General features: G+C 39.7%; 4 protein-coding genes and 1 pseudogene across 5 annotated transcripts in view; all 5 read right to left on the bottom strand.

Annotated features, from left to right (window-relative positions):
- Positions 1–3,653, bottom strand: part of LOC124125690 (ankyrin-3-like) — a 12,441-nt gene extending 8,788 nt beyond the window's left edge. For both annotated transcript variants that reach the window (XM_048391960.1, XM_048391961.1), the window contains exons 1-2: positions 3,399–3,653; positions 530–1,539 (exon numbers count right to left, since the gene is read on the bottom strand). In XM_048391960.1, coding sequence (XP_048247917.1) covers positions 530–1,539; positions 3,399–3,582 — 1,194 coding nt within the window. In that variant the 5' untranslated portion in view covers positions 3,583–3,653. The remainder of the gene's footprint in view (positions 1–529; positions 1,540–3,398) is intronic.
- Positions 3,654–43,574: 39,921 nt separating this feature from the next.
- LOC125377904 (ankyrin repeat domain-containing protein 6-like) lies at positions 43,575–44,648 on the bottom strand. Its single transcript, XM_048391986.1, is given in 3 exon segments — positions 43,575–44,066; positions 44,097–44,352; positions 44,640–44,648. Coding segments are annotated over 3 exon segments (711 nt in total). The 3' UTR covers positions 43,575–43,620.
- A 130-nt stretch (positions 44,649–44,778) lies between these two features.
- LOC125377903 (ankyrin-3-like) lies at positions 44,779–47,634 on the bottom strand (the record flags this gene model as incomplete). The annotated part of the gene is made up of 3 exons (XM_048391985.1): positions 46,954–47,634; positions 46,426–46,836; positions 44,779–45,144 (listed from the first exon to the last, which is right to left on the bottom strand). Coding segments are annotated over exons 1-3 (1,419 nt in total), but the record flags the coding sequence as incomplete, so codon positions are not given.
- Positions 47,635–47,712: 78 nt separating this feature from the next.
- LOC125377902 lies at positions 47,713–55,552 on the bottom strand (annotated as a pseudogene).
- Positions 55,553–55,630: 78 nt separating this feature from the next.
- On the bottom strand, positions 55,631–65,037 carry LOC125377901 (alpha-latrotoxin-Lhe1a-like). The gene is made up of 9 exons (XM_048391984.1): positions 64,747–65,037; positions 64,043–64,381; positions 63,364–63,492; positions 62,165–62,322; positions 61,424–61,538; positions 60,048–60,183; positions 57,117–57,632; positions 55,977–56,669; positions 55,631–55,635 (listed from the first exon to the last, which is right to left on the bottom strand). The coding sequence occupies exons 1-9, from the start codon at positions 65,035–65,037 to the stop codon at positions 55,631–55,633; spliced, it is 2,382 nt and encodes a 793-aa protein (XP_048247941.1).
- Positions 65,038–72,089: the final 7,052 nt, after the last annotated feature.

Below are 72,089 nucleotides of genomic sequence, written 5' to 3'. Positions count from 1 at the left end.
AAACTACGGTTATAACGAACACGCTTATAACGAACTGACGGATATAACGAACTTTTTTTGGTCCCGACTATTTGCTGTAGTTATGCTGTATAATGCTTATAACGAACTACAGTTATAACGAACTAAAATTAGCAGTCCCTTTGAGTTCGTTATAACCGTAGTTTACTGTATACAAAACCCCTTCGTCACGTGTTACAACCAGCAATTTAGAAAAACATTATGGCAACATATATCCTGTCTGAACTGCTCAAATAACGATTAAGCGAGTTAATGTTACTTGGTCTATGAGCAATTTTAACTATTGGAACAAATGTTTTTATCATCTATCAATATTGTACAATTTTCATCTTTAATAATGTTATTCCTGATATCATTATTTGACATTTGACCGACCACGACCGAGAAGGAAGATGGTCCTGGTCGATTTTTACACCTTTGATTTGTCCAAGTAATGTTAAACTTTTAGAAAGGATTAAAATTATATAATACATAAAGAGCAAAATATAAGCTACGAAATCGTAAAAATTACCTCATCGCCAAGCCATGCTGTTTGATCGAGGAGATGATTCCTCTGTATGTTGTGGGGCCCCACCTTGCACATCTGAGGATCCGTCCCATCGTCGTCATCTGTCACGGCTTTGTCACCCATCACATGCGGTGGATACATATAGAGGGTGTCAACAAACTCTGTGATGTCCGTCTTCATGTGATATGCACCTACTATGACAGCAGATACCAGTCTGTCATACGTCTCCTTGCACTGGTCTTCGCCGAGAACATCCGGGTTAAGTCGTGACCACTTCAACCTGCCACTGACTTCTGTGAGGTCATTTCTCCATTTACAGTCGATGTCAGCGATTAATGATAAACATGGACTGTCAAAGGTAGGAAATCTGGTGCTTTTCTCCCAGTATTTTGTCTGGTTCAACACACGTCTTGCGATAAAGATATGAGTACGTTTGTTCAGCAAATATTCGGTGAGTGACCTGAAGTTGGTCGGTCTTTCATCATGTTGATGACTAACACTTTCGGTGGTTATGATGTCTATCAAATTGTTTTCAATTACTCGTTCGTTTTCTGAACGTTTAGGAGTTTTCACACGATTTACCATATCAGGGTCATGTGTCCTTTTCCTTGAGCTAACTTCATCTAAGGAGGCCAGGAAAGTAGGAGAGTTAGTATTTGCACGATCATGATCACATTCCATATCCCTGGTCTCCGAATCTCCACCATCTTCATCTCCAGAACCAGCTATTCTCGCGTAACTGTTCACTATCTGGGATTCATGGTGGAGGGATGTATCCAAACGCTTCTCATATTTTGGATCGGATAATGCTACTGTGCATTTCCCAATGTAGTGTACTAATATATATTTCACGTCTCCCTCGAGCAAGTTGTATGCCTGTCGTTTAAAAGCCTCGGTGGTGGTGCCATCACTTTTATAAGCCACGAAGTCCTGCTTGAGAACCTTGGGTGCAGGTTTAGGCTGTTCACGAGAACCATTGTGCTTGAAGTAGCAGTTGTCATTTTCCCAGGAATCTGTAGAGCAATAATAACTTAACTTAATGATTAAAAGACGTCATTTCGGTCGGTTAGGTGTTAGTTTCGGTTATTTATTTGGGATATATATTTGGGTTATATATTTGGGATCTGCTGCAATAAAAATAATTCATATAATATACATACAGATTCGATCATGTTTTCCCCCTAAAATTCGCGTTAGTTGATTCAATGTTTCCTGGTTTATAGTTGGTATCTGCTGCAATGAACATAATTTAATATAAACACAGAATCAAGCCTACATCCATGTCCACCATCAACAGAATTATCAATAACGAAATATTATTAAGGACACAATGGGAAGGATATAGACAGTGTCTACTAATGACGAATCTGGATGTAACGTTGTTCACGGCAAACAGTCTCAATCCAAATTTAAACGGTTCTAAGTCGACAAAAATTGTGAGTTTACATTTAAATTCAAGGTGGCTTTCTTCAGACCAAAGATGACAAGAACACGTTCTAATTGATGAATAAATTGAAACTTGTAAATATGAGACAATGTAACAAATATCACAAAATGTTAAATAATGTTGCCACAATATTATGTACAAGGGATTTACAGTACAACTGCTACCTGATCAGTACCGCACATGCAATCAAACTTTCTTAGTGAATATTTACATAGCTTTCGGCCCAAAAAATCAACACATTGACAATCAACTTCCTCGTATGTTCTTTTAGTGCAATTCTTGACTTGTTTTGTTTTTCTGCATCAAAAGTAGCGTCGCGAAAGAGAAACTGCCAATGCTATTCAGCGTACAATGTTTTCATTATCACTGCGTAGCTACGTGCATTGATCTGCAACCTGAATCAATACAAAGAGCTTGGTAGTGCGTTGCATGGCCTCAGATCGGGGTGCTATTTACGAGTTGCAGTCGGGAACGTTTTTTTCATTACAGGTAACACGAGTACGTATATTCCCTTGCAAGATCCGGCTCATGGCCACGAAGCGCGATCGATGAGCTGTCATTCCCTATGTACGTGTTGACTGTGTCAATAGCGGGTTATATTTAAACCTTACGTGTGTGTAAATTTAACTGATATCACGATCGCGATCACAGCATTCTAGTATGTGAACGTTTAGTCAACTATATTTGTATTTTTCATTGGGATCAGTGAGTCTAGTAGGTCATCTCTACATTGTGAAGGCTAAAGCATGAGTAAAGTAACATTTGGTAAAGTGGAGTGGTGGCGTAAAATGGCGTAGGTCTTCATAGGTCATCGACGTTTACAAGCCTAGAATCACAAAAAGGACAAATCTGAGATTCGAACCCACGACTATTTTAGAAACAATGACTACTCTCCTTCCAATTGCCGCTCCGGGTTTTTTTGTTTTTTGGTTGCTTGTTTTTTGTTTAACGCCGCACCAAGTAATAGACCAGCTGTATGACGGCGGTCTGTAAATAATCGAGTCTTGACCAGACAATCCGGTGATTGATATCATGAGCATCGATACACGCAATTGGGATCGACGACATGCATCAACCAAGTTAGTGAGCCTGACCACCCGATCCCGTTAGTCGCCTCTTACTACAAGTGTTGTCGCCTTTTACGGCAAACAGGGGTTGCTGAAGACCTATAAATTCTTCTCCGGATCTTCACTGGTCTGTGGCTCCTTTGACTATTTGACACCTGCTACTTGCTCCCAATACCCATCCATACGACCCCATCACACCACAACCCACAACATGTCACATTACAATAAATAATACAAATAATAACATTTAGTGTTTCATTAATACCTATTTCATTATTAATCCTCCCTTTATTAATACTCATCAGATTATGCATTTTTATTTATGTTTAAACTTCAAGACATGCACTCTTTAACCTACCTTCCGCCGAGTCTGCCTCCACCCTGTACAAGTACCCGTCTCCTCCATGGGGTTTAGCAGGGGGTGTTACTATAGCCCGTGTGTCATCAGGGTTCTCCAGTATCTCCAACACTTCAGTGAGCTTCAGTGCCTTGTTCTTCCTCGTGAAGTACGGAGCTGCCACCGCTCTGTCCTCCCTATCCATAGCTCTGTCTACTCAATGTCTGCTGTATGACTATGTCCGCGCATCCTTTTGTACAACGCATAAGGAAAGAGAAACTAGGACTGTAGTGACGTGGCACTTGATATACGACATGACGATTGGCTGCCTGTAATACGGGTACAATCAATGAATACCGCTCTGCTGTAACGCCCTGTTCACAGTATACATTATACACATCCATGTCATCATATCCCAAAGCAGAACGGTTTGAATAAACAAGGAAACATTTGACGTCAGGCAACGGACTATAGCTTCAGATTCATGAACCCCTGTAATACAGATAGACATGTTTATGTAAAACGTTTAATTATTTTCATGGATTTAATGCCTATGATATCCGGAACAAACCCGGAACAAACCCGGAATACAATTTACAGTTCGCTTATGAATACTTCCTTATTTTCATGGTTATGTGTAAGTTATTGATAATTATTGACTATTGAAGTATGTCTTTGCATGTGAGTATTTTGTTTGTATGAGCAGTTCAAATGGAGGAAATTAGTCACAGGCACTGTGGTAAAAAGGCAAAATAAAGTGCAACTCGTTTTGATTTTTATACAATAGGATATTTTCTAACCAAAACAAAATAGATTTATATGTTTACTTTTTTTAAAGATGTTAACAAAATCCTTCGACAACAGGTGATGTTTGCAAATATTGCAAAAAAAGAAGCATAGGAAGATAGATATCACCAACAAATGTATTATATGAAGAAATAATATATCATAGCCTTAAATGTGACAATCTAGTTATATCCAATATATTATAAAATGTAGTTTATTATGCTTTATGATGGCGTGGACAATGATGAAATTGCAGTTGAAAAATATACATGTCAAATTTATAACAGCTTACAGCTGCGTAACTGAAATGATTTTTGTTGTTGTTGATTAATTATGCAGGTCTTAAATTTCAACATTTCAGGACAGGATGATATGTGTGATAGTACTTACTCATATTAAGTACCAAAGACAGGTATTGGCTCGAGAAAAGCTTAATCTACAGCCGATCATTAAGATAAGCAACTAAACAAGTAACTGAATTGATTGCACATGTGACAGGAACCGTACTAATGATTCATGCAAACATGAAATCGCGTAGTAGACAATTTAATGAAACACAATTACATTCAATATCAAACGCTTTTTTATACCATCACTACACATGCAATTCACTCCCCTCACCTCAAATCAAAGATCATACACTTGTATCCGGGATCCGAAATCCGCTATTTCCCGTCCAAAGCGATATTCACCTTCGAAGGGGAATCCCCTTCTAACCGCTATAAGTAGTACGCTAGTGCACAGTCTGTGTCATTCCAGATTTCCAGCTTTATAAATGATGAACAGTTTCCATATCAGGAGTAGATACAGTAATAGTGTATACATTTAAAATGGGAAATACTCTTCGATGTTGGCCTGAATGTCGGTATCAGGTAGGTCTAAGACATTCTTAAATAACCATTGCTTCCTTTACCTGTTAATGTTTTGAGGTTCAGCATAATATTTACATAACCAAAGCTGTATGAGTTCAATTCCACTATGGCAACATTTAAATTGGGTGTGGTGCTCGTGTGCATATTAGTAATAACTTCAGGCATACCTCCCTCACCAGGTTGACACGTATTGATAAAGGCTTAATTTAAGTGCGTGAATTGTTTTAACACCTCTTTGGACAGTAATCCAGTTATATCACGGAGTGTCGACTTAGTGTGGGAGGAAATCCCGAAGTGATCCAGGTCTCAAACGCTTACCCAGAGCACGGATATGGCGCTGACAAAACCTAGAAACATTTAGGCACCAATGGACGCAAGTCTGCACAGCAAATTGCGGCACCTCAGACGACTGGGCCCCACGTCTTGATATGAATGTAATACCGTTAACCAATACACACTCACTACTATAACATGAACCCTTTTAACCCTACTCACTTGTAGTGAACAATTTATATGTCAATTATTTTGTACATATTTATTCCATATTTACAGTTAGAATACTGTAAACATTTCCATTACAGCGACTAGACACTGAACCGGTTAACCACAATCAAGAGAGAGACAGACAAGGTTCGACTTGTTTGATGAAACACTGCGTTGGTAATATTACATTTCATGCAAGCTACACTGTAGCCGTTCCGAAAGATACTCAGAATGAGGTTACTGCTCATGTAGCATTTTTCAAATCATTTGATCATGCAAGATTCCATTTAATGTTAATCACATATTAATAAAAACATGTTTTCCTAGGTTCATCACACCACAACTTGCCATACGTGGGATTCGTGTTTTTTACACAGAAATCATGATTTCTTCCCACAAAGAATTTTAATGTCTCATAAATAAAGATTGTTTTCGTGTAAATATTTGTGTATGACTTGCTGATCTTTACACATATTGTATGTATTTGTATTTTCCCCAACAAATAAAGTTTGTTTACGAGTAAATATGTGTTCATGTCCTGTTAAAAGATACACAATATGTAGAACAGTTTAAATTAGGTAGAAATTAATAATAGTATGGTATCTAATTGTTTTGACACGGTTAAGCTGGTCCCTGAGGGGATATGTTTACGTGATGCAGACGGGATCCACAATCCAGAATTTGACAACCCATACAATCCATATTTTCTATGTATGTCATAGATAACTACTGTGCTTGTGTCTATGCAGCATAAGTCATTATACTTAATCATACCACACATCATTGCTTCAATAAATGGGAGTTATATGTCTTTAACACAGTGTTGAAAGGTCATACTTGCAGTGGGGACACGTTGAGTAATAATCGATGTGGCTGTCCAAAGTGAAATCGATCCATGTCATGAATATTCGCCAATGCAGAGCGAGTTTGAATTAAACGTAAGCATTTGATGTTAGGCAAGAATAGTTTCCTGAATACCCATCAACGTGACTCCTATACCTACTAAGTAGGAAATCGGAAAATCCGAAATCCGCTATGTCTTGCCCGAATATTGTTTGTATCACATATTTCCTCTACCCTATCGTCTGGGGATCCATGGTCTGTAAAGTACAAATTATACATTTCATTTCTGTTCACAAACCACATGAATCATGTTCATCAATGTTAAAAGGAAAATGTTTTTAACACGGTATTGTTTGTGTCCAGGGTATATTCTTAATTACTGTTGAAAAAAGGGTATCTCTATATGTGCTCATAATTAATCGTTGAATGTTGTTGAGTCATGTTCATGAGTCTTAACGATTTAAGCAAGTCTATCAATACAAGGTAATTGTTCCGAGCAGCAATGCGTCAACGACTAGCCCTGTCGAACACTAAAAAGGGATACAGGTCGTCAGCACTGTAGTGGCGATTTATAACAGAAAATGATTCAATCTCAGGTGTAAATGACGGAGAGATTTCCGAATTATTTTATTATTTCAGGAATGTTTGGATGGCGCTATATATATGTGTACAATTCGAAATATCCGAATGTATGTTTATGTTAATTCAACGAATAAACCTGAAAGATACGGAACTGGCCTATCACTTCAAATATCAAAGCGCAAACATAGGCTTCTTATATCTCATCAATATGAAAATAGTTAACAGCATTCCAATGAAATAAACAACTGCTACATTTTGACAGATACTCCAGTATCTCGTTTCGCAATATTGTTGTGCCCCGTGGGGATTCCGGTTTAATATTCCGGGCACCTATATTATACCCAGGGCCCAGTGAACACCAAACTTAAAAGGATCCCATTCTTTCAGATGAATTGTTTAGTTGTAACATTCCATAAACATTTGTGTGTCTTACTCAATGGGATTTGTTCACGGCGAGTGCTCTCCTTCCACCTCCAACGTCAATGAAGGACGTGAAGTGTCTTTTGTGAACTTTTGTAAAACTGTCTTGTCTTATAAATCAATTTTCTATTTGAGTAAAGTTAAATTTCTTTTGTTTGGTTGTATCTACTGTGATGGCTTTTTCTTTTGTCATTTATATGAAACATACAGTAGCAATAAACGATTGGGAATTAAGGGCTACACTTCATGTTACATATGTTTATTGATAAATCATAAATGTAAGGTTATAACATCATTTTCAGACACCAGATTTAATAACACATGCCCAATGCACAATCGGCGTTAAATGGATATGAAAAGAAAAGTATACTTTGTTTTGTTGTAAAACGCCACAGGCAGCTACATCCCATCTATGTTTCGGTGGTCTGTACACAATCGACTCTTGGGGGCAATTTTAACCTGCACACCATGGGGGCGTGCAGACACAATGTCTGTGGTAGATGTCCCATGTGTGCAAGTGTCTGTTATAGAAATGAAGTTGAAATCCTGATCTCACAACAGATGATATGGAAGGCCATACAGTCCAAATAGCATTACCTTGGGGGGATCTGCTCACAGATCCCCAACATCCATCAAGTAATTATCATAGGATGTCCAAGAGTGATGACATATGTCAAAATCACAACCTGCGGACTGTCAGATGCGCAGGAGTACCATGCTGTTCCAAGACAAGATCATATTTAGAGAAATATGATAAGCACTGATGTTGATTCCAATGACAACATGTCCAATTCTCATCTGCACAGACATATCCTGATCTTCCATGACACCATGAATGATACCTACGTAGTTTGGCCTGGTCCGTGGATCTGAAATGATAAATGACAGTGCAGACTGTACTGCAATAAGAATACATCCCATTGACGTCACAGTATATGTTAATATTAAAGTTGTTGCCCCCTTTTGTGCTTAGGTAAATGATACAGTTAAATGATACACACTGTGTATTAAGACTTTGGGTACCTCAACATGTTCCCGAAACCGCATCAACTACTTACTGAACATATAGGGTCGTGAACTACCGTCACCTGGCAATTGCAATTAGTACGGATAATTGGAGTGGAAATACCTGCCAGGGTGGAGTGTATTTTCGGATTGTGCATGACACAAATACAATGCATCCATACGAATACACTGTCATTGACAATACGGTTAGTTCCATGACTGAAAAGGTTTGATGATTGAACTACATGTTGTTTATACATTATCTAATCTGTAGTCGCACTTGTGATCAAGAGTGGCGCTAGTATTACAGCTGTTAATAAGAACGGACGGAAGCCACTACATATATCTTGTCAGAATGAACATGAATCTGTAGTCGCACTTCTGATCAAGAGTGGCGCTAGTATTACAGCTGTTAATAAGAACGGACGGAAGCCACTACATATATCTTGTCAGAATGAACATGAATCTGTAGTCGCACTTCTGATCAAGAGTGGCGCTAGTGTTACAGTTGTTAATAAGAACGGACGGAAGCCACTACATATATCTTATCAGAATGGACATGCACTGCAAAAAAAATCCATATATACAAGTTTGTATATCCTTTGGAAAGATGATATTTCCAAAGGATATACAAGATTGGAAAGATGATATATACAAAATATACAAGTTTGTATATATGACATATACAAAATATACAAATTTGTATATATGGTGTATCCAAATTTGTTTTGTTTGTATATATTGGTAAAGGGAGATAATTATTATGTATTTGTGTATAATTATGATATACAGTGTGTGCAAATTGAAGTGTTTTAAGTTGAGCACTGTGTTTCTTTGTATATGTTGGTAAAGGAGGATAATTGCTATGTATTGCTCTATAAATGTTTTGTATGTGCAAAATAGTATCAGCAAGTTACAAAAAACTGATTTAGTGGCGGGTAACATTACTGGAAGGTTTAATTAGTACTCCACACTGTTAGCGGGAGTACATACTGTCCTTGCAATGATATTGACGGGTGGGCGGTTGAGGCGTCTGGTATGTGAGTAGACTTTATGGTCAAATGCACAGAGGGGATTAGCTGTCGGGGGCGATTGCTTTGGCGGTAACTTCTGTATTGAAAGTGTTTGAGCTTGGATTTGTTTTACGGGGAGGCCGCGATGTGTTTTGTAACATGCTGTGGTGCACATATGCCAACAGAGTGGATTGCACAGAGGATGAAAACTATTTTATCACTACTAAAAAGTGTTGAATTTGGTTTGTTCTGAGCTGTCGGTTTCATTGTAGATATACATTGTTATAATGTGAAATCTCGGCGGAAACGCGGAAAATCGCGTTTTGTAAAACGGTAGTCCTTGGGGAAAATTGTAATATGAGCAACCGGATGCGTAAATAACGTGTGTAATATATTCCCGTATTATATTTTATAATACTTGTTCTTTAAATATTGTTATCAATGCGAGAACGAAGATTACCTTGAAAAAACACAACAGCATGCATATGTTCTAGCAAAAGGAATTTCTACTTTGGAAAACTTAGTTGGCGCTCTAAAAGCTTGACGCTGTATAATTTGGCACGCGCATGGTTGGGTGCAAACCATATGTACATCAATAATAATAGTAAAAATAATAATAATAATAATAATAATACTATATCATGATGGCAGTTTCAATGTAAAGATTAAGTATTTTTAAAGATATGGAAAATAAATCTTGATAACTGCTTTAATCTTTGATCTTTGGGAAAATAATAATGGAATTGGTTGAGTGACTAACGTATTCTACTTTAAAAGTGACAGGAACGTGATTTACATAATTAAAATATAGAATAATATACAAATTATAAGAGAGGGTTTGTGATTTATTTTGGGATGAAGTCAGTATTTAACTTGCGCTCTCCGACATTATGCGTATTTCGCACACGGTTAAGAAAAAAAATGCAATTCATTTATTTATAAAAAGTACGAATGCATCAATCCTACATCACAGGACCATGTACATAATTTGTTGAATGTTATTTCGTGAATACACAAATTGCATAACACATTCCCTGAGGACAAACCCAAATTGCCCGTCCCTTTGTGACAGGTGTTAATTAGAGAATGTATTGCCACCATATTATGTCCCGGCACTTTTATGACATGTAATGAACCTAGTCAATCCCTGGGTCTGTAACAACAACATGGGTCTAATAAAATCAAAGTAACATAAATGTTACGTCATTCGAATTAAAAAAGAGACTGAAAAAATGTAACATGAATATAATTGCCCTTTTGAGGGTATTATAATTTTGGGAAAATATACGTTTTCTTGTATTTATGGACGACTTCACACAAGCTGAAAAATTAAACATATGTTTATATAGCTATATTTACATACGTGGCATTAACATGTAATAATAATATTGATCATGTTTGTTAATTTGTACATTTCGTTGTTATTGGTATCCTGAGTATGTTGTAATAATGCATGTGTTCTGATCTTATTTGACGTAGATTACATGAACTAGTAGAGTGACTTTCTTTCATCAGCGTGGAAGGATTACCCACACATATACCCTTAATCCTTTGTCAAACAGAAAGAAGTCATATAGATATCATATCTAACTGGTACTAAAAGTTCACTATCAATCTCCTCTGATAACAAACTTACATTTAATATCCCCAAGCTAAAATACCAAGCATGCTCATGGAGTAATTATGAGAAACCCGAATGATCTCCTGTCTACGTGGTCACACCCGGTGATTGTTAAGACATTCAGACAATATGGCAGTCTGTATTCATTTCTTATATCCCAAAAGTCCCCACCAAGCTTCCTTTTATTAACATTGGGATGAGGGGAGATATACATATTGTATTAAATAATACATCAATACATCAAAACAGAACAAAAAAGATAGGTCAACAGTGCGGTTGATGGAAAGGGGTTTCCTAAGAAAAGTTATTTAACTCTTTAATACTTAATACGTGTCTCAAAGTATGTATTAAGTCTTACTACTAGTTATTATATATGTGCAAATCCACCCGAACGTCGGATGTACATGGCCGATTTCAAAATAGCTAAATTAGGCACTGTTCAAATTGTTTCCAATAAACCACTGATTAGAAACTCACTTAACCTTTAGAATAGAATCGTTTCTAAATATATTGTAGTTGGGGCATGTGTAAAAATTAATGCAGTGTACCATTGTGACAGCCACAAGAGCATGCATGATGTGTTATCTGAGATGTGTTTTTTAAGCCGATGGAAGTTTCAAGTGACAAAATCTGGTACCATGGCTTAACTGAATATAACATTGTCTAAGTTTAATAATCCTCTTTTTCCGGTGACTATTCCAATTATTAATGGTATCAGGTAGGAATGACTTGCATTCAGTTCTACAACGTATAGCCTGTGAATTGGTTAGATTTCTTTATATGTAATCACTAACAGCAAAGATGTTTTCCATCTTGTAAAAAAGGTGTAATGGCTACGTTGGTCTCACTCTACATTTTCACGTGGCTTGTACCTCTTATTGGCCCACAAATAGTCCGTAATCAGTGAGTGGGCGAGGTAAAAATTAACGTCTCATCGGCATTATTTCAGCGTCCGTAATGAATTAATGTGTAGACATTCTAGGATTAATTCTTTTTCTTTGGTACAATTATCCAAAACATGGGAGCAAAATATTGGCAATATATATATGCTTGTTCTTGACTTATGTAAAAGGGGTTATTTATCTGAGTGATTGAGTATGGTTCAAGGCGGTGGACACCAGAAAGGTATTTAAGACAATTAATCATAGGGCTTACCTAGTTAACTCGCCAATATCATAATCTGACTGAAATATTAATACCAAAGTCCTTTCATTTTAAGATTAGGTTTTGCACTTGGGCACACTTTGACGTGATATTGAACAGTTTTCTTTTTCCCTGGATTAAGTTTTACTTGCATTCATTCATTTGGTAATTTTCTCCAAATTGGCATTAATATTTTATGCAGTAGTATTTGGAACTGTCCATTTTGGGAATAGGGTTGACCCCACCGCAAGCACAATAAACAGAAATTCCAAGGTGAATAATATGTACTATAGTTTGTTGGCCCGACATGCAAGACTCCATAATTTTAGCTATAAATTCATAGTAGTATTAAATTAAATTTTTTTATAAAGAATTCATTGATGTATTTGACATGAGACGTAGCGACACTCATGTATTTTATAATAATGTACAATTTCAATGCCTTAAATCTGTTACATTAAACAAATTCTTTGATTTGATGTTGTCATATTGTGACTCAATTTGTGTCTAGTCTTCCAAATGTTCTATTGCGAATACATACAGTGTCAGCGCTCATGATCGCCATATCTATGAATGGATGAAAATATCATCATTAATAAACTTACCTGAGCTCAATATGTGTTCTGAAGACAAATCGCTGTAAAGCATCTTGCACGGCTTCGTTCACGTTCACCCTCAAATGTACGAAAGGAAAATCTGCAACTGTGCGTGTTAAATGTTCGTTTGCATTTTTGTGACAGGCGGTCGTTATTTTCATTAAGATTCCACAAATTCATAAATCACAACTGATGTAGCTGCCTTGGTTAACTGGAGTCAGGATATAACTAATTACAAACTCTGTTCTAATTATGCTAATCGAGGAAGTGCATTATACTGGATGAAAAACTTAGTAATCCTTTCACACTAATCCTTGTTTACAATGAACGCATGTCAAATGACTAAATAAACATCCTTTTTTATTTTCTTAAGTAGAAGTATCACAATGGGCGGTGAACACAACTGTTTGTAGAATGTTAGTTTCAGAAAGGAATACAAATACAAATATACAGAAAGGGGTTTAAAATGGTTTCTTTCTTTGCATCCACGCATTGTTGTTGTGGATGCGGTTATTTGCTGTCGGAATTGTTTTTGCAATTCAATTAGTTAATTACATGTCACATGACAACTGCATGTCACGGGGGCCTGGACATAAATCACGTGGTGCACTATTAGGCCTATAATAACCCCCAACCTTGAATCCCCATCGACTCCTGAACACTTAGATTTTGACGTTGTCATCTTGATCATCAGAACCATCAAAGGCGGCAAAATACAGTATGCAACTTTTCTCCCACTTTTTTCAATTCAGATGTAGACAAGTACAACACGTTTAGTAATGATTTAAAAAATTGTACGAGTTTCTTAGTGTCAATAATTAGTAGAACAGACGTAAAACAGACATACGAATGGACACGTTATAGACAACAATCCTATATATTTTAGTAACAAAGATTAGTTGGAGTGACCAGTATATATTTGCAAAAAATAGATTTATAAAAGTTCAGCTTATTAAGTACAATACACCCATCAAATAGAGCTGCATGTGTCAGGGACCCAATCTAGATAGCGCCAACATCTAGAACCGCTGCGCCGGAAGTAGGTAACGTTTCTAGCTCTTACGTCGAGTAAAATCAGAAATGATTCGCGTGATACATATATGATGTACATATATGTGAACAGCCTCTCGTTATTAATGCCCTTTAATTGTAGTCATCTTACTATTTGATCGTTTGTGCCACACAAAGCTATAAGTTCCGTAATAAAAATACGGAAAAATGAACAGATTAATCTCATGGACATATATTCAAAAATGGTAGCATAACGAATGAAGTAATGTTTTAATTTCCGTTCCCATAATACTGTTTAGATGAAACACCGTTAGCAACTTGAATGGGAATAAACAGTGGTAGCTGTCACTAGCCAAAGGATACTAGACTATACAAGAACAGTTTTTGCATCTCACACCGTCCCGACAGGCGCCAACCTCTCAAATATTGCACGACATATATTGATGGCGTGGTATGATATTAATATTACATTGTTTCTTGAATACTGTGCGAAGAATATTTTGTACGATGGCAAGATTCAAAACAAGTATCATTATCTTCTTTGCGAGGAATTTAGAAGTTGGAGTATTGAGAGAGGATAAGATCTGTGGATGAACAACATCACTTGCTTGATAATGGTGTTACAACATACACCTAAGCGTCCTTCCTAACTGTAATAAAGACGTTGTTCATCAATATATCTTATCTCTACTCAGTTTTCATTATCGCTAAAATTAGACAAAACTGTAAAAATGGTTTAACATGTGTGGTAGCACAGCTAGTCCCTGTAAAGGCATTAAGCTTGTATAGTTTTTTTTTATTCTCAACTCGGGACATTATTCTTGAAACCATAATATTTAATCAAATGAAATGCATATTTTCCAATAGTTCATTCGTATGAAAATAAGTATCTTCCGGTTTGAATATTAAAAAAAATTACAAACACTTACCCCTGAACATGAGAACATGCGGAACGACAATTAGGAGTCCGCTGACACCCATACTGGATGAAACATACTGGCATGGGGGTCCCCACAAAACTATTTATACTTTACTATATATTTCCGGTTACTATGTCACTTAGTGCTCGCTCCCCCCCCCCCCCCCCCCCCCCCAATGACTGTTTCTCCACAATCAGCCCGACAGGGTGTGCTGATACGTGTTCCTGTCACTGTGCATCCGTGTGTGTGTGTATTTGTCTCTCTAACTTTTTGTGTCTGAAGAGAGTACACCGACACATGATAAAGAGGACATGGCCTGAACATATAAGTGTTTGTATATGGTTAAGTCATTCAGAATGATATGTTTACACAGCCGATAGACGACTGGCTGTGTGACCCGATTTGACGCGCTCAACGTTGATCTATTTATAACACAGATGATCCCGACATTTGCCAACAACCTGTCCTCTGAAAAGCTGTCGCCGGTGAACTGTTTAAAGCGTGACGTCACACGCTCGTGGAACCTGGGCACTGGGGCAGAACACCCCTTTTCTTATCATCAGTGAATGGCCTGCGCTACAGTTTTCCTCCGAAATTAACTTGACACTGCATTGAATAACACAAACTCAGAATCGTACAATCAACTCTCCATTTAGCAGATATTTCTAATTATTCTGGAAAGGGTTTTGTTGCTATAATAATATCTGCCAAGTTCAATTGGAGGTATTCCATCATACCTCCGATGTCAGGATTTTGAGATCTGATTGGTTCACGTGATCTTGATGAATACTATGTAATTTATCGCTGTCACATTTGACGAAGCAGTACTTATTAGCAGTGTAGCAGCAGTATATCAAAGGCATTATGACGTCACAAACATACTGATATCCGTCAACTATGATTACGTTTTTACGTCACCCTCTATTATAATAAACCGTTACGTCACATATAAAATGACGTCACAAATACTGCTGGGCGTCGCCTATACCCCGTTAATGTTTTCACCTAAAGGGCCGTTGGGCGGAGAAAGATTTTGTGTGTAAAACAGAGTTTTGACAAAAACAAATATCTACACAATCCTTTTTGTATATTTGACGCTTATACACCTGAAGAAATTACTTGTTATCCATTTGACATTCCTAATCAGCAGCACAAGCTGACAGAAAAAAAACCTGTATAGTTTGTCCCGTGTCCGTGCGTGCGTGCGTCAGTATGTTTCCTGTTTTCTAAGCCACATGATTGTCGCACATATGTTCCTTATGTATCAAAAGAGATGAAGAAAATATGCTGATTGGACGTGACATCAACCTACATATTTGGACATTATTATTCTTCATCCTGTGTACAAGGTGCTATACAGCCTCCATATTGTGCAATGTGTAACTGTGCCTGTATACAAACTTGCGTCCCATTCTTACTACTTTACTCTAAGTGTACATGGATTTTTCTCATTTCCTTATCCATGTTCGAAAATCCGGTAACAAGGTCGATAGAGTTACCTCCCTTTGATCAGCTATCACAAGCCCACATTGAAAACCATGACAGATTGTGCTATGTAGTGGGTCATGAATGTGATAAGAGAGGTTAGATGTTAAATTGGGATAGGTTCCAACGACATCACTTCACAAACAGTGTAAAGCTCAGGAGGTCAAATGTTTACAATAATGTTGTGTATTCATCTCAGAAACAAATGGTGTATGGGGACTAGAATTGTTAAAGGTGTATTGTGGAAATATTTAATTTTTATAATTACGTTTGGCTGCTGGTTATTTGAAAGAAAGTTTTCGGTTTCACAACGTAAGTATATCAGAATATCTTGTCATGGTGTACAAATAGCATTCCGATTTTATAATGATAATCATTATACTGGTAATTCTACCATGAATTTGTAAATTACTCGATTCTGATGGGTCAATCAGAGGCTATTAAATCACAAGAAACCCCCTCTGATTGAAACAGCTGGTTTGACGGTCGCATCACCACGGAAGCTAATATTCTTGGTCATTGTCGGTAGGCATAATTAAATAATAACATCTACAATTACAGGTTACAAAATACAAACTTGCGGCTGCTACAATATACAGAGTGTGTGTTCCAATACATCTAGTGCAGAAAAGACGATAGAAATGTATAAAGATAATGTAATTATTTAAGTTTTGGAGACAACAGAGAGCTTAGAATTTGGCGCTTTTCTATGTGCTACTGTGACGTCATATGTTTTGCGTCACAATGAAGGATATGACTTCATAATGGTGACAAGCTTTGCTATCAAAATCTGTCTATACAAATAGGGTTCACTTTATCTAATGCCTCACTTGGGGGTTTACATCTCTTTGGTTTCTTCTACACTAGTATATGTCTCATAGTACCAACACTATATCTTGGTTCAATAATCCACTTGTGCTTATAAAGAAATAAATACATATCGTTGTACTCTGTGTAATATTCACGTGGTATAAGTATTAAGAAAGATTGATACATTAATTGAAATAGTATTTACATAACAATTTCGATAAAGCAGCCCCGGCTTAAGAGCACATATATGAAAGACGACCGAAGCCATTCAAGCAAACCTGTGTCCTGGTACAGGAGAAGGTAAATATCTTTTCTTTTGTAAATTGAACATTTCACTTCATTGGACTGGAAACCCGACACCTTCAATCAGACATTGTAGGTTCAAACCGAACCTGTAGTTACTTACCTGTAGTTTCTTCAATCACCAGTTACTTAATATCTGACACTTGTTCTGATGATCACTTCTCCTATGTAATGTGGGTACGATATCTTAACCATATAATGCCGAGTTTATTAGAGATACTGGGACAATGTTATAAACCATTTTTCATATCCTTCTTTCTAACCTGCAAATTCAGTTGATAATGATGAAGTTTTAGCAGATTTTCTTATATAATTATTAAAAAGATTCTATCGCTTCTATCTTCACATGCTACCCCAGGCTTCGCGGGAGGCATCGGGAGTAGATGCGAGGTGACTGAACTGCTTCCCATGCACATCGACATCAATCAAACAGTAGAACGTTCCACTAGACAATTAGTTCAAAGAAAGTTCTTTGTTATGTACTCATAGCTTAGTAAGGTATCATTCGTATCTATTCTGGCGGAAGTCAATTTTACACTACGTATTGATCACTGCATGATTATCTTATGCACTATTGACAACTACACAAGTTAAAGTGTTTTAGTGCTAACTTATATGGTGAGACATGTGAATGTAGATAAAAACGTATTTTATCATTTCCTCAATATCACAATTCACATCACCGCTCATATTCCCCCTCATTTCTTCTTCATATTTTCAAATGAATTTAGCACGTAAAAATACATACACCCTGCTACTGACACATGTAATTCATAGTGTGTCATTTCCTTATCAGCACAGCAACACAATTGTTCCTATGTACTGTGATCAACTTGACTATGACATCATATTTCCAACTAACCTTCCCGCAAAGCCCTGACACAAAGAATACATTCCGGCATGAACAGTTGCTCCAGCGACATGTATTTATAGCCTTGTTCGGATTTTCGGATCAAGGATTTGTATCGTGATCGATCGGTTTAAACAAGGTTCACTTTCAATGTATCATATACCAGTGCCAGATTCCTACACATACCGATTTATACATATCGTATTCCTTGGTAATATTGCTTTGAGCCGAAAATATTATGTGCAAACCCCTGAAGACATTAGGTCGGATGATATCTGAATGTGTATACTATTAGTTGGCTATTTTAGTATTTATTCAGTTATTGTCCGTAACATAGACTGAAGACAGAAGCATTTGTAATCGTAACCTCGAAGGAAATGTGATTGGATGTATTTAATGGTTCTTGTATACTGTGTATTGCTGATAAGGAAAATGAGCACGACAGGCTCATCTACACCTGAGCTGATGAAGGAGACGAATGAACAAGTGAACTAAATACACCAAGTAGCGAAATGGTAGCTATAAAAGGAATCAGCTCATTTTGGTTGAATCTAGGGGTCAATATCTCTGGATGAATTAAAAGTATTAAACCAGGTTTATGACAAATTATTATCGAAGTAAACACAACCTTTAATAATCCCTATCACCATTGCCACTCTTTAGCCTAAATATAATAATCGTTTGTGGCACACGGAGCCTTATTCAATAAATAATAATTTCAGTGAGTGGTTCAGTTTTACTCTGCTTACATTCCAGCAATCACGGCGCGAGACACAAGACGTCACACATTATCACCATGATGGAAATTTTAACTGGATATAACACCATCCCAATGTCAAATTACAATCTGATTTCATTGAACATAAGGCAACATAAACAGGTTTATTATTTACTGAACAAGACATATGGCCAAGAAAGGACATATGTCGATATGACTTGTTGAATAACCTACAAGAAAACAGGCATGAGACTCTTATGGATCACTATTTCTCTATTATTTGTAACGACGTTTCAGGACTACTTCTTGTCCCTTCACCTGCATCATCACCGGCCTATTTTACCCATACCCATCAGCCTGATATGAAATCCTAAAATCCGAACTCCGCAATCTGCGATCCGAAAATCGGTAGTAAGTTGACTGTAGCATATGCCTGTGACTGACAATGTACCACACCACATCTTGTCAACAAGTAGGGGAATCCCCTTATGCTACTCCGATATATAAGGCCCGTCAGCTTAGTTGAAACTATCAGGTTGTGTAAGCTGGCTGTGGGATACACATGTGTGAAGTAGAGGCATAATTACAGACAGCATGGGTAATACTGTTTCATGCTGGCCAATATCCCGATATCAGGTGGGTCAAGATGTTATGTAAACAGCCATAGGCATATTTCACGTGCTTTCCCTATTCGAACATTAGCGTGTCAATGTTTATAATGCGTGTTTACATGTTCAAGTGAATTTGTCAATGCATTGTCTTGTTTAGATCATGGAAGACTATCCTTATTGTTTTACTGCTTTGATGGTGTAGCTATCAATCGTGTTTGAAACTGTGTTTATTCGATTCCAGAGACTGTCCACCTCAGAGAACTCGATAAACTGCCAAAATGAACCCAATCTGACAGAGAGAGTTACATGTACGTTAAATTACATTGTTTGTTGTTTTGTCTGCTTGTTTGTTTTTTGTTTGTTTTAACGTCGCACTCAGCAATATTCCAGCTATATGACGGCGATCAGTAAATAATCGAGTCTGGACCAGACAATCCAGTGATTAACATCATGAGTATCGATCTACGCAATTGGGATACGATGACATGTAAGAAACATGTTAGCGAGCCTTACCACCCGATCCTGTTAGTCGCCTCTTACAACAAGCATAGTCGCCTTTTAGTTTGATGTTTTAGTTTTATTGAATTTAAACAATCTCCTTGTCTTTTTATATTTCAGAAGTTTAGTTCTATGTGTACCAAATGATTTCTGTTTACGTTACTTTATGTATGTACCATACTTTTTGTTTAGTGAAGCTAATTTGGAATAATGAATGTGAACTGAATGTTGTAACATCATCTATCAAACAAAATGAACACAAGTAAATAGGTAGTTTAATATGAGTTTAATGTTGTAGGGCCAACACACTGGAACTGCTGTAAATGACGAGATGTTGGATACTCCTGTATCTGGAAGAGATCTCAGCCTTGTTGCACGTCACATCGGGATCGGGTTCGAGTCTGTTGGCATCGAACTTGGACTTACTCTCGTGGTTATCGAACAAGTGACTTTTTCACATCCATGTTCACTATATATGCAAGTTGTACACATGCTTACAAAGTGGAAGGAGAAGAACGGGAGAACTGCAACCAGCCTGATCCTTGTCAGAGCACTGTGGAGTTGCAATGACATGTGTACCATTGAGTGGGAGGACATTCTCAACATCCTTCAGGGACCGTCCACTGTGTCTGTGTAATCAAGTCGGAGAGCTGTATGCACATGATGCTGTCTTGCTTTACGCTGTGAATACACGAGTGGGTATATAAGTAATGCTTCACTGAGTTTCCCCGACCACATACAGAGAAATCATGCCTACATTTATGTTCTCTCATATAGTAGCGCTGCACTGAACAGTCTTCTCATGTACAGTTATCATTGATTGATTGGGTTCCAGTTTTGAAATATCGAGTCGCGATGCTAGGTTCACTGAGGCTTATGTACATAATTTGGGATCCTGACTGATCTGATTGATTTTCTGTATCCTCAAGATGCACACTGAACACTCTTCATTTGAACATTAATATCTTTTCCGTGTGTAAAACATTGTGATTCTATTTGTATGTGTTGAGAATAAATGCTTTTAATAAATTGTTGTGATCCCTTTTGTGACTACTTGTCTTTCTGTCCCTTGTGATATTTGAGGAAGAACTAGCGTTGGATGAATACATGCGCCCTAAACGTCATCCGTAATCCGAAAATCCGGAGACATAAATGCGTCTCACAATATGATTTTACTCTACAATGTCCGGTCATGATTGAACAGTCAAAGTATTTGTGTTATGTTGTTCCAAGTGAGCTGTTTATCTGTTGTCTCTTATTTTGAACAATTTCAAAAGGGTTTGCCGGTCGTAGAATCTTGCTGATTGATTACGGACGACAATTAGTGTTTTACTTTCTGTAGTAGCTGTATTCTATTTGTAAGAATATTTCCTGGTTGGAAGTTTGCAAATACTGCTGATGGGCTGTAGTGGTTCTCAGGTATGAAATCACATGGAGATGATACCAGAAGTTCGGGAAAAGGTATCCTGTCCCACTCGTGGCACCCGTCACAGACAAGGAAATGGTTATCCTATCCAGTCCTCTACACTTTTACCATAAAACATTTAGACAACTATCGAAGGATAATATGTGAAGGCTTTTGCATGCTGACTGCAAAGGGATAGCGGAAATCTAGTTGTTTCGAAAATCCGATTTTATGTATTCAATAATATACCCTTTTAGATTCTACAAATAGCTTGATAAAGAATTCGAATGAAATACTACTAATGCTGTACTTTTCGATTAAAAAAAATCTCCGCTTCAGAGTATTGGACAGGCGTAGTCGATCGCCAAGTCATTCAAGAGACGACAACAACGTTTAATTGTCTCGTGACTAGCTAGTCCGAAAATCCGACATAGTCAATCAGAGATTCTCCGTTCCAACTAGATTTATTCACATGTCACAATTCCATTCAAAAATATCAATCCATTTCAAAATAGTTATTCAATTGTCAGTTATTTAAGATCCGACACATGCTCTGCAATAACCAAAGCGCACTTCACCAACTGTAACGTTAGTATCTTATCTAAAACATAATATATTGAGTCTATTTGGTATAATGTGACATTGTTGTACACTATAGCCATTTTTCTATATTCCTCTTTGTAACCAGTTCATTCAATCCAACAGGATGAGAGTATAGCAGATATTCCTTTATCATCACACATGTCACTTTAATCACAACTTGATGTGTAGGGAGTTGATGTGAGATGATTCAACTGCTGTCTGTTCACATCGAGGTCAATCAAACAGCAGAATGTTCCGCCTTCAAAATCAGTTCAAGTGAAGCTCTTCGCTATGTTGTTATATCCCATTGAGCTCTCAATGCGAACTGACTTACTCACCTATATATGTTCATCTTATATTATGTACTATTGAAAAGGACAACCTTCAAGTGTGTTGGTGCTCACTTACATGACGAGACAGCTTACTTTGGTGAACAACATGATTGTATCATTTCCACAGTATGCAAATCCACACCACCACTATTGTTCCCTCTTCTGTAGCTCTACATGTTTTCAAGCCCATTCAACTCGTAATTTTGTCCCATTAAGTATTTCCTGGATATAATACAATGTGGTCCTTTTCAAATTTCATTTTTGCGAAGGAAACATTCTGCAGAAAAATCTTCATGAAATATTTGAAGTTGTTGTTGGTCATTTGTCCGTTCACACACACACACACACACACACACACACACACACACACACACACACACACACACACACACACACACACACACACACACACACACACACACACACACACACACACACACACACACACACACACACACACACACACACACACACACACACACAGCCTAAAGACGTTTCCGCCAACTAGTTGACATTGTGAACTGAATGTACAACAAGTCGGATTTTCGGATTTATGATGTATAGCATGCGTTTTGCTTCAATAAACGCCCGTCGATAGAAACTCGGCGGTTTTGGTTTTCTGCAACAGAAATTATTGTCGACAAGTTTAGGGAAATCCCCTTCACAAAGCCTACATATAAAGAGCAAGCGTTTGAACGGACATCAGATCAGTAAAGCAGAGGGTAAAACGTATGTACAGAGCCGACAATGGGGAATTATGTTTCATGCTGGTCTGGATTTGGGTATCGGGTAGGTGAACTTTAATTATTAGAAACTAACGAGCTCATTGTTTGCATGTCAATGTGCGCGTTTGTGGTTGCATGGTCTTATACAGTCTGTCTTTATTTCCGTGTGTGTGTGTGTACGTGCGTGCGCGCGTGCGTGTGTGCGTGTGCGTGTGCGTGTGTGCGTGCGTGTGTGTGTGTGTGTGTATGACATCACGAAAAGTATATATGACATAAGCTTGCAACATTTAATTTTATACATGACATGTGATGGTATAAACATCTCCCTTCCAGAGACTTCACCAGCCACACCACCAGATGATCCGTTCATATAATCCATTGGTCACATTGACAGGTTCGTTTTTTTAATGTCATTGAATATGTCCTTTTCATCTTGATCAATTTGATTATGTTAAATATACAATATGAACGTCGCATAATATCTTAAGCACACATATGCCATACTGTAGACGTGGAGAGAATATGTATTCTCCTCTGCATATATTAAGATGTACTACGTCTCGCAACATACTTTCCGTATCTGTTCTGATTTGTAAAGTGTTTGATAAAATATAACTTTGAAAAGTCAAAAACAAAATTACACAAAACTCAAAACTCATCTTTAATTTTCATTCACATTTTTTAAATCATAAAACGTGATGTTAATTTGTTTTGTAAATGAGGAAAGACTGAGAATCCCTGTTTCTCAGAAAGGTGTCAGCCTGGTGGCAAATCATATTGGGATCGGGTTTGAATCTATTGGAATCGAACTTGGACTCAATCTTGTGGTGATCGAACAAGGCAAAGTTTCACACACAAATTCACTTTATATGCAGACCATACACATGCTCACCAAGTGGAAGGAGAGGAATGGCAGATCTGCCACTGGCCTTGTGCTCGTCAGAGCGTTGTGGAGATGCAGAGGTAGATGTACGCTCGAAATGGATGCCATACTAAACATTCTCCAATCACCATCGACTTAGTGTGTCATTCGTAGTGCACACCTGACCTAACAACAACACTGTCGACTCACTGCTCTAGTATATGTTAAGAATAACGTACATGTTTGATATTTCCTTATGTTTCACGAATAATGTTGCTTTTTAAAACTACAGGTTTTTTTGTTCATTTATACATTGCACATATGGATGTTTGTGTCTATGTTAGTCTACATGGTGTAACTGACAGTCTGATAGTAGTTCCAAGCGTCCCGGCTTATGCTACTGATGATGATCATGTGATTATACTACATTGCATCTGCCCTGTGTATATTCCGGTGATGAATAAGGCACCAGTATCCTATGATTGCTGCAAGAGCTGACTGGAGCGAATCAGGTGGTCAGAGTTGGTCACTCAGCTGTGTTGGTGTCATCCGAACCCAACGGCGTCGTATGCTTTCAGATAAACCTTCATGTTGTTTGTAAGGGGGTTTCCTTCATCTCCATTACATTTAATACCACTTAGTTTTCATATATACCTCAGGGGCCAGCCTGTACTAAATGCCTGATGAGTAGTATAACATGAGGTCCGTATCCTACCTAGAACTAACTGCTTGTCTCAACCACAGTGTTATGAACTGATTTTGACAAATAAACGAAACGTCATATGCCATGTCGGATTGTCGGATTGTCTTGTTCACATCTTGCATGAACTCCCTGCGATATGCCCGAACTGTGTTTCGTTTCGTTTTATTGCGTAGAGGGCAACCCCCGTTTCAGACAAACCATAGTCCTAGTCCGATAGATTAGTATCTGCAGTGAGAGTATGCCAGTTGATTAACAAAACTGGATCATATTTTCGAATGAAATTGAAACGCTCATTCACTCCGGAAACGACAGGAGCACATCTGACAATCTAACACCAATATCATCATTATTACTGGAGAAAGTGAGGAAAGTGCAGGAAGCCTGCATACGTGTCAGTGTGCCTGTCCACTTTACCGGTTTCCCATGATAGGGGACAATCAATTGATACACCATAACTTATATTGATTGATATACTGCTCAACATCAACATATTGTGTGTTATCCCACACGACATTTACAGTGTGCCGGTAAATTGTACAAGGGAGTCCCCTCCCATCAGCCATGCATGTATAGACTGGGCTTGCTACGTTGCGTTAACTGTGTCACACGCTGCGGATTCGAAGATGAGATAATGATCATGGGGAATATTAGGTGATGCTTGTCAGGATTTCGATATCGGGTAGGCCTTCTATATTAACTGCAGTGCATGAAAAAGAGACGGCCATCACTGTGTGACACATATAAGGGTCATACTTCGTGTCATGCATGTTAAGTGTCGTTGGACACACAAGGAACTATCATATATAAAGACAGTAGTGTCTGAAATACAATGTTTGGTGACCTACGTGTAGTATGCTGATAATACAGGCATAAGGTTAGGATGTGCTGGGATGAGAGAGGGACGTCAGGGGTTGCATCATATGTTTCTTGTGCATGAATGTGTTCGAATGTGTGCACATGTACATGTGAATGCACGACTTTCTCAATATTGTTGGTGTTTGTACATATGAAAGACTGGTAAAGATGTGATTATTGTTATTTTTTTATCACGGCTATCACAAATGTTTAAAAGTATACAACCTTTAAGGTTCCACACATCAAGTAATGTGTTTGAGTCTTTTGTTCTTTCCCGAGAATTGGCACGAAAGATAACCCATCCTTCCTTATTAACCACCAGTGACCGGCACAGAGCGGAACAATGATTTCATTTGTGTTCAGCGTTTTCTTTTGCTTTCATTGAAGTTGAACACATTGAACACATGCTAATGATATGCGTTAAGTCGAGATCTATTCCAATTACAGAAAGGGTTTTATTTAAAGATGAAGTAATTCCAGAATTGTACTCCATGAGGTCAAGTATACGTGTGTTTCCAAATGTCATTCCTTTATAATGCCACACACCAACTGATGACAAGCTGGTATTGAGAAAGGAACAAATGTCATATATAGTAACAGGATTTCCGGATTTCATAAATATATCTGTCGTTTCTTCACTTCGTGTGTGATAGGATATGCGAAGTTTACTGTAACCTACATGTAACAAATGTAGCAGAATTATAATTCTATGTAGCTGACGATTGATGGGTGCTTAGTTTTGGTCTGTGAAACGAAATGTATCTTTCCTGACCGACTGAATAACAACATCAGCGAATAGAAGATTACATTTCATGAATGCTACGTTTTACACTAATTATAGAAGATACTGTAAGCATGCATGATTAACTGAAGATGTTTTGTCTTCTGGGCATCATCCCTAGCTTTACATACAGATTCAGTTGTTTCACAGATATTCTACATATCAACAACAATAGAAACGCTGTATAGCAGCTGTAGCTAGAGACAACAATATTACAATTATCATCCCAGACAGACATTAAAGTTGTCCGTCCGTCCTTTGACACAAATAGTTACTCTGCCTCATATGTTCACGGGGAAGAGTGAGTGAGTGAGGGTGTAATGTTTTACGCCGCTTTAAGCAATATTTTACCAGAATTTGATGTAACGAAATTGATGTTACGAACGAATTGTTAATAGAAATGTTGTTGATCATCACATTACCTGCGTTTGAAAGATGTTTTACAAGGCGTAGGAACAAAGAAAGTCCGTGTAGACGACTTGACTACAGCTGAAGAAGATATCCAATCATTATTATAGTCCAATCATGGACATTTTCGTATTGCCGACACGTCCAACATCAAGTTCTGTTCTATTCTATGGTCTTGTTCTTTTGCTGCTGATTGCAGTTTACAAGCAAAGCCTAGAATATATATATATGTTAGCCGGTATTCCATATCAAGGCCAAAACAACGCCCACATATATCCTACACGTTGACCAGGTCCCCCAGTATCAACAATGTACCACAGCTATTGTATTCAGCATTTATTTAGTTTTGTCTTGCATTATCACACGTATTGTCATGATTTCTAGATACTTATTTAGATTGAGACCTATTATCCTTTTAAATAGACCATTTTTGTGACAATATTCCCATGTATATGGTCTACCATGCAAGACTAACATATAAGTCATGGCACCTTGAAAGGGATGGCTTGGTTATTGACTGAACAGCTGGACGTAGTGGAGAGAGGCATCTCAGTGAAGTTGTGACTGCTCTCTCATCTATACACTACAGTAATAGATTGTATTGACGACAAAACTCCTACTTCAGAAACCATCGTAACCCTGTGTAAGCGGTATACGCATGTTGCTTTTGTGACCACGTGTCAGTTATCGACACTGCTGTAATAGTATTTCCTCGTTATGGTTGGTCATAGTGTGTGACAACAAACTTAAAGTGCAAGAGGTATGACCCCCATATAGGTCTATTATAATCTCTTACACCACTACACACCACTCCGCCTTTATATCAGTTTGGATATCCGAAAATCCGCAAATCTGAAATTCCTAAATCTTTGGTTGAAGCAATCGCGAGAGAAAGTGAAGTAGTGTCCCCTCTTATGTAGGGGCTTCCGGCAGTGCTCACACACAGCTTAGAGTTCTGGATTCAGTCAGATCAGTTGAACAGACAGAGTAGTGTACGTCAGTGTCATACGTATAGGCAGCATGGGGAATATTGCCTCGTGCTTCTCCGGACTTCAGTATCAGGTACGTCTTAATAACGCCCGTTTAGATATGTTCATTAAGGTACACTAATGGTAGTAATATATGTACACATCATTTAACACTACACGTGTGGCATTCTGTATACTTAATATTGGATATAAGTAACGAAATTACTGTTCAAAGTCTTCATATACTCACTCCTGTTCTGGGAGACATTGTCTCTGTTTATCATTCCATGTTCAGTGTTATTGTGTGGAAGTTTATCATCCCATATTAAGTGTTATTGTGTGGAAGTTTGATCCCACCTGAAAAATAATGCTGTATTTGAGTTCAACGCCTTTCAGGAAATACTACAGCATATCATCTCAACACACAATTGATTGTGTGTTTTTCGTTCTAGAGAATGCACCAGTCAAGCAACGAGCTCATCGAACAGATCAAAGCAGAGGTGCGTTAAATTATAACTGCCCATTAAATTGATAATTTTGTGCGACATTCTTTATCATAATTTGATGATTTCATTTCAGAAATTTGGCAAAATATGCCATATGTGTTCAGCATAAGTTTCAACATATTTTGATCGTTATTTTGATGACATATATGTATATGGGACGATTTGTGCAACTTTTTTTTCTGTCAATTTGTATTGCTTATTTGGAATATCGATGAGCATTGGAGATAACTAAAGGTTAATTCGATACCACATGTCAATCACACAAAACGGAAAGAAAACTGTTTATGTGAGCCTTTGTGGTAGAATTGGTGTTACATCAAGTAATACAGATTTCTGTGTAGGTTCAAAACGCTGTGTGAACGAGAGACTGAAGACTCCTGTAACTCCACGACATCTCGGCCTTGTTGCGAGACATATCGGGATGGGATTTGAGCATGTCGGGATTGAACTTGGGCTCAGCGTTGTGGCTATCCAACAGGGCAGAGTTGCACACCCATGTTCAATGTATATGCAGATCTTGATTATGCTCACTAAATTGAAGCAGTGTTATGGAAATTCGGCCACCTATCTGGACCTGGTCAAAACACTATGGACATGTAAAGAGAGATGCACGATCGAATGGGAGGCCATTCTCAACATCCTGCAGTGACCGTCCTCCTTTGGTGTAATTGCACCTTGGTAGAAGAAATATTATATAAATATGAAAACAAACTGTTTTTTTATCATATCGACCATACCTTTTTACCTTGTTCCGAAATATTGTAATCTCAGGTCTACTATACAGCAATCAGTAAACAGGGTCATATCAACAGTCATCATGTTTGGAAAATAAATATATTTATCAAATTACAGTTTCTTTGTGTTTTCTGCATTTGCAAGTTTACCCCAAGAACACGTGGAGTTAGATTGTACCAATGGCGGCTCCTACACGTGGAGTCAGATTGTACCAATGGCGGCTGCTACCGGTTGGGCAGGACATGCTTGCACTTTCACAAGACGTGGTGTCATCAGTGATTATCAGTTATCCATTCCTATAGTTTTCCCCCCTATTTTGCCTTTTACGCCCAATGGAATGTGTTTCGGTAGATAATCAAGACTGGTTATTCTCTGGCGCTGTATATTTATTAAGTTTAGAATGCTACGGATTGGAGCTTACATGGGAAATATCTCCCGGAAATAATGAAAGTCCATAGTGATGCTTTTTATAAAGTCAGAAACGTAAAATGGAGTCGGCTTACAACAGAGATTTCTTGTGATTATGCAAAGGGTTTTGTCGCTCTTATCCGTACAAACATCTCTGACGAATTCAAATACCTCCACCTCACAGTGATAATGATAAATTACTCAGAAATTCACAAACTTTCTAAATTAAATTGAATAAAAAACTGATTATTCAAGTCAGTAATCAGAACATATTCGTAATTCGTAGTTCAATCACAGTGCTATACAACCTTCATATCGTACATCGTTTCAAATATTCAAATCGTACCTCTGTTTATATCACTAGAAATAGAATAAGTAAGCGTAAACGTTTTCTCTCCCTTTCTCACAACCTGAACAATAGGTAACAGGTACAATGGTTGTGGTGATCAAAAGATCCAAGTTTCATGTACATGAGATGAAGAACACATTTCGTTCATGGTATGATTTAAAACAGGAAAATACTATTTCAATTCTGGAAAATGAGTTCAACACAAAACAGAACATTTAAAGCTGTTAAAACATCAGTGCACTTCATTTCATTAAACCTTTCGTCCTTATTATGTACATTTGCCACATTCAGAAAACAAAGTCATTTTAGCCCAGTACGAATAGCTACAGATGATGCCTCTATTGACAATACGCCTGTAAGCATTTTACCCACAGTATCCAGGTCTCGTCAGGATAACTTCCGTACTTTTCAAATGCTAACATAATATCTGAAAACAGAGTTGCCTCCCTTTGACCAGCTACCATAAACGTGGTATGCATTATTCAACCTTTTCTATCCCTGACATTGTCTACAACTGACTTTGTTGACTTGATGCAAGACAGGATAATGTTTGTAACGGCGGTGGCAGTGCGGCTTGCGATAATATTTAATTGAAATGAAATCTTGATAACCTAAGATCGGCAAGGGACAATCCCTTTGTTTCGTCAATGTCGGGTGTGAGTGGGGCTGAATCTAATTTCCTTTCTAATTAAATCTCCAGAGTGTGTGAGTGAGTGAGTTGGGTTCAACGCTGCTTTTAACAGTATTCCAGCTATATCATGGTGTGTCAGCTTAATGTAGGAGGAAAACCCGACGTGAAGCAGGTCTCAGACGTTTACCACTTCGGTGAAACCCAAGAGGACGGGTATGGTGCTGACAAACATAATCGGGGCGAACCGGTATTCGAACCCACACTCACAGGTTTCTGGCGTGCACTGTACACGTACACTTATAGTAGTAATATATGGACACATCATTCAACACATAGCGTATTACATTCTACATGCTTTATAGTGGATATAAGGTAACGAAAACACTGTTCAAAGTCCTAATATTCTCACTGCTGTTCCGGCAGACATTGTCTCTGAAAAGTGGACGTCACCATGCACTGGCAACATGTGTATGTATGTTGTTTGTCATTCCATATTCCAGTGTTGCATTGTCAAAGTTTAATCCTATCTGAAGAAAGCTACTGTATTTGAGAGAAAACTTTCAATGAAAACTAATACTTCAGCATATCATCTCAACACACATTTAATTGTGTGTGCTTTTCATTGCAGAGCATTCACCTGTCAAGCAACGAGCTGATCGAGTACTGGATCGAGCAGATCATAAGGAGAGGTGTGTTAAATTCCAACATTAAATTGAGAATTTTGTGAGAAACTTTTTTATCCTAATTTGAGAATTTCATTTCAGGAATTTTATAATATACTAGTTTCAAATGTGTTCAGTGTAACTATTACCATATTTTACTCATTATTATGATGATATAAATCAATATGGAGGACATAGGCCAATTTCAATTCTTTAATTTTGTAATGCTTATTAAGAATATCGATGAGTATTTGAGATATGGTAAAACAGAAAGAAACCTGTTTATGTGAGCCTTTGTGGTAGAATTGGTGTTAAGTCACGTAATACAGTTTTCTGTGTAGGTTCAAAACGCTGTGTGAACGATAGACTGAAGACTCCTGTAACTCCACGAGATCTCGGACTTGTTGCGAGACATATCGGGATCGGCTTTGAGCATATCGGGATTGAACTTGGGCTCAGCATTGTGGCTGTCCAACCGGGCAGAGTTGCACACCCATGTTCAATGTATATGCAGATCTTGATTATGCTCACTAAATTGAAGCAGTGGAATGGAAATTCGGCCAGCCATCGCGATCCAGTCAAATCACTATGGACATGTAAAGAGTGATGCACGATCGAATGGGAGGATTTTTTCAACATCCTGCAGTTACGGCCCTCCTTGTCAGTGTAATTGCACCTCGGTCGGAGAAATATTACAAGAAATGAAACTTTGTTTTTATCATTTTGAACATGACTATCGTCATACCTTTTTACCTTGTTCAGAGATATTGTAATCTCACCTCTACTTTACAGCGATCAGTAAACGGGGGGCATATCATCAGTCATCATGTTTGGGAAATAAATATATTTATCAAATCACTGTTTCTTTGTGTTTTCTGCATTTGCAAGTTTACCCCAAGAACACGTGGAGTCAAATTGTACCAATGGCGGCTCCTACCGGTTGGGCAGGACATGCGTACACTTTCGGGAGACATGGTATCATCAGACTGAATGATTTTCAGTAATCCATTCCTATAGTTTTCATCACTATGCCTTTTACGCCAAATGGAACGTGTTTCGGTGGATAATCAAGACTGGTTATTCTCAGGCGTTGACGTTGTATATTTATTGAATTTAGAATGCTACGGATTCGATTTTACATGTGAAATATCTCTAAGAAATAATGAATGTACGTAGTAATGCTTTTAAGTCGTAATATCTTAAAATGGAATCAGCTTTCAGAAGAGATTTCTGATGATTTTGGAAAGGATTTTGTCGCTATTATCTGTACAAATATCCCTGTGGAATTCAAATACCTCCACCTCACAGTCATAGCAATGATAAAATACTCAGATATTCACATACTTTCTAAATTAAATTGAATAAAGAACAGATTATTTAAGTCAGTAATCAGAACATATTCATAATGTGACCTCAGGTTTTCCTTTCACTGAAACCTGCCTTCCAACGGCAGTCCGAAAATCCGGAATCACTGACATCTGTCCCCGTCCGCCCGCTGAAGACTGATTTCATGGTTTACTGTCTACACACACAAGTTAACTGTCACACTGCAGCACGACTTGAACCATAATACACAGCAGGACCAGAATAATGACATCAACCAATGGCTTGTAAGCAATCAATGTTCAACATTTTGTTGATGTAATTTTTAGTCAGTTTCATTTATTAATTCCATAACACGTAAGGGGCACCAATAATTATCTTAAACATTATTCATGTTGAGAATGGAACCCCGTCGGAGTCGTGACGAAGCCAATGCCTCAAGCACAAAGTGACTCCACAACTACGAACATTAACAGAAGCAGGTACTCTGTTGCTCGGCAAACGTCTTCTTTATTTATTTTCCCTGATGCGTGTGCGGTGCATCAAGTATAGTCAAATATAGAAAATGTGCCAATGGGATGTGACGATTACCTGAAAACTTGGAACTGTTCATCTTCACCAGTGATCACAGTGCTACAAAACCTTCACGTTGTACATGGTTTCAAATATCCAAACCGTCCCTCTGTTTGGAAATAGCATAAGTGAGCGTATACGTTTTCTCTACCATTCTCATTACTTGAACAATAGGTTACAGATACAATGGTTGTGACTGTGAAATGGGCTTGGACCACATCAAAAGATCAAACTTTTACCCTATCATGTAAATGAGATGAAAACAAATTTGCTTGATGTAAAACAGGAAAATACTGTAATCATTTTCCCACAGTATCCAGGTCTCGTTATGAAAACTTCAGTACTTTTCATTTGCTGGCATAATATCTGCAAACAGAGTTGCCTCCCTTTGACCAGCTATCGTAAACGTGGTTTACATAGTTTCTATGCCGGACGTTGTCTACAACTGACTTTGTTCACTGGACACAAGACAGGATACTGTTTGTAAAGGCGGTGGCAGTATGGCTGGCGGTAACCTGCGATTGAAATGTTATCTTGAAGGATTTGAGATCGGCAAGGGACATGCACCATGTTTCGTCAATGGCTAGTGTGAGTGGGGCTGAAAACTAATTTCCTTCACAATCTTATCTTCCCATATGACTTCACAAACAATATTCAGTACAAATACGTTTGCCAAGTATAAATAAGTAGGTTTTTTATTTGATTAAGTCTTTTTAAGTGAAATGGAGTTTAACGTTGCGTCCAAGATTAATGCACTTTTACAGCGACGTGTATGCACGTGTGTGTGTATGTGCATGTATGTCTGCTCATATTAATCCGGACTTATGCCATTTTTACAGAGCTAGCCACTAGTACAAGATGCCGAAGGTTTAAAATGAATACTCCAATCAGACACATTTCTGAGACATAAATACAAAGTTTAATTAATAAAGTCTACTCTCAATGTTTGCATTGATAATTAACTCTTTAGTTAATTTAAAGATTTACAGTACATACTATTCAAAACGAACACCCGATTCTTTCATATGATTATGGTTAGTCATTAGAGAAAGCGATAGAGAGATAGAGAGAAAGTGATAGAGAGATAGAGAGAGAAAGGGATAGTGTGAGAAAGCAAAAAATCGATAGAGCGAAAAAGCGATATTTCCCATAATGCCATACACTAAAACGGTGTTTACTAATATTCAGTGATCCATTCCTATAACTATCACTGCTATTTTGCCTCTTTAATTTTATATGGTTAGTCATAAGAGAAAGCGATAGAGCCAGAAAGTGAGAAAGTGATAGAGAGATAGAGAGAGAAGGGGATAGTGTGAGAAAGCAAAAAATCGATAAAGCGAAAAAGCGATATTTCCCATAATGCCATACATTAAAACGGTGTTTACTAATATTCAGTGATCCATTCCTATAACTATCACTGCTATTTTGCCTCTTTAATTTTATATGGTTAGTCATTAGAGAAAACGATAGAGCCAGAAAGTGAGAAAGTGATAGAGAGATAGAGAGAGAAAGGGATAGTGTGAGAAAGCAAAAAATCGATAGAGCGAAAAAGCGATATTTCCCATAATGCCATACATTAAAACGGTGTTTACTAATATTCAGTGATCCATTCCTATAACTATCACTGCTATTTTGCCTCTTATAATTATATATGGTTAGTCATTAGAGAAAGCGATAGAGCCAGAAAGTGAGAAAGTGATAGAGAGATAGAGAGAGAAAGGGATATTGTGAGAAAGCAAAAAATCGACAGAGCGAAAAAGCGATATTTCCAATAATGCCATACACTAAAACGGTGGTTACTAATATTCAGTGATCCATTCCTATAACTATCACCGCTATTTTGCCTCTTATAATATATATGGTTAGTCATTAGAGAAAGCGATAGAGCCAGAAAGTGAGAAAGCAATAAAGCAATAGAGAGAATAAGAGGGATAGAGCGAGAAAGCAAAAACACGATAAAGCAATAGATCGAGTGAGAAAGCGATATTTCCCATAATGCAATACATTAAAACGTTTTTTACGGATATTCAATGATCCATTCCTATAACTATCACCGCTATTTTGCCTGTTATAATTAGATTTGTTCAACATCTTGTAGTAGATAAATATGTTACATATGCATAAATGTTTATAATGTTATCGCGTTTAGTTTGTATACACACGTGTTTATTTTCTTGTAGTGTAAGTAAATAAGCAAGATTCACAGACTACAACAGAGTAGTCGCTGTTCATATTTTCATTTTGTTCATAAAACACACACACATTCTTTCATCAATCCTAAAACTGAAACTTTAAAGGTTAAATTGAACTGGCACAAATAATGATTTACATATAGATCATATATTGACAAATAATTGTCAGTATTATCAGCCACTGTTTGTATTGTTTGTAACGTCCAAAGAATTATTTTGTCGGTCATCAGATTGAAGCCCTAATGTGTGTTCGTCCGATTGCGGGATCACAACTGCATTGATAAAGATGCATGTACATCATGCAGAAAAAAAGTTATACATTTACACAGTTATGTTTTCCTTCTGAATACAGATTGATTAGATATATATTAGGTATATATACACAGACAATGAGTCAGACACACACAAAAACACACACACACTCACATATATAATTATGACAAAACTAAACTTAATATATTTACATAAAATATTACAATGGTAGCTGATTTAACATTTGTTATAGATAATCATAGTAATGCACTTCATATTGTTATCAACGTTAACTCCGTGGCCACACTAATTAGGATGTCTCTCCATATGTTTAGTTTACACATGTACACATATCAACTGTGATAACGCCACAGCGATAGGGGGCAGTGGGATAGCGTAGTGGTTAAAGCGTTCGCTCGCCACGCCGAAGCCCCAGTTCGATTCCCCACATGGGTACAATGTGTGAAGCCCATTTCTGGCGTTCCCCGACGAGATATTGCTGGATTATTGTTAAAAGCGACGTGAAACCATTCTCACTCACTCACAGCGGTGTTTATCAAATTACTATATGCAAGTACATATACTTGTAGATGTGCATAAAACAAGAGACACAATTCAAATTGATCATACAGCAAATGTCAAAATGAATATTTACGGACATTAGTATTACATACTGTAACATCATACACTACCGAAAACAAGTTATAGAACACCCACATTTATAAGATTGTAGTTTGCAATACAATCAGCCTTGACTAATTAACCATAGTCTTCTTAACTTCTTTTGAAAAAGTATATATTTAGATTTTAACTTTATTTATATAAGCGTATTTCCTTGATCCGCAACACGCTTTCGACGTGATGGTCAGATGAAACTACATAGGGCCATAAACCAATCACTTAAATTGTACGCAAAAATCTGTGGAATGTTTGAAAATCACCTACGTCTGTAAAGTTAAATAATGTTTTAAGTAAGTTTAAGTATGTACTTTTAATGCTGCTTCATTCACATGTGCAGTTTAGCTCATTTGGTAACGTCGCTGACTGCGGGTGAAGGGAATACGAGTTCGAATCCGATTCTAATGGATGTTTTTAATATAAAAACAAGTATTATGCACAAAAAAACTTTTTTGGGACAAAAATAACCAAAATCATCTTAATAATCTTCATTTTATTTACACCTTTCAATTTTCTTATGCTCTGGGCATAGATAGGTGATGTTTTGTAAATCAGCCACTTTCCTCACGTAAATCCCGATGCATTCCCAATGCACCCAATAATTGCAAAGGGTTTCCTTTTAGTCACAACCAATCCACTTGGCATTATTGTCCACAGTGCACCCATGTAAACTGTCACAAATAGGACAAATAGTTTGGTTATGACTGCTTTGTTTTTGTTTACGTCTTTTGTTGGACCTTTTTGTGATGTCAGTTGTGGTTTCAACCGTGGGAGTTCTTGACTCGGCGTAAGTGATAGAAGTAGATGTTTTGGGGTTTGAAGTTGACCATACAGTGTTGGAAGCGGTTCAGGAGTTTGGGTACTAACATGCGAGGTTGTTGAAATTGGTGCAGCCTGAGTTTGCGAAAGATGTGTGGGTTTCATTAAATGAATCGTTTCATTGTTAATTTGAACGCGTTTGTTAAGCTGGAAGAAAATGAAAACATTAATATATGCATATTTGCGGTTCATTTAACCTTCATAATGTGTTTTAAATTGATTGTAAAAGTTTGTAAAATTTATAGTATATCACAACATGTGAAATACCTTTGGGACTCATTGATACCCCAGTGTGGCCATCTGATGGGCTTCACTTGCATCAGATCCTCTGATCTCGAAGTAGGCTTCTCTAATCAATAATTTTGTATAACAGATGAAAACCAACATACTGATGCCAGTTCGTGATGAGCTACTGACAATTCCCTGTCGCCGGAGATAGCAGGGTGGAGATCTTGGCTTAGAAAAAGCAAGCATTTAGAGGCAAGCCCTTGCACACCCCACCTGGCAGGCCTGGACAAAATCACGTGTTAGATCCAGATGTATAGCAGTGGCACGACGACATTTTCTCTGACTCTGGCGCACGCACGCAAACGCACACGCACACGCACACGCACACGCACACGCACACGCACACACCACATACACAGATTATTTTTTGTGTTTATTAGGAAAATAGTGACATTTATTTCCGAAATTATTTCAGAGAAATAATGATTAAGGAGAATCTTCTAGAAAAGGGTGGAAGACCCACATTGAAGAAACTCTTCATTATGCCAGAAGATCGCAAAGAGTCAGAAAAGCCCACCCACTGCCATTGATTCCTCTTTGTGGATTTTTTTACTTTAACATCCTGAAACAAATTTTACCAACATAACAATATTTTATACTTCTTTTCATAAATAACAACGAAATTTATTTGTAATACATACACATGTATATTCAACAATTGAATGTCCATAAAAACATTATGATACAGCACAAAGACCATGAATTGCCTACACTTATTGCCACTTTTAGCAATGCAGCGCGAACTATTTCAAAAAATTTCCATTGATCACTGACGCCAAGGCCCGAATTGGGCGTTACCTGACTGCCTGGACTGCAGGTGGCGTGGCAGAGTAGGAAGCATGGTGGACCGAGAGAGTGGTTGACAAAGTACATTTCAGGTAATTTTTTACTTTCAATGTAGTGTTTTTGACTGATTTAAAGCACAGAATGTGTCCAAATGGTGTCTTCACGTTACGCCGACCTTTAGACATTTGGGGTCAAAATTAAGGTCGGCAAAACGCGAATAGTTGCAGTTGGGTTGTCACTGAGGATTAAGAGAACAATGGGATTAGCGCGTGTGATTTTAACTTTAAAAATCATAATAAATTTCAAAATCTTTTATCAGATGGACTTCGAAGTCGCTGCCAGGAATGCTGCCAAATCGCGGTTTCCTCGTGCCACATGGAAGGGATGCTTCTTCCACACTTTGCCCAGTGTGTATGGCGGAAGACCCAACAGTGCAACATGCAGAAAGACTACACTGACAGACCAGAGATTACAACGTTCGTCAGTCGGTGTGCAATAATGCCACTCATTCCTGTTGGCAATGTAAGTCGTAAACAGACCGTTAGATTAGATTCTATCAACTTGATATACGTAATATACATGTAAATGTGTAAAACTGACAGGATTACTTATATGCATTTTATCTTAAGGTTCCTTCAGCCATTTGCTAAGATATTTAACATATGGCTAGAAATTAAGTTGGTCTTTAAAACTTATTCAAGAATTTGGCTTCCCTTTTTTAATGTGAGTGCCCGATGCATGTAATTCTTGGTCACTATGTGGTTTATATTTTGGAAATGAAATTCAATGCATTCAAGTCTCCAAAAAAATTATCACAATTTCTTACCCCAAAGATCTAAACACAATTTTATTTATTACGTGTTACTTCATGTTTACACTGACAGCCATACAACAACCAGCTATATCGCGGAGTAAAATAGTTCCTCAAAAAGAGGTGACATGGGCGTATGGATGCACAACTTGCTCTTCAGAAACATCTTATGCAGCACATGTGTTCAAATCATATCCTCATTAGATGAGAAAGGTCTGTAAAGAACTACCTAATGTAAGTCAGTCACAATGACGGTGCGTCGTAATACATTTACATCAAGTACAAGACGTCAAAATGGCCGACCCGATGAACGTGACGGGAGAGATTTCCGAAGTTGTTAATGAACCTGTGGCGGTTAGATGTGTTAGTCATCGTTGATCAACTGGCCGATCATTGAAATGTGAATAAAGATGCGTCAAACAGACACAAATGGTAAATTCATAGATTGCCGGAGACGATCTGTGTCAGCCTGGATGAGGATCGAGTCGATTCTACGATAGTTTAGATGTGCATTTCTTCGTTTGTTCATTAGGATGGGCCGTAGCGAGTATATTCGTGAACAATCATGCAGTCACGCTCTCTGACATTTCTCAATGTATACTGAAACGCTGAGACCAAGAATAAAGGTTCTAAATGAATAGAAAGAACGGTTATGCATGTTTTCGTGCTGGGAATTCCCAGGGGTTTCCCAAGGAATGTGGAAGTAGTTCTTCAGTGTTTACGTCATTTCAAGAACACGGTCTCGTGAAAAAAATATGAACGTCAAACTGTGTCGTTCATACACTAATTAACGTCAATTTCGCGGTCATGTGACCGACCTCTCGCCCAATGGAAAAGCCGTATATCGTGTAAACTTCAAATTAAAACATTATTGCAATAAGGTTTTGATTAAGAAGACTTATAACCATCACGTTTTGATCGATCGTTCGTTTTATTAAGACAAAGCTGTAACTGTCCCTACATCTTGTACATAGTTTTGCCTCAACATGATGCATTTAATAATCAACGAATAATGGCACACCAGGAGTCACTTAATTCTATATATACACTGTGACAATAACTAGATATTTTTCACCAATCTGCGGTTAAGAGTATTCTCACAACCGGGAATGCTGGCTAGCTGACGTGGTTGTCGCATGTCATCGATCACGATTGCATGGATCGATGCTTAGATGGTTTTCATCGAAGTAGTAAACGTCTAAGCCCTGCATCACTTCGACTTTCCTCCCACATTAATCTGTCACATTATTAGTCAGACAAATTGATATAAATCATGTTTTTCAACCAATCAGATTAAAGAACACAATCTTATTTTTAGTATTCCAGCCTTGAGTTTCACACAATGTACCAATGAAGGGAATCGAACTCCCAGAACGAACGGACGCTTTAACCACTAGGCCACCTCTTCTCCCCAGAAAATTAAATGTTTATACGATTCTGTTAAATCATTTAAAGTTTTATTTAAAATATCAAAAAAAGAAGAATAAATGTTCAACATGGTATTTATAGACAGTGAAAAGTGTTCACTCAAAAATCATTCTCAGCTCCATGGAGAGTATACAAACAAAGCTGCCTGTTAGGCGCTAGAAGGTTAAGAACCACATTACCATCTCATCCTACCGGGTACCCATTCACTGCTGGGTGGAAAGAGGCACAATTCGCACAAAGTCATTTGCCCTAGGAGACGCCACATGTGTTACATGTCCTTCAGACGCCCTAGAAACTTTCGGGAGCCAAGCTGCCGAACAGTCACCCATCCAAAAACTCTCCGCCACCGACGTTGCTTAATTTCACCTGATTTGTAACCTGTGCGCAGTGCATAGGACCACGTACCACAATACCCCTTTCAAACAGTGAGTTGGTTTTGACACCGCTTTGAACAATATTCAAGTTGTATGTAGGACGAAAGACACTAGTATTCAGGTCTTAGACATTTACCGCTTTGGTGAAACCCACGATCCAGGTTATTGTGCTGACAAACTTAGAAACAGATATATTCGAATCCATGATTATGTGTTTTTAGCACGCTAAAGGGACGTAACTCTGCACAGCGAATTGCGGTGGCTCAGACTACTGTGACATCCATGCCCCCACCTCTAGGAAGAACGCCTAGGTAATGTTTGAAGGCATATACACAAGATATCAGCGCACATAAACTGTGAATTTTGAACATGTCTTTATGTCTGGCTCAGTAACTTAGTAGTGTGTCATCATTAACCGCCATCAGTCACTGGTTTGTCTGGTCCATTCTTGATCATATACAGACTGCTGTCATATAGCTCTAGATATAATGTAGTGCCTAGAGTGACAGAAAGACTGTTATTTATAGTCGACTGAAACTAGTTTTGCGCACTTTGAAAGCTTTTGGAATGAATGACTCATGACTCATGACTCAAATAACTGTGTTTGACAAAAACCTTTGCTAACTATGTCTCCAAGCGGTAGTTATATTTTAATGGGGTCAAACCTTGACAATCTCCATTAAATTTATTTTAGCTCCTTAAGTTCTCAGTTAGAAGGGTAATTCCAGTAAATGTGTTTAATAACATTAGAAATCAGTGTTCCAGTTCAGCGTCTTTATTTTAGGGTGCACGGGTGGCCCAGTCGTCCAAGGCGCCGCGATTCGCTGTGCAGATTTGCGTCCCTTGGACACGCCAGAAACCTATGATTGTGGGTTCGAATCCCAGTTCGCCCGGTTTGTTTCTAGGTTTGTCAGCACCATACCCGTGCTCATGGGTTTCACCGAAGTGGTAAATGTCTCAGACCTGCATCACTTCGGCCGTTCCTCCCACATCAAGCTGACACGCCGAAATGGAATACTGTTAAAAGTGGCGTAAAAACCAACTCACTCTTTATTTTAGGAAGACCACAAAATGTATCGGGTGTTCAGGTACGCGGACTTGGTTGATGCGTGTCGTCATATCCCAATATCGAGGAGCATGCGCATAATGTTAATCACTGGATTGTATAGTCAAGATTCGATTATTTAGACCGCCGTCATACAGCTGGAATACTGCTGAGTGCGGCGTAAAACAACAAACAAAATAATCCATGTTGTCTTCTAAGCTGTGTACTGAACAAGTAAATGTGATTGCAAGGTCTGACACGTGTCATTATGATTACAAAACAAACTTTCAACTACATATGGCGGAGATTATAAGACAAAATACATGACCACAGCTCAACATTATTATAACATATAATTGTAAAACGATTGAAAAGCAATAATTTATTTGCATTCATTATTGTTGTGGTAATACATGTTATTGTCCATGTGTGTAAAATATACTTCAAGCATGAGCCAAATTGTGCTTTCTGTTAATTACAATGGAAAGTTCAGAGAATTCCCAGTTGTCCTTGGTACTGCCCCGTTAGGGACTGAGACGTTCCTGTCAAAGGAATTGGCTGCCCACGTCCTGGAAGGTGTGGGAATTCCTGGCGGTTTCTGAATGTAGATGATATTCAAGGGAGACATGACTTGTCCTGGCATGGAAGCGTTCATATCCGGTTGCAGAGCGGAAAGGAAATCAGATGGTGGAGGAACAGCTGGTATTGTTCGGGGATATGTCGTTGTAGGGAAGCCACAGTTCATCTGTGTATTGGAACTGCCGGCGACACCTCCTCGAGGCTCGATTGGAACAATGTTTAAGGGTCCCGTCGTTGGTCTTGGCACGATGGGGTTTCTGTGTGTAAAGGGAATATTAGATACCCAACCTGACGGTTGACTGTCCAGTACACACGTGGGCGCTTGTAAGGTTATAGTATCACCATAACCATGGCCTAGTCTTGTGCAATACTGTTCACTTCCTTGCTGTTGGACATTGAAGCTAGTTTTTCCCCAAGCAGACGGTGATTGTGTGTTAGAAGGCATTTCTTCCACATTCGTATGTTGGATTCTGTTATTGTCATTGGATAAGTTGGCGAAACTTGTTTTGGTATATCTCCCAAGGGTAGGTCTGGCTGTGTTTGAGAGTTTCCAACATTTTCACTTGATCAGAAGTGCGGCTACAGATTCATGTCCATTCTGACAAACTAGATGTAATGCCGCCCGTCTGTTCTTATTTACAGCTGTAATGCTTACACCATTCTTGATCAGAAGTGCGGCTACAGATTCATGTCCATTCTGACAAGCTTGATGTAATGCCGTCCGTCTGTTCTTATTTACAGCTGTAATGCTTGCACCATTCTTTATCAGAAGTGCGGCTACAGATTCATGTCCATTCTGACAAACAAGATGTAATGCCGTCCATCCGCCCTTGCATTCTGCTGTAACACTTGCACCATTCTTGATCAGAAGTGCGGCTACAGATTCATGTCCATTCTGACAAGCTAGATGTAGTGACGTCACTCCATGTGTCGTTAATGCTGTAACACTTGCACCATTCTTGATCAGAAGTGCAGCTACAGATTCATGTCCATTATGAGAAGCTACATATAGTGCCGTCCATCCGTCCCTGTCCTCAGCTGTAACACTTGCACCATTCTTGATCAGAAGTTGCGGCTACAGATTCATGTCCATTCTGACAAACAAGATGTAATGCCGTCCATCCGCCCTTGCATTCTGCTGTAACACTTGCACCATTCTTGATCAGAAGTGCGGCTACAGATTCATGTCCATTATGAGAAGCTACATATAGTGCCGTCCATCCGTCCCTGTCCTCAGCTGTAACACTTGCACCATTCTTGATCAGAAGTGCGGCTACAGATTCATGTCCTTTATGACAAGCTAGATGTAATGCCGTCCGTCTGTTCTTATTTACAGGTGTAATGCTTGCACCATTCTTGATCAGAAGTGCGGATACAGATTCATGTCCATTCTGACAAGCTAGATGTAGTGCCGTCACTCCATGTGTCGTTACTGCTGCAACACTTGCACCATTCTTGATCAGAAGTGTACCTACAGATTCATGTCCATTCTGACCAGCTAGATGTAATGCCGTCCGTCTGTTCTTATTTACAGCGGTAATGCTTGCACCATTCTTGATCAGAAGTGCGGCTACAGATTCATGTCCATTCTCACAACCTAGATGTAATGCCGTCTATCCGTCCTTGTCCTCAGCTGTAATGCTTGCACCATTCTTGATCACAAGTGCGGCTACAGATTCATGTCCATTCTGACAAGCTAGATGTAGTGTCGTCACTCCATGTGTCGTTACTGCTGTAATATTTGCACCATCCTTGATCAGAAGTGCGGCTACAGATTCATGTCCATTCTGAAGAGCTAGATGTAATGCCGTCTATCCGTCCTTGTCCTCAGCTGTAACACTTGCACCATTCTTGATCAGAAGTGCGGCTACAGATTCATGTCCATTCTGACAAGCTAGATGTAATGCCGTCCGTCTGTTCTTATTTACAGCTGTAATGCTTGCACCATTCTTGATCAGAAGTGCGGCTAAAGATTCATGTCCATTCTGACAAGCCAGATGTAATGCCGTCCGTCTGTTCTTATTTACAGCTGTAATACTTGCACCATTCTTGATCAGAAGTGCGGCTACAGATTCATGTCCATTCTCACAAGCTAAGTGTAATGCCGTCCATCCGTCCTTGTGTTCTGCTGTAACACTTGCACCATTCTTGATCAGAAGTGCGGCTAAAGATTCATGTCCATTCTGACAAGCTCGATGTATTACCGTCCGTCTTTTCTTATTTACAGCTGTAATACTTGCACCATTCTTGATCAGAAGTGCGGCTACAGATCCATGACCATTGTCACAAGCTAGATGTAGTGCCGTCACTCCATGTGTCGTTACTGCTGTAACACTTGCACCATCCTTGATCAGAAGTGCGGCTACAGATTCATGTCCATTCTGAAGAGCTAGATGTAATGCCGTCTATCCGTCCTTGTCCTCAGCTGTAACACTTGCACCATTCTTGATCAGAAGTGCGGCTACAGATTCATGTCCATTCTGACAAGCTAGATGTAATGCCGTCCGTCTGTTCTTATTTACAGCTGTAATGCTTGCACCATTCTTGATCAGAAGTGCGGCTAAAGATTCATGTCCATTCTGACAAGCCAGATGTAATGCCGTCCGTCTGTTCTTATTTACAGCTGTAATACTTGCACCATTCTTGATCAGAAGTGCGGCTACAGATTCATGTCCATTCTCACAATCTAAGTGTAATGCCGTCCATCCGTCCTTGTGTTCTGCTGTAACACTTGCACCATTCTTGATCAGAAGTGCGGCTAAAGATTCATGTCCATTCTGACAAGCTCGATGTAATACCGTCCGTCTTTTCTTATTTACAGCTGTAATACTTGCACAATTCTTGATCAGAAGTGCGGCTACAGATTCATGACCATTGTCACAAGCTAGATGTAGTGACGTCACTCCATGTGTCGTTACTGCTGTAACACTTGCACCATTCTTGATCAGAAGTGCAGCTACAGATTCATGTCCATTCTGACAACCTAGATATAATGCCGTCCATCCGCCCTTGTCCTCAGCTGTAACACTTGCACCATTCTTGATCAGAAGTGCGGCTACAGATTCATGTCCATTCTGACAAGCTAGTTGTAGTGCCGTCACTCCATGTCTCGTTAATGCTGTAACACTTGCACCATCCTTGATCAGAAGTGCAGCTACAGATTCATGTCCATTCTGACAAGCTGGATGTAATGCCGTCCATCCGTCCTTGTCCTCAGCTGTAACACTTGCACCATTCTTGATCAGAAGTGCGGCTACAGATTCATGTCCATTCTGACAACCTAGATGTAATGCCGTCCATCCGCCCTTGTCCTCAGCTGTAACACTTGCACCATTCTTGATCAGAAGTGCGGCTACAGATTCATGTCCATTCTGACAAGCTAGTTGTAGTGCCGTCACTCCATGTCTCGTTAATGCTGTAACACTTGCACCATCCTTGATCAGAAGTGCAGCTACAGATTCAGGTCCTTTATGACATGCTAGATGTAATGCCGTCCGTCTGTTCTTATTTACAGGTGTAATGCTTGCACCATTCTTGATCAGAAGTGCGGATACAGATTCATGTCCATTCTGACAAGCTAGATGTAGTGCCGTCACTCCATGTGTCGTTACTGCTGCAACACTTGCACCATTCTTGATCAGAAGTGCAGCTACAGATTCATGTCCATTCTGACAAGCTAGATGTAATGCCGTCCGTCTGTTCTTATTTACAGCGGTAATGCTTGCACCATTCTTGATCAGAAGTGCGGCTACAGATTCATGTCCATTCTCACAACCTAGATGTAATGCCGTCTATCCGTCCTTGTCCTCAGCTGCAATGCTTGCACCATTCTTGATCAGAAGTGCGGCTACAGATTCATGTCCATTCTGACAAGCTAGATGTAATGCCGTCCATCCGCCCTTGCATTCTGCTGTAACACTTGCACCATTCTTGATCAGAAGTGCGGCTACAGATTCATGTCCATTATGAGAAGCTACATATAGTGCCGTCCATCCGTCCCTGTCCTCAGCTGTAACACTTGCACCATTCTTGATCAGAAGTGCAGCTACAGATTCAGGTCCTTTATGACATGCTAGATGTAATGCCGTCCGTCTGTTCTTATTTACAGGTGTAATGCTTGCACCATTCTTGATCAGAAGTGCGGATACAGATTCATGTCCATTCTGACAAGCTAGATGTAGTGCCGTCACTCCATGTGTCGTTACTGCTGCAACACTTGCACCATTCTTGATCAGAAGTGCAGCTACAGATTCATGTCCATTCTGACAAGCTAGATGTAATGCCGTCCGTCTGTTCTTATTTACAGCGGTAATGCTTGCACCATTCTTGATCAGAAGTGCGGCTACAGATTCATGTCCATTCTCACAACCTAGATGTAATGCCGTCTATCCGTCATTGTCCTCAGCTGCAATGCTTGCACCATTCTTGATCAGAAGTGCGGCTACAGATTCATGTCCATTCTGACAAGCTAGATGTAGTGTCGTCACTCCATGTGTCGTTACTGCTGTAATACTTGCACCATCCTTGATCAGAAGTGCGGCTACAGATTCATGTCCATTCTGACAAGCTAGATGTAATGCCGTCAATCCGTCCTTGTCCTCAGCTGCAATGCTTGCACCATTCTTGATCAGAAGTGCGGCTACAGATTCATGTCCATTCTGACAAGCTAGATGTAATGCCGTCCGTCTGTTCTTATTTACAGCTGTAATGCTTGCACCATTCTTGATCAGAAGTGCAGCTAAAGATTCATGTCCATTCTGACAAGCTAGATGTAATGCCGTCCGTCTGTTCTTATTTACAGCTGTAATACTTGCACCATTCTTGATCAGAAGTGCGGCTACAGATTCATGTCCATTCTGACAAGCTAGATGTAATGCCGTCCATCCGTCCTTGTGTTCTGCTGTAACACTTGCACCATTCTTGATCAGAAGTGCGGCTACAGATTCATGTCCATTCTGACAAGCTCGATGTAATACCGTCCGTCTTTTCTTATTTACAGCTGTAATACTTCCACCATTCTTGATCAGAAGTGCGGCTACAGATTCATGACCATTGTCACAAGCTAGATGTAGTGCCGTCACTCCATGTGTCGTTACTGCTGTAACACTTGCACCATCCTTGATCAGAAGTGCGGCTACAGATTCATGTCCATTCTGACAACTTAGATATAATGCCGTCCATCCGCCCTTGTCCTCAGCTGTAACACTTGCACCATTCTTGATCAGAAGTGCGGCTACAGATTCATGTCCATTCTGACAAGCTAGATGTAATGCCGTCAATCCGTCCTTGTATTCTGCTTTAACACTTGCACCATTCTTGATCAGAAGTGCGGCTACGGATTCATGTCCATTCTGACAAGCTAGATGTAATGCCGTCAATCCGTCCTTGCATTCTGCTGTAACACTTGCACCATTCTTGATCAGAAGTGCAGCTATAGATTCATGTCCATTCTGACAACCTAGATGTAATGCCGTCAATCCGTCCTTGTCCTCAGCTGTAATGCTTGCACCATTCTTGATCAGAAGTGCGGCTACAGATTCATGTCCATTCTGACAAGCTAGATGTATGCCGTCAATCCGTCCTTGCATTCTGCTGTAACACTAGCACCATTCTTGATCAGAAGTGCAGCTACAGATTCATGTCCATTCTGACAAGCTAGATGTAATGCCTTCCGTCTGTTCTTATTTACAGCTGTAATGCTTGCATCATTCTTGATCAGAAGTGCGGATACAGATTCATGTCCATTCTCACAACCTAGATGTAATGCCGTCCATCCGTCCTTGTCCTCAGATGTAATGCTTGCACCATTCTTGATCAGAAGTGCGGCTACAGATTCATGTCTATTCTGACAAGCTAGATGTAATGCCGTCAATCCGTCCTTGTATTCTGCTGTAACACTTGCACCATTTTTGATCAGAAGTGCGGCTACAGATTCATGTCCATTCTCACAACCTAGATGTAATGCCGTCCATCCGTCCTTGTCCTGAACCGTAATGCTTGCACCATTCTTGATCAGAAGTGCGGATACAGATTCATGTCCCTTCTGACAAGCTAAATGTAGTGCCGTCACTCCATGTGTCGTTAATGCTGTAACACTTGCACCATTCTTGATCAGAAGTGCAGCTACAGATTCATGCCCATTGTCACAAGCTAGATGTAGTGCCGTCACTCCATGTGTCGTTCCTGCTGCAACACTTGCACCATTCTTGATCAGAAGTGCAGCTACAGATTCATGTCCATTCTGACAAGCTAGATGTAATGCCGTCCGTCTGTTCTTATTTACAGCTGTAATGCTTGCACCATTCTTGATCAGAAGTGCGGCTACAGATTCATGTCCATTCTGACAAGCTAGATGTAATGCCGTCCATCCGTCATTGTCCTCAGCTGTAATGCTTGCACCATTCTTGATCAGAAGTGCGGCTACAGATTCATGACCATTGTCACAAGCTAGATGTAGTGCCGTCACTCCATGTGTCGTTACTGCTGTAACACTTGCACCATTCTTGATCAGAAGTGCAGCTACAGATTCATGTCCATTCTGACAACCTAGATATAATGCCGTCCATCCGCCCTTGTCCTCAGCTGTAACACTTGCACCATTCTTGATCAGAAGTGCGGCTACAGATTCATGTCCATTCTGACAAGCTAGTTGTAGTGCCGTCACTCCATGTCTCGTTAATGCTGTAACACTTGCACCATCCTTGATCAGAAGTGCAGCTACAGATTCATGTCCATTCTGACAAGCTGGATGTAATGCCGTCCATCCGTCCTTGTCCTCAGCTGTAACACTTGCACCATTCTTGATCAGAAGTGCGGCTACAGATTCATGTCCATTCTGACTAGCTTGATGTAGTTCCGTCCGTCCTTCCTTGTCCTCAGCTGTAATACTTGCACCATTCTTGATCAGAAGTGCGGCTACAGATTCATGACCATTGTCACAAGCTAGATGTAGTGCCGTCACTCCATGTGTCGTTACTGCTGTAACACTTGCACCATTCTTGATCAGAAGTGCAGCTACAGATTCATGTCCATTCTGACAACCTAGATGTAATGCCGTCCATCCGCCCTTGTCCTCAGCTGTAACACTTGCACCATTCTTGATCAGAAGTGCGGCTACAGATTCATGTCCATTCTGACAAGCTAGTTGTAGTGCCGTCACTCCATGTCTCGTTAATGCTGTAACACTTGCACCATCCTTGATCAGAAGTGCAGCTACAGATTCAGGTCCTTTATGACATGCTAGATGTAATGCCGTCCGTCTGTTCTTATTTACAGGTGTAATGCTTGCACCATTCTTGATCAGAAGTGCGGATACAGATTCATGTCCATTCTGACAAGCTAGATGTAGTGCCGTCACTCCATGTGTCGTTACTGCTGCAACACTTGCACCATTCTTGATCAGAAGTGCAGCTACAGATTCATGTCCATTCTGACAAGCTAGATGTAATGCCGTCCGTCTGTTCTTATTTACAGCGGTAATGCTTGCACCATTCTTGATCAGAAGTGCGGCTACAGATTCATGTCCATTCTCACAACCTAGATGTAATGCCGTCTATCCGTCCTTGTCCTCAGCTGCAATGCTTGCACCATTCTTGATCAGAAGTGCGGCTACAGATTCATGTCCATTCTGACAAGCTAGATGTAATGCCGTCCATCCGCCCTTGCATTCTGCTGTAACACTTGCACCATTCTTGATCAGAAGTGCGGCTACAGATTCATGTCCATTATGAGAAGCTACATATAGTGCCGTCCATCCGTCCCTGTCCTCAGCTGTAACACTTGCACCATTCTTGATCAGAAGTGCAGCTACAGATTCAGGTCCTTTATGACATGCTAGATGTAATGCCGTCCGTCTGTTCTTATTTACAGGTGTAATGCTTGCACCATTCTTGATCAGAAGTGCGGATACAGATTCATGTCCATTCTGACAAGCTAGATGTAGTGCCGTCACTCCATGTGTCGTTACTGCTGCAACACTTGCACCATTCTTGATCAGAAGTGCAGCTACAGATTCATGTCCATTCTGACAAGCTAGATGTAATGCCGTCCGTCTGTTCTTATTTACAGCGGTAATGCTTGCACCATTCTTGATCAGAAGTGCGGCTACAGATTCATGTCCATTCTCACAACCTAGATGTAATGCCGTCTATCCGTCCTTGTCCTCAGCTGCAATGCTTGCACCATTCTTGATCAGAAGTGCGGCTACAGATTCATGTCCATTCTGACAAGCTAGATGTAGTGTCGTCACTCCATGTGTCGTTACTGCTGTAATACTTGCACCATCCTTGATCAGAAGTGCGGCTACAGATTCATGTCCATTCTGACAAGCTAGATGTAATGCCGTCAATCCGTCCTTGTCCTCAGCTGCAATGCTTGCACCATTCTTGATCAGAAGTGCGGCTACAGATTCATGTCCATTCTGACAAGCTAGATGTAATGCCGTCCGTCTGTTCTTATTTACAGCTGTAATGCTTGCACCATTCTTGATCAGAAGTGCAGCTAAAGATTCATGTCCATTCTGACAAGCTAGATGTAATGCCGTCCGTCTGTTCTTATTTACAGCTGTAATACTTGCACCATTCTTGATCAGAAGTGCGGCTACAGATTCATGTCCATTCTGACAAGCTAGATGTAATGCCGTCCATCCGTCCTTGTGTTCTGCTGTAACACTTGCACCATTCTTGATCAGAAGTGCGGCTACAGATTCATGTCCATTCTGACAAGCTCGATGTAATACCGTCCGTCTTTTCTTATTTACAGCTGTAATACTTCCACCATTCTTGATCAGAAGTGCGGCTACAGATTCATGACCATTGTCACAAGCTAGATGTAGTGCCGTCACTCCATGTGTCGTTACTGCTGTAACACTTGCACCATCCTTGATCAGAAGTGCGGCTACAGATTCATGTCCATTCTGACAACTTAGATATAATGCCGTCCATCCGCCCTTGTCCTCAGCTGTAACACTTGCACCATTCTTGATCAGAAGTGCGGCTACAGATTCATGTCCATTCTGACAAGCTAGATGTAATGCCGTCAATCCGTCCTTGTATTCTGCTTTAACACTTGCACCATTCTTGATCAGAAGTGCGGCTACGGATTCATGTCCATTCTGACAAGCTAGATGTAATGCCGTCAATCCGTCCTTGCATTCTGCTGTAACACTTGCACCATTCTTGATCAGAAGTGCAGCTATAGATTCATGTCCATTCTGACAACCTAGATGTAATGCCGTCAATCCGTCCTTGTCCTCAGCTGTAATGCTTGCACCATTCTTGATCAGAAGTGCGGCTACAGATTCATGTCCATTCTGACAAGCTAGATGTATGCCGTCAATCCGTCCTTGCATTCTGCTGTAACACTAGCACCATTCTTGATCAGAAGTGCAGCTACAGATTCATGTCCATTCTGACAAGCTAGATGTAATGCCTTCCGTCTGTTCTTATTTACAGCTGTAATGCTTGCATCATTCTTGATCAGAAGTGCGGATACAGATTCATGTCCATTCTCACAACCTAGATGTAATGCCGTCCATCCGTCCTTGTCCTCAGATGTAATGCTTGCACCATTCTTGATCAGAAGTGCGGCTACAGATTCATGTCTATTCTGACAAGCTAGATGTAATGCCGTCAATCCGTCCTTGTATTCTGCTGTAACACTTGCACCATTCTTGATCAGAAGTGCGGATACAGATTCATGTCCATTCTCACAACCTAGATGTAATGCCGTCCATCCGTCCTTGTCCTCAGATGTAATGCTTGCACCATTCTTGATCAGAAGTGCGGCTACAGATTCATGTCCATTCTCACAACCTAGATGTAATGCCGTCCATCCGTCCTTGTCCTGAACCGTAATGCTTGCACCATTCTTGATCAGAAGTGCGGATACAGATTCATGTCCCTTCTGACAAGCTAAATGTAGTGCCGTCACTCCATGTGTCGTTAATGCTGTAACACTTGCACCATTCTTGATCAGAAGTGCAGCTACAGATTCATGCCCATTGTCACAAGCTAGATGTAGTGCCGTCACTCCATGTGTCGTTCCTGCTGCAACACTTGCACCATTCTTGATCAGAAGTGCAGCTACAGATTCATGTCCATTCTGACAAGCTAGATGTAATGCCGTCCGTCTGTTCTTATTTACAGCTGTAATGCTTGCACCATTCTTGATCAGAAGTGCGGCTACAGATTCATGTCCATTCTGACAAGCTAGATGTAATGCCGTCCATCCGTCATTGTCCTCAGCTGTAATGCTTGCACCATTCTTGATCAGAAGTGCGGCTACAGATTCATGTCCATTCTGACAAGCTAGATGTAATGCTGTCAATCCGTCATTGTATTCTGCTGTAACACTTGCACCATTCTTGATCAGAAGTGCAGCTACAGATTCATGTCCATTCTGACAAGCTAGATGTAATGCCGTCCGTCTGTTCTTATTTACAGCTGTAATGCTTGCACCATTCTTGATCAGAAGTGCGGCTACAGATTCATGTCCATTCTGACAAGCTAGATGTAATGCCGTCCATCCGTCATTGTCCTCAGCTGTAATGCTTGCACCATTCTTGATCAGAAGTGCGGCTACAGATTCATGACCATTGTCACAAGCTAGATGTAGTGCCGTCACTCCATGTGTCGTTACTGCTGTAACACTTGCACCATTCTTGATCAGAAGTGCAGCTACAGATTCATGTCCATTCTGACAACCTAGATATAATGCCGTCCATCCGCCCTTGTCCTCAGCTGTAACACTTGCACCATTCTTGATCAGAAGTGCGGCTACAGATTCATGTCCATTCTGACAAGCTAGTTGTAGTGCCGTCACTCCATGTCTCGTTAATGCTGTAACACTTGCACCATCCTTGATCAGAAGTGCAGCTACAGATTCATGTCCATTCTGACAAGCTGGATGTAATGCCGTCCATCCGTCCTTGTCCTCAGCTGTAACACTTGCACCATTCTTGATCAGAAGTGCGGCTACAGATTCATGTCCATTCTGACTAGCTTGATGTAGTTCCGTCCGTCCTTCCTTGTCCTCAGCTGTAATACTTGCACCATTCTTGATCAGAAGTGCGGCTACAGATTCATGACCATTGTCACAAGCTAGATGTAGTGCCGTCACTCCATGTGTCGTTACTGCTGTAACACTTGCACCATTCTTGATCAGAAGTGCAGCTACAGATTCATGTCCATTCTGACAACCTAGATGTAATGCCGTCCATCCGCCCTTGTCCTCAGCTGTAACACTTGCACCATTCTTGATCAGAAGTGCGGCTACAGATTCATGTCCATTCTGACAAGCTAGTTGTAGTGCCGTCACTCCATGTCTCGTTAATGCTGTAACACTTGCACCATCCTTGATCAGAAGTGCAGCTACAGATTCAGGTCCTTTATGACATGCTAGATGTAATGCCGTCCGTCTGTTCTTATTTACAGGTGTAATGCTTGCACCATTCTTGATCAGAAGTGCGGATACAGATTCATGTCCATTCTGACAAGCTAGATGTAGTGCCGTCACTCCATGTGTCGTTACTGCTGCAACACTTGCACCATTCTTGATCAGAAGTGCAGCTACAGATTCATGTCCATTCTGACAAGCTAGATGTAATGCCGTCCGTCTGTTCTTATTTACAGCGGTAATGCTTGCACCATTCTTGATCAGAAGTGCGGCTACAGATTCATGTCCATTCTCACAACCTAGATGTAATGCCGTCTATCCGTCCTTGTCCTCAGCTGCAATGCTTGCACCATTCTTGATCAGAAGTGCGGCTACAGATTCATGTCCATTCTGACAAGCTAGATGTAATGCCGTCCATCCGCCCTTGCATTCTGCTGTAACACTTGCACCATTCTTGATCAGAAGTGCGGCTACAGATTCATGTCCATTATGAGAAGCTACATATAGTGCCGTCCATCCGTCCCTGTCCTCAGCTGTAACACTTGCACCATTCTTGATCAGAAGTGCAGCTACAGATTCAGGTCCTTTATGACATGCTAGATGTAATGCCGTCCGTCTGTTCTTATTTACAGGTGTAATGCTTGCACCATTCTTGATCAGAAGTGCGGATACAGATTCATGTCCATTCTGACAAGCTAGATGTAGTGCCGTCACTCCATGTGTCGTTACTGCTGCAACACTTGCACCATTCTTGATCAGAAGTGCAGCTACAGATTCATGTCCATTCTGACAAGCTAGATGTAATGCCGTCCGTCTGTTCTTATTTACAGCGGTAATGCTTGCACCATTCTTGATCAGAAGTGCGGCTACAGATTCATGTCCATTCTCACAACCTAGATGTAATGCCGTCTATCCGTCCTTGTCCTCAGCTGCAATGCTTGCACCATTCTTGATCAGAAGTGCGGCTACAGATTCATGTCCATTCTGACAAGCTAGATGTAGTGTCGTCACTCCATGTGTCGTTACTGCTGTAATACTTGCACCATCCTTGATCAGAAGTGCGGCTACAGATTCATGTCCATTCTGACAAGCTAGATGTAATGCCGTCAATCCGTCCTTGTCCTCAGCTGCAATGCTTGCACCATTCTTGATCAGAAGTGCGGCTACAGATTCATGTCCATTCTGACAAGCTAGATGTAATGCCGTCCGTCTGTTCTTATTTACAGCTGTAATGCTTGCACCATTCTTGATCAGAAGTGCAGCTAAAGATTCATGTCCATTCTGACAAGCTAGATGTAATGCCGTCCGTCTGTTCTTATTTACAGCTGTAATACTTGCACCATTCTTGATCAGAAGTGCGGCTACAGATTCATGTCCATTCTGACAAGCTAGATGTAATGCCGTCCATCCGTCCTTGTGTTCTGCTGTAACACTTGCACCATTCTTGATCAGAAGTGCGGCTACAGATTCATGTCCATTCTGACAAGCTCGATGTAATACCGTCCGTCTTTTCTTATTTACAGCTGTAATACTTCCACCATTCTTGATCAGAAGTGCGGCTACAGATTCATGACCATTGTCACAAGCTAGATGTAGTGCCGTCACTCCATGTGTCGTTACTGCTGTAACACTTGCACCATCCTTGATCAGAAGTGCGGCTACAGATTCATGTCCATTCTGACAACTTAGATATAATGCCGTCCATCCGCCCTTGTCCTCAGCTGTAACACTTGCACCATTCTTGATCAGAAGTGCGGCTACAGATTCATGTCCATTCTGACAAGCTAGATGTAATGCCGTCAATCCGTCCTTGTATTCTGCTTTAACACTTGCACCATTCTTGATCAGAAGTGCGGCTACGGATTCATGTCCATTCTGACAAGCTAGATGTAATGCCGTCAATCCGTCCTTGCATTCTGCTGTAACACTTGCACCATTCTTGATCAGAAGTGCAGCTATAGATTCATGTCCATTCTGACAACCTAGATGTAATGCCGTCAATCCGTCCTTGTCCTCAGCTGTAATGCTTGCACCATTCTTGATCAGAAGTGCGGCTACAGATTCATGTCCATTCTGACAAGCTAGATGTATGCCGTCAATCCGTCCTTGCATTCTGCTGTAACACTAGCACCATTCTTGATCAGAAGTGCAGCTACAGATTCATGTCCATTCTGACAAGCTAGATGTAATGCCTTCCGTCTGTTCTTATTTACAGCTGTAATGCTTGCATCATTCTTGATCAGAAGTGCGGATACAGATTCATGTCCATTCTCACAACCTAGATGTAATGCCGTCCATCCGTCCTTGTCCTCAGATGTAATGCTTGCACCATTCTTGATCAGAAGTGCGGCTACAGATTCATGTCTATTCTGACAAGCTAGATGTAATGCCGTCAATCCGTCCTTGTATTCTGCTGTAACACTTGCACCATTCTTGATCAGAAGTGCGGATACAGATTCATGTCCATTCTCACAACCTAGATGTAATGCCGTCCATCCGTCCTTGTCCTCAGATGTAATGCTTGCACCATTCTTGATCAGAAGTGCGGCTACAGATTCATGTCCATTCTCACAACCTAGATGTAATGCCGTCCATCCGTCCTTGTCCTGAACCGTAATGCTTGCACCATTCTTGATCAGAAGTGCGGATACAGATTCATGTCCCTTCTGACAAGCTAAATGTAGTGCCGTCACTCCATGTGTCGTTAATGCTGTAACACTTGCACCATTCTTGATCAGAAGTGCAGCTACAGATTCATGCCCATTGTCACAAGCTAGATGTAGTGCCGTCACTCCATGTGTCGTTCCTGCTGCAACACTTGCACCATTCTTGATCAGAAGTGCAGCTACAGATTCATGTCCATTCTGACAAGCTAGATGTAATGCCGTCCGTCTGTTCTTATTTACAGCTGTAATGCTTGCACCATTCTTGATCAGAAGTGCGGCTACAGATTCATGTCCATTCTGACAAGCTAGATGTAATGCCGTCCATCCGTCATTGTCCTCAGCTGTAATGCTTGCACCATTCTTGATCAGAAGTGCGGCTACAGATTCATGTCCATTCTGACAAGCTAGATGTAATGCTGTCAATCCGTCATTGTATTCTGCTGTAACACTTGCACCATTCTTGATCAGAAGTGCGGCTACGGATTCATGTCCATTCTGACAAGCTAGATGTAGTGCCGTCACTCCATGCGTCGTTAATGCTGTAACACTTGCACCATTCTTGATCAGAAGTGCGGCTACAGATTCATGTCCATACAAACAAGCTAGATGTAATGCCGTCCATCCGTCCTTGTTCTCAGCTGTAACACTTGCACCATTCTTGATCAGAAGTGTGACTACAGATTCATGTCCATTCTGACAAGCTAGATGTAATGCCGTCCGTCTGTTCTTATTTACAGCTGTAATGCTTCCACCATTCATGATCAGAAGTGCGGCTACAGATTCATGTCCATTCTGACAAGCTAGATGTAATGCCGTCCATCCGTCCTTGTCCTCAGCTGTAATGTTTGCACCATCCTTGATCAGAAGTGCAGCTACAGATTCATGTCCATACAAACAAGCTAGATGTAATGTCGTCAATCCGTCCTTGTATTCTGCTGTAACACTTGCACCATTCTTGATCAGAAGTGCGGCTACAGATTCATGTCCATTCTGAGAAGCTAGATGTAATGCCGTCCATCCGTCCTTGTCCTCAGCTGTAATGCTTGCACCATTCTTGATCAGAAGTGCAGCTACAGCTTCATGTCCGTTAATAGAAGCAAGAAAAAGAGCTGTTGTTCCATTTTCACTTTTGTCGTCAACATTTGCCTCGCTATTGATCAAAATGTGCGCTACATTCTCATGTCCATTTAAACAAGCAATGTGGAGTGGATATGTTCCTGCTAGATACATATACTCCGTACCCAAGACAGGATTGTACAATGTAAGTTGAGCTCTATTTTGTACGTCGCCCGTCCTCCTGGAAACCAGATCAGAGACAGCTTCAACGTGACCGTTTTCACAGGCACAGTGCAAAGGCGTCCATCCTCGGTCATCGGTACCTGCTACATCCTCCCCCTGGTCTATCAACAAGTGCATGCGTCTAATATCACCGAGGCTGGCTGCTTTATGCAAACTGTATCTCGTATCATCTATGCTGGTCGACATATTGACTATTGTATACACAAACGCTCTGGCATTCGTTGACGCTGGATTATTTGTCAGCATTTCACATGGAGACTCAAGCACTGCAAGAAGGACAACGATCTTTCAAATACAGAACCAAACAGGTTAATTCATAATTGAAATAAACACTTTAATCATTATTATAATTTAACGCTTACTAATGTCTACTACTTGAATAGACATTTAAGATACCTTGGCATTTGTACATGCTGTTTTCTATGTAAATCTATGTATCAACCACAATAAACACCATTTGCCAACATATAAACTTATGAGGTATTTGATGATCCTCTTTGGCCGTTCATGAGCATGTGTTTTTGAATCACTATCAAATAGTAATGGTATCAGGTGTCCACGAAAAGGCGAACGTATCCTGTCCTGCTGATGACACACATCACAAACATATGCAAAGGCAAGTCAATTGCTCATCTGCGAAACATGGGAACATATGGTTCAAGTCAAAACACGTAATTTACGAACATATTTGAATAGTTGTCTCCCTTTACAATTACCTACATCCAACTCCTCTACATTAGGTTATTTTTTCTGACAAATCGTGATTGGCTGAATATCCTCTATTTGCAATATCAATATTTAGTTTTTGCCCATTGCGAATATAAAGGTTAGGACACTTCCCAGTTTGCCAGGATTCACTCGTACTTGAATAACAAGAAATAATACACACAAAACAAATCAATAGACCCTGTTACCTGTATGATGTACCTGCTTTTATATTTCACAACAATGGAAATAATGCCAGTCGTTACTTCATCATTAATAGCATGTGAATAATGAGTGAGTGACCGAATGACAATATTCTGTCAGCAATGTGTCAGCACCGATGGTTGACTGATATCTGAGCCTCTGATAGAAGGAATTGCGCAAAAGTAATCAAAACAAGCAGAGGTCTGTGACTTTAGGAAAATGGACATTTTAGGAACGTGCAGTCAAGTGGAATTGCAGAAAAAAAGGATTTATATAACAACGCCAAAAGCCATCCAAGAAGATATGAATACAGCACTAGGGAAGTATGTCCCTTCTTTGCCAACATAACGAGTTAGGCAGCAGAGTTTGAGTGTAACAGGGAGTGCCTTGAAGACGACCCCCGTCCTCGAAGGCCTGTGAAGTCAGCCACACCAGAACTGATCCCGAGAACCCACGTTGTGGTGATGACCGACCGGCGAATGACTCTGCGTAATATAGCTAATTCAGGAGCAGTGGATTCGCTACTGGTTTTAGTTTTTCGAATTGCTGGAAACAAGCCAGCAGCGGGTGTCAATCTAATAACTCACGTTAATGTCTCTAAGCATTCTAATGCAATTTGTCTGATATATAGTTATTCAGTAGTATTGAACTACTTAAAAACCTAACTATCAACATGCTTGATATTCAGTTCAGCACAACACATGTAACAAATATTAGCTTCCCATGTTTGCCTGTAAAAAGCGACTATGCTTGTAACGGGATCGGGTGGTCGGGCTCGCTGACTTGGTTAAGCGTGTCCCGATTGCGTGAATCGATGATCATGATATCCATCACTGGATTGTCTGGTCCAAACTCGATTATTTACAGTCCGCCGTCATATAGCTGGGATATTGCCGATTGGGGCGTTAAACAAACATATAAACTGAACCGCTTTATGAATTGTCCCTAACTTGCGTCCTACAGTACATAAACGTGGTACGACAATGCTAGATTTAGCGGGAAACGAATAATAACAAATTTTGCTGACATAAGTACGCCCAGTGGTACGTGGGTTTGGACATTCTAGTTTTGTTGTGGGATATATATTGCTATTGGCAGGATATGTTCACCTTGTCGTGAACATACTATTTGGTAGTGATTCATAAACATAAATGTGTAAAGTTGTTAAATGTGAAAGGGCTATTGTCCCTTGTTTGTTGTTGAGTTAATTATTGGTTAAGGTTTACTGTTTCCTAACAGACACAGTAATCTATCAGCGTAATTGAAAACATGGATTTATGACAGGCAATCAGAGTGATATAGAGTAGTAACACGTTCACAACCTTGTCATAACTGGGGAGGGATATGGGAGATGGTGCAAGTTCATGGGATAAGTGAGTGAGTGGTGGTGGCGATGTAGAAAGTGTAGATAGGCTAAAGAAAGTGTTGATGCAACATGCATCACTTCTTGCTATTATGCCCACTGTATACAGACCTTAGGAGAAATCTCATCTCACTGATAGAAAAAGGCAACCCTTCCCAGACTAATAAAACTAACCTCATAAAACAATTTATGAACCCACCAAAAGAATGGTCAAGTCTTGTTGCCCGGACTGTATTCCACATGTTTAAGCTGAGGCCATGAGAAAATTCTCTTATATTCAATGCAGTATCAACACTAAGTGTACACTGCCATCAATATCATGATATACATAAATGTTTATGGAATGGGTTTTGTCTTTTGTATGTATTTGGGTTTTGAGGTATATTTGGAAAACAATATTTATACTCACTATGTGTGTCAGTATCAGGCGGTATATGTTCATCAGCATATTCTCGCAACCTGCGCCAGATGTACTTCCTGTACCAGACAGTGTGGCAGCTTCTCATGACACTGATGGGCACCTCCGATAGTACAGCTTCTGCTGCCTGTAACAATATAGAGCCACTGGTGACGAATAATTGACAAAAAAATAAAGCACTGTTCTTCAGTGTTTGACCCTTAAGGTGTCTATAGTGGCATTAACGGTGTCATATTAGGTAAGGAGAAATATATTGGGCCGGGCTTGTTTACGATACAACCCTCTAATGTAATCACGAACGTTAACAATGGAATAAATAATGTACTAAATGTTAACGTTTAAACAAGATAGAATTATAATAAAACTGACCTATGTTAACAGGAGTCTGGTTTCAACTGTAACTTGATAGCAGTCCGCTTATCCCTAACAATGGACTTCTATCTGGTCTACTGCTATGTGACGTCATTGGCGTCGCGTTTTTTGTTCGTGACGTCATCTTTTATTATGTTCAATGACGTTGGTATTTGTAAATCAGTGTGTATTTGTAAATCAGTGACCTCTGTTGTGAGCCTTTTTCCTCTATAATTTTAGTAATAAAGTCACGGATTTCTGTACCAGGATATTCTTGTGAAATATGTGAAGTGGGTGTATGAAAATCCAAAATGGCTGTTACTGACGGTATACGGTCTCATATCAGGTCAGTGGGGTGGGGTAGCCCAGTGGTCAAAGCTTTCACTCATCACGCCGAAAATCCGGGTTTAATTCCCGCGTACAATGTTTGAAGCCCATTTCTAGGGTCCCATGCCGCGCTATTGCTGGAACATTGCTAAAGGTGGCGTGAAACCAAGCTCGCTCGCTCACTCACTCACTCAGAGCCCTTTTCCAACAGCATGATCCCGCTGAATCTCGATTTAGAGTGCCAGAATACATTGTACACATGGAAATATACTATATTTAAACGTAAAAGTTCACATTGTCATTTTGCTTTTGTTTTTAATACAAACGTACTGTATCCCAAAACTTGTAAGAACTATGGAAATTTAAGTAAACACATATCGTAGAAACGGATCAGTATATTAATACTGATATTGTATGTTAAGATACTACTAGAACTATTCAGTTTTGATCATGACACTTTTAAATTGCAAGTACCCAAGAGCATGCTCATGCGAATGACATTTGTAATATAGTTCCCATGATGGGTGGAATTTCAGAAGATGTGGTGAAAATAGAGTAAATGTGGAGAAAGTTAGACTGTATATTAAATAGTAGCAAATCATCATATTTTGTTGTGTATTGCTCTTATTTTTGATATTATACAATTATGAAAGAGATTTATATATCTTGTTCTGATCTAGTTCACGTACCATATTCACAAACACGCCACAGCTATGTCCATCTCTTTGACTCAGTACTGGATATTCTGTCTTTGTCCATGTGACCACTGACCCATCACCTCTCCTCAAACTGCGTGTATATTTTCTGAAATAGATATAGGATAAAGTTAACGACCTCTATTTGTTTCCGCTGCCTCAAACCCACCTACAACCTAGCGTTATACATTTAGAACTGATTAACTACACGTTTGTAGCTGAGGCAGATTGCAGCTTTTGTTACAGAATCGGTAGCAGACTTTCATCAGTGTGTACCTCAGCTCTGGTCAGCGCAGTAGTCTTCATCAATTGTAGGCTGGGAGTTGACCACATCACCTGTTCGGCCCACCCACCTACAGTGTTGTTCATAGAGAATCTCACCCGAGTGTCTTTAAGTGTAATAAATATCAACGAGTGTTGATATATTTGACATCAAAAGACACAAGGGTGAGATTAAATTTATCATCCAACATCATTCTGCCAGCAGTTTCAGTTTGTAGCAGTTATAAGCAGTGTCTTAAGTGTAAAAAGTATTGCTAACAGCTTCAGTAGCAGTAATTAGTGATGTGACGTCATGGTAACAATGACGTCACTATGGTCTTCAAAACAGTGTGATGCACTTATGTTGCAGCAATATCTACAGTATATATACATCACTTGATCTCACCCAAGTGATATCAGTTTTGGATGATAAAGGTTTAAATCTACATATAGCTGGCCACGCCCTCAAATTACCTCCAATGTTGTATAAGTTTGTCCCCTACATCAAGGACAGGCTTAGAGTTGACCACGCCCACTGTTCCATCCTGGGCATTGGCGACCAGAAGCACCCAGTGTTGATTCAGTGGCATGTTCACTGGCATCAGGATCCACGTGTAAGTTCCAAGTTCCTCCTAACATAAAATAAATCCGCAAAATCATTGCCATAATTAAAACAAACACCTTGAATGATACCGACTATATCACGAGCATGTGCTAATAAATCACTGGCAAATAGTGACAATACCAGTTCGCAAAAAGGTGACCATATTCTGTCCACCGGTGGCACCCGTCACAAACACATGCAAAGACAAGTCAACCGGTCGCCCGAGAAACAGAGACATAATTATTGTACAAAAGTCAAAACATGGAATTGCATAGTATTTGTCACTGATGCAAACCAAACATTTTAATGCTTTTCAGACTAACGCCTGGTCTCCAAAAAAGGAAAGCACATACATGTATATTAAAAAAGGAGCTCCACTGAGATGGGGGACAAGCTAGAATGTGGAAAGGGTTATGTCGCTTTTATTTACAGTAAAGGTTTTGGTGAAAAGGAAAATAATATGGTCTTGAATGTTTTACCCTGATCAAGCAAGATTCTTTGATGCTCTTTAACCACATAGACGTATGTCTATCTACAGACTACTGTATTATAATTTGCAATAAGTTCTTTTCCATTTGATCAAGTTTACTGATATTAGCATATCCATACGATTACTTCCCTCTGATTTGGATACATGCGTATGATATTTATGTTGAAATGGCTATGATATTGAACATTTCAAACTCAATAACTAAAGTGGTTAATGTCTGAAACCTGCATCACTTCTTGCTTTCCTCCCACATTAATCTGACCGATGTGAAATAATTAGAACACTGTTCAAAGCGGCCATTAAACCTCGTTATAACCGTAGTTTACTGCACATAGCATGTTGACATATGTCCAGTGATGATATTCTTGAAAAAAGGAAAACTGCTGCTCTAGACCTTCAATGAACTGTCTCCAAAACCGACCTCATATCTCATAGAGCCTAAATTAGATGCTAAACAAGGATCCATAACCGAATCGAAGATCTTCAAATGTCTCTTTAATTTCCATCTTTGGACGAAAACCTAATACCAGTACTTTACTCATCCCTTTATACAATGTACATGACTATGCTCGTCCATACCTTGCAGGGGTGCACGTCATACTCGTCTTTCTCCCAATGGTTGACAAAGAAGGAATCAAGTACAGCGCAGTGGCAGCTGTGGATCCTATTCGACGTGGTCTTCAGGACATGCATGTATGCATTCATCACCTGCAATGGAGGTTAAACTACGATTATAACGAACACGCTTATAACGAACTGACGGATATAACGAACTTACTTTTTTGGTCCCGACTATCTGCTGTAGTTATGCTGTATATATGCTTATAACGAACTACCATTATGACGAACTAAAATTAGCAATCCCTTTGAGTTCGTTATAACCGTAGTTTACTGTATGCGAAACCCGTTTGTCACGTGTTACAACCAGCAATTTAGAAAAACATGGCAACATATATCCTAACTGCTCAAATAACGATTGAGCGAGTTAATACCACTTGACCTGTGAGCAATTTCAACTATTCGAACAAATGTTTTTTTATCATCTATCAATATTGTACCATTTTCATCTTTAATAATGTTATTCCTGATATCATTATTTGACATGGCCTACCGACCACGACCGAGAAGGAAGATTGTCCTGGTCGATTTTGTACCTTTGATTTGTCCAAGTAATGTTAAACTTTTAGAAAGAATTTTCAGAATTAAATTATATAATACATAAAGAGCAAAACATAAGCTACGAAATCGTGAAAATTACCTCATCGCCAAGCCATGCTGTTTGATCGAGGAGATGATTCCTCTGTATGTTGTGGGGCCCCACCTTGCACATCTGAGGATCTGTCCCATCGTCGTCATCTGTCATGGCGTTGTCACTCATCACATGTGATGGGTACATATAGAGGGTGTCAACAAACTCTGTGATGTCCGTCTTCATGTGATATGCACCTACTATGACAGCAGATACCAGTCTGTGATACGTCTCCTTGCACTGGTCTTCGCCGAGAACATCCGGGCTAAGGCGTGACCACTTCAACCTGCCACTGACTTCTGTGAGGTCATTTCTCCATTTACAGTCGATGTCGCTCTCGCGGCTATGCTGTCAAAACATGCTTTGTGATTCTAACAGGTTACCGTATATAACAAAACAAGTCTTGTTTTCTCATTTTTTATTCAACAAGGATAACAGTAACATATTCATCAAAACTTTACATTGATGAATATGAATAGCATATGAATAGCATAATGGATTTAATGTCATTACTGCAGAAGAAAGGGGGTCGCCCACGTGGTCAGCATAGTCCATCTCACTCAGGTGTTGGTTCAGGAGCTGGATCTTGAGGGACGCAATACGTGCATCGATTGTCTTGTACTTCTTTTTTCGTGAGGTTCTGACCACTGGTGAGAGAGCCTCAGGACTGTAACCTCTTTGAGTGACTGCTCTCGCTGAAATAGCTTCACTACCTCGTAGATGGTCGGTTGGCACTTCTTGGCAAGTTTCTTTATCTTGCTGTGCCACCCTTCCAGGTGATTGTTGGTACGGTGGCCTTGGTTTTCGAAATGGTTCCAAATCTCTGGCATGAAGGCCCCTCCTTGAAACCAACTGGTTGTCACGTAGTCCATGAAGGCAGTCACTTTAGGGCCAGCAGGAGAGTCAGCGATGGCATCAAGCCACACATCATCCACTTTGTCACGAGGTACTAGAGGGAGGGCAGCAGCTCTTCTCGCCAGCTTCTTCACCTCCTCATCTTCCATATAGTCCATCACCAGACCTTCTTTTCTGTACCCTCCTCCAGATACATTGGGTGAAGTGAAAGAAACACCCTCTAACTAATGTCCCAAGAAAAACATCAGTCACGGCATTGTGAGCTGCACGTTCAAAGTCCAACTGAGTTGTAAGTGGTAAACTCTAGACCTAGAATAATTACTAAACTACAAACAGACCACACCAAACTAAATAATCACCGTAAAATAGCTAATATACACACAACAGGAAACTGCCCGCATTGCAAACAACAAACACCAGAACACGTACTCATTCACTGCACACACTACCAAACACACCGAACAACACTACAGACCACCCTAAATCTTAAAACGGGACTTACACTAGAATCAATCCTAAATCCACAAAATAAATTAGAAAAATTCAAAGCCTTAGGCATATACCTCATTAAAACAGGACTAATTAGTCGCATTTAAACCCCAAATAAAATATTAAAACCAAAACTACCTAATCTAACAACCACCCAACACACACAGCTCCCTTAGTTCGTCCCCCACCCACTCTTGGCATTCTTTCCAAATTTCAAAATTACTATATCAGCAACCCCTAAAGCCCCCCTCCTGGGTTGCACAAACTCACTTTCCCCTTTTTGGAAACACATTAAATGGCCGGGCCGGGCCCGTGTGCGACATACGCTTGCAGTCGGAAAGCGCACGTTAAATCTCCAATATAAGTAAGTAAGTAAGTAAGTAAGTAACACCACGCTTAGTAATTTAAATGTGGGACACTCATTTAAAGGTATCGGTAATCGGATTAATTAATTACCCGCTGGAATAGGTGAAATGCACTCAGCTGAAAATGTGGCTCTACCGGCAATAGCCATTTCTGAAATGTGGCTCTCCCGGCTAGACACCGTTTACATCTTTACTTAGTTAGTCTGGTATTCCGACAGCACCTGTATGTACAGCCGCGAGTAGGATACGCCTGCTTGCTTGACTTCACTTGTAGTTGTTGAGTTGGAATCTCTGCTCGAAATATTTCTATCAGTAATTGTATTTGTTTGTATTATTTCTGACTAAAGAAGTTTGGACTCAACGTATTCTTCGTCTTCAATCTGAGCTAACTTCCCCGTCAACACATGCGCGTTGACACCACGATCACAGCATACTAGTATGTGAACGTTCAGTCATACAGGACAACTAAATTTGTATATTATCATAGGGATCAGTGGGTCAAGAAGGTCATCTCTGCATTGTGTAGGCATAAGCATGAGTGAGTGAGTTGGTGTTCAGGCCGCTTTAATGAGTATTTCGGTTAACATTTGGTAAAGTGGGGGTAGTGGCGTAAAATGGCGTAGGTCGTGGACGTTTACAAGCCTCGAATCACTACGGACGAATCTGAGGTTCGAACCCACGACTATATTAGAAACAATGACCACCCTCCGTCCAATAGCGGCTACATTTTTGTTTTGTTTCGTTTGTCTGTTTGTTGTTTAACGCCGCACTCAGCAATATTCCAGCTATATGACGGCGGTCTGTAAATAATCGAGTCTGGACCAGACAATCCAGTGATTGATATGATAAGCATCGATCCACGCAACTCGGATCGATGACATGCATGAACAAAGTCAGCGAGCCTGACCACCCGATCTCTTTAGTCGCATCTTACGACAAGCATAGTCGCCTCTTAACCTGACACCTGACAATAAATGATGCCGATAATCACATTTAGTGTTTTATTATTACTTATTTCATTATTAACCCTCCCTTTATTGATACTCATCAGAGGTATGCATTTTTATTAATGTTAAAACATGTCAAGACATGCACTCTTTAACCTACCTTCCGCCGAGTCTGCCTCCACCCTGTACAAGTACCCGTCTCCTCCATGGGGTTTAGCAGGGGGTGTTACTAAAGCCCGTGTGTCATCAGGGTTCTCCAGTATCTCCAACGCTTCAGTGAGCTTCAGTGCCTTGTTCTTCCCCGTGAAGTACGGAGCTGCCACCTCTCTGTCTACCCTCGCCATAGCTCTATCTACTCCATGTCTGCTGTGTGGCTATGTCCTCACACCATTTCTGAACAACGAATAACAAAAGATTAACTAGGACTGTAGTGACGTGGCACTTGATATACGACTTGACGGTTGGCTTCCTGAATACGGGTACACTCAATGAATACCGCCGAGCTGTAACGCCTCGGTGTTCACAGTAAACATTTATACACATTCATGTCATTATCATGTCCTAAAGCAGAACAACAAAGAAACGTTTGACGTCAGGCAACAGACTATAGCCTCAGATACATAAACTTCTGTGATATAGATAGACATGTAAATGAAAAACGTTTTATTATATACATGGATTTAATGCCTATAATATTTGCCACTGCATTCCCAGTAACATTGCCTGGTATCTGAAAATCCGAAATCCGAAACCCGCTGTACCTTGTACAAAAGTGTGCAGTGACCAGAAGTTCGGAAAACTAAAATCCTTTGACTACAGGTGATGTTTGCAAATATTGCAAGCAGCGAAGCATAGGAAGATAAATATCACCAACAAATGTATTATGTGAAGAAATATTATATTATAGCCTTCAATGTGACAATCTAATTATATCCAATATATTATAAAATGTAGTTTATTATGCTTTATGATGACGTGGACGATCATGAAATTGTAGTAGAAAAATATATATAATGTGAATGATATTACAGCTTACAGCTGCGTAACTGAAATGATTTTTGTTCTTGTTGATTAATTATGCAGGTCTTAAGTTTCAACATTTCAGGACAGGATGATATGTGTGATAGTATTTAAAATGTTGTCTTATAAAGTAGCAATCTTGGCCTGTGACCTTCAGACTCATATTAAGTACCCAAAGACAGGTATTGGCGTGATTAAAGCTTACTCTACAGCCGATCATTAAGATAAGCAACTAAACAAGTAACTGAATTGTATTGTACATATGACATGAAACATACTAATGATTCATGTACGCAAACATGAAATCGCGTAGTAGACAATCTAATGTAACACGATTACATTCACTATCGAACGCTTATTTATACCATCACTACACATGCAATTCACTAGACTAGTATCCGGGATCCGAAATCCGAAATCCGCTATTTCTCGTCAATAGCGATACTCGCCGTCGTCGAAGGGGAAGAATACCCTTTCTAACCGCTATAAGTACAAGGTGTAGATTGGTTGTAGTCTCATTCAGACTTTATAAGTGATCAATCCATATCAGGAGTAGATGCAGTAATATTGCATACATTTAAAATGGGAAATACTCTTCGATGTTGGCCTCGAGGCCGGTATCAGGTAGGTCTAAGACATTCTTAAATAACCATTGCTTCCTTTACCTGTTAATGTTTTGAGGTTTAGTATAATATTTACATAACCAAAGCTGTATTAGGTCAATTCCACAATGGCAAAATTTGAATTGGGTGTGATGCTCGTGTGCCTATTAGTAATAACTTCAGTCTTACCTCCCTCACCAAGTTGACACGTATTGATAAAGCCTTAATTTAAGTGCGTGAATTGTTTTAACACCACTTTGGACAGTATTCCAGTTATATCACGGAGTGTGGACTTAGTGTGGGAGGAAATCTGGAAGTGATACAGGCCTCAAACGTTTACCCAGAGCAGGGATATGGCGCAGACAATACCTAGAAACATATAGGCACCAATGGATGCAACTCTGCACAGCGAATTGCGGCATTCCGTGTCATTCCGTGCCCCATGTCTTGATATATATGAAATACTGTTAACCTATCAGTTCAGTTTTATTTCTCTGAAAAAACACCAACGGTGGTACAAGAGTACATATATATATATATATATATATATATAACATATAATATACAATGCAGATCAAGAGGGTAAACAAGCCTCAATAAAACAAATACAAAAATAAAATTAAAAAACTAAATAATATTTGACACCTTAACGTAATAATGTGTTCAAATGTACGATGAATCTGGTAAGATTTTTAGGTGATAAAGTTTTACGCAATTAACACATATTTGGCCAGATATAACAATTCTTTTGGATGTAAAGAAGTCGTTGTTGAAGTGCTTCACACCTAAAAAGATAGTGAAATTTGTCTCCAACAGCAGATGAGTTGCATAATGTGCAGACACGATCTTCTCTCAGTAACCCTCTCCATCGGCCGGTTTCTATGGGCAAATGATGATTTGATGTGCGAAATTGAAAAATTGGACACTAGATACTTTTGGGAAGTAATGGAATTTTTTCGAATTTTGGTAATTCTTTTAAATACACTCACTATTATAACATGAACCCTTCTTACCTTACTCACTTATACTGAACAATATACACGTATATTTTGTTCATTAAGAATTCCATATTTACAGTTAGAATACTCTTTACATTTCCATTACAGCGACTAGACACTGAGCCGGTTAACCACAATCAAGAGGGACAAGGTTCGTTATAAATAACACATTTCTTGTTCGACTTGTTAGATGAAGGCACTGTGTTTGTAATATTACATTTCATGCAAGCTACACTGTAGTCGTTCCGAAAGATACTCAAATGAGGTTACTGCTCATGTAGCATTTTTCAAATCATTTTGTCATGCAAGATTCCATTTAATGTTACACATATTAATGAAAACATGTTTTCCTAGATTCATCACATCGCAACTTGCCATACGATGTTGACGAGGAATCACTAAAGATTCCTGTTTCAAGAGCAGATCTCAATCTTGTGGCAAGACATATCGGTTTTGGGTTTGAGGTCCTCGGGGCAGAACTTGGACATTCTCTCATTCAAATGGAGCAAATAAAAGCTGCACACCCTTTCTCGCTGTACATGCAGATCGTATACATGCTTGCCAAGTGGAAGGAGAACAATGGGGGATCTGCCACCAGACTGGTCCTCGTCAGAGCGTTGTGGAGCTGCAATGACATATGTACCATTGAGTGGGAGGAAATTCTCAACCTACTTCAGGCATCATCATCTAAGCCAGTTAACTAAATCTAGGAATGTTGCCTTAAGGCCTTCTTTACCCCATGTACTGATTACCTTGTGACATAACTGGCAACATCGAACATTTGCCTATTTCAGTGGCGGAACAAAGCAATGATGTGCACTGACTCTTTCCATGTCTTTACAAGTTTATCTTAGGAGGTGGGTTTCGTGTTGTTTTAGACAGAAATCATGATTTCTTCCCACAAAGAGCTTAAACGTCTCAAAAATAAAGATTGTAAATATTTTTTGTGTGTATGACTTGTTGATATTTACACATATTGTATGTATTTGTATTTTGTCTAAAAAATAAAGTTTGTTTACGAGTAAATATGGGTTCATGCCCTGTTAAAAGATACGCAATAGGTAGAGCAGTTTAAATAAGGTAGACATTAATAATAGTATTGTATCTAATTGTTTTGACACGGATAAGCTGGTCCCTGAGCGGATATGTTTACGTAATGCAGACGGGATCCACAATCCAGAATCTGACAACCCATACAATCCATATTTTCTATGTATGTCATAGATAACTACTGTGTTTGTGTCTATGCAGCATAAGTCATTATACTTACTCATACCACACATCATTGCTTCAATAAGTAGGAGTTATATGTCTTTAGCACAGTGTTGATGGAGCCATACTTGCAGTGCGGACACGTTGAGTAATAATCGATGTGTCTGTCCAAAATGAAATTAATCCATGTCATGACTATTTGCCAATGCAGAGCCGGTTTGAATTAAACGTAAGCATTTGATTTTAGGCAAGAATAGTTTCCTGAACACCCACCCACGTGACTGCTATACCCACTAAGTAGGAAATCGGAAAATCCGAAATCCGAAATCCGCTATGTCTTGCCCGATTATTGTTTGTATCACATATTTCCTCTACCTTATTGTCTGGGGATCTATGGTCTGTAAAGTACAAATTATACACTTCATTTCTGTTCACAAACCACATGAATCATGTTCATCAATATTATAGGAAAATGGTTTTAACACGGTATTGTTTGTGTCCAGGGTATATTCTTAATTATCGTTGAAAAAAGTGTATCTCTAAATGTGCTTATAATTAATCGTTGAATGTTGAGTCATGTTCATGAGTCTTTACGATTTATGCAAGTCTATCAATACAAGGTAATTGTTCCGAGCAGCAATGCGTCAACGACTTACCCTGTCGAACACTAAATAATATAGGATCATGGCGTCAGCACTGCAGTGGCGATTTATAACAGAAAATGATTCAATCTCAGGTGTAAATGACGGAGAACTATCTGAATTATTTTATTATTTCAGGAATGTTTGGATGGCGCCAAAAATATATGTACAATTCGAAATATCCGAATGTATATTTGTTTTAATTCAACGAATAAATATACGGAACTGGCCTATCACATCAAATATCAAATCAATATAGGCTTCTTATATCTCATCAATATGAAAATAGTTAACAGCATTTCAATGAAATAAACAACTGCTACATTTTGACAGATACTCCAGTATCTCGTTTCGCAATATTGTTGTGCCCCGTGGGGATTCCGGTTTTATATTCCGGGCACTTATATTATACCCAGGGCCCAGTGAACACCAAACTCAAAAGGATCCTATTCTTTGAGATGAATTGTTTAGTTGTAACATTCCATAAACATCTGTGTGTCTTACTCAATGGGATTTGTTCACGGCGAGCGCTCTCCTTCAACCTCCATCGTCTGAAGGACGTGAAGTGTCTTTTGTGAACTGGCTAATAAAACTGTCTTGTCATATAAATCCATTTGGGGGAGCATGTGGAGCATGGTGAAAGATTTAATGTTTTCTTTGACCATGAAGGTGTACGGGTGGCCCAGTCATCTAAGGTGCCGCGATTCGCTGTGCACAGTTGCGTCCCTTGAACACGCCAGAAACCTATGATTGTGGGTTCGAATCCAGGTTCGCCCCGATTATGTTTCTAGGTTTATCAGCACCATACCCATGCTCGTGGGTTTCACCAAAGTGGTAAACGTCTGAGACCTGCATCACTTCGGGCTTTCCTCCCACATTAAGCTGACACGCCCTGATATAAATGGAATAATGTTAAAAGCGGCGTTA

Source organism: Haliotis rufescens, unplaced genomic scaffold (assembly GCF_023055435.1).
Source record: "Haliotis rufescens isolate VD_foot unplaced genomic scaffold, xgHalRufe1.0.p SCAF_103, whole genome shotgun sequence".
NCBI lineage: Eukaryota > Metazoa > Mollusca > Gastropoda > Lepetellida > Haliotidae > Haliotis > Haliotis rufescens.
Note: the sequence above shows the minus strand (reverse complement) of the source record. Positions and strands in the feature narration are given on the sequence as shown.

Excerpts from the sequence above, each read along its gene's own strand:
- LOC125377901 (XM_048391984.1), bottom strand. The coding sequence starts at position 65,037 with ATGGAAGATGAGGAGGTGAAGAAGCTGGCGAGAAGAGCTGCTGCCCTC. Across the intron at positions 64,382-64,746 it reads GCCAACCGACCATCTACGAG|CATAGCCGCGAGAGCGACAT; the intron begins GTAGTGAAGCTA and ends ATGTTTTGACAG. Across the intron at positions 62,323-63,363 it reads ATGACGTGCACCCCTGCAAG|GAGGAACTTGGAACTTACAC; the intron begins GTATGGACGAGC and ends ATTTTATGTTAG.